This window comes from Symphalangus syndactylus, chromosome 11 (assembly GCF_028878055.3).
Source record: "Symphalangus syndactylus isolate Jambi chromosome 11, NHGRI_mSymSyn1-v2.1_pri, whole genome shotgun sequence".
Classification (NCBI taxonomy): domain Eukaryota; kingdom Metazoa; phylum Chordata; class Mammalia; order Primates; family Hylobatidae; genus Symphalangus; species Symphalangus syndactylus.
Window position 1 is genome coordinate 120,961,291 of NC_072433.2, and position 72,089 is coordinate 121,033,379.

Below are 72,089 nucleotides of genomic sequence, written 5' to 3' on the forward strand. Positions count from 1 at the left end.
TTCCAGAAGCCATTAAACCCCCCTAGCAACCAGCACACCTAGGGCCTAAACTATAGTTCGATAATACCAATTCCTATTAAAAGAAACCAGAGTTTTCTTAGTAAATGGCTGATTCTAGGTCTGGGGCAGAAATGCACAAGGCAAGATTAGAACATCCTACCTGTGGCTCACAACTGTAATCCCAGCAATTTGAGAGGCCAAGGGGGGTCGAATGGCTTGAGCTCAGGAGTTTGAGATCAGCCTGGGCAACATGGCAAAACCCTGTCTCTACCAAAAATACAAAAAATTAGCTAGATGCAGTGGTGTGTGCCTGTGGTCCCAGGTACTTGGGAGGCTGAGGTTGGAGGATCACTTGAGCGTGGGAGGCAGAGGTTGCAGTGAGTTGAGATTGTGCCACTGCACTCCAGCCTGGGTGACACAGAGATCTCATCTTAAAAAAAAAAAAAAAAAAAAGATAAAAGAAAAGAAAAATTCCATCAAAAAGACTAAAATACTTATGAATAACTTTAACAAAAGAAGTGCAAAATCTGTACTTTGCGGTCGCGGTGGCTCACGCCTGTAATCCCAGTACTTTGGCTGAGGCGGGTGGATCAAGAGGTCAGGAGATGGAGACCATCCTGGCTAACATAGTGAAACCCCGTCTCTACCAAAAATACAAAAAATTAGCCAGGCGTGGTGGCGGGCACCTGTAGTCCCAGCTACTCGGGAGGCTGAGGCAGGAGAATGGCGTGAATCCGGGAGGTGGAGCTTGCAGTGAGCCGAGATTGCGCCACTGCACTCCAGCCTGGGTTACAGAGTGAGACTCCATCTCAGAAGAAAAAAAAAAAAAAGAGATGGGGTTTCACCATATTGGTCAGGCTGGTTTCGAACTTTTGACCTCATGATCTGCCTGCCTTGGCCTCCCAAAGTGCTGGGATTACAGGTGTGAGCCACCGTGCCCAGCACATTGATATTATATATAATTATGTATACGTAATATTATAATATTATATATAATATCAATGGTATTGCATTGGGAGTTTAGAAATAAGCCCTCACATTTCCAGGCAACTTATTTTCAACAAAGGTGTCAAAATAATCAATGTGGGGAAATAATAATCTTTTCAACAAGTGGTGGTGGGAAACTGGGTTTTCAGAGAAAGAGGAGGGAACAAAAATTCACGGAAGAAAAAATATTTGGAAGTCTTGTCCTAGAGCATCAAACAGTGGTGCGCCACTGAGGTTACCTTCATACCACACTCCAAGTTCTGGGGCTACTCCCAGGTCCCTGAGATAGAGCTCATTCCCATCAAAGCTTTCCAGTGAACCTTTCATCCCAAAGTTTTTATGGTTGGGCCATTGTTACTCTGGTTGCTCTTTGCTGTTGATTTTGCCTCCAGGACAAATATAGTGGTGGGGCAAGATTTGAAAAATACAAAACAGGCCAGGCACGGTGGCTGACACCTGTAGTCCTAGCACTTTGGGAGGCTGAGGCAGATGGATCACCTGAGGTCAGGAGTTTGAGACCAGCCAGAGCAACATGGCGAAACCCCATCTCTACTAAAAATACTAAAATTAGCTGGTTGTGGTGGTGCGTGCCTGTAATCCCAGCTACTTCGGAGGCTGAGGCAGGAGAATCGCTTGAACCTGGGAGATGGAGGTTGCAGTGAGCCAAGATCGCGCCATTGCACTCCAGCCTGGGTGACAAGAGCAAAACTCCGTCTCCAAAAAAAAAAAAAGAAAAATACGAAACAGAATGAGCTTACCTCACATGTGACCTTCTCGCTCCATCCAGGGGTCATCAATAACAATAAACCTAAGCCTAACCCAGCATGCTTCAAGAGTTTTCAAAGAAAGAGTGACAAAGCCTCTTCCATACTTTAGATATGGAAGTTCTCACAATATTTCTGAACAAAATCACAGAATAAAAAACTGCCACATTTGTGAGCTAGGAAAAAAAAATGCCTGGGGCATTCATTCTTTTATTTTTTGCTTTTCCTCTGACTAAGGTATTTCAAAAGACCTGTCTTCATTCAGGTGTGGTGGCTCACACCTGTAATCCCAGCACTTTGGGAGGCTGAGGTGGGTTGATTGCTTGAGCTCAGGAGTTCGAGACTGGCCTGGGCAACATGGCAAAAACCCGTATCTACCAAAAATACAAAAATTAGCTCAATGTGATGGCACTAGTAGTCCCAGCTACTCAGGAGACAGCTACTCAGGAGACTGGGGTGGGATGATCACTTGAGCCTGGGAGGTTGAGGCTGCAGTCAGCCAAGATGGTGCCACTCCACTCTAGCCTGGGTGACAGAGTGAGACCCTATCTCAAAACAAAACCAAAAACCAAAAAACACACAAAACAGAAAAAAAAAACAAATATAAAACTTGTTTTTGTAACCTGGGGAACTCCTTCCACATATGTGTTGGAAGTAGGGAGGAGTGACTATTTATACTAAGAGCTCTAATCTTTGCCTGCAAACAGGAATTATCCAGGGGAACAATTTAAAAATAAAACTAGGCATGGTATTGATACAGGAGGTAGAGAGAAATTATTTAGGCAGATAGGGAGGGTAACAGGAGCCCCCAACAAGGCTTCCCTTTTAACAAAAGCAGCCTGAAAAATGGAACTGTAGACATAGATAAGCAAGCTGGAAGCTCTCATGAATAAATGCCAGCGGCTGTGCTAATAGAAAAGGGCTACCTGGAGACCAGGTATGTTCAACATGGAGGCTTCCTTTTCTTTTTTCTTTGTTACTACGTGTACAGTAAAAAAGCAGGCAACATGGTGGCGGCCAGGTAGAGAAGACTTCTGCATAGTAAGATTTGGATGGGGTAGCCAGCTTCTTTGTGTGCTATGCAAATGGCACATCTGGTCTGACCAATCTTTGGTGCCCTATGTTAATCAGACACCACCCCCTCAAGCTCATCTATAAAACCTTCTGCATTTCACTGTGGAAGTGGCAAACCATTTTCTCCAGGACCGCTCTCGGCACAGAGAGCTCTTCTCTTTCTTTGGCTTATTAAACTTCCATTCTTAACCTCATTCTGGTGTGTCTGTATCCTAGTTTTCCATGGCCATGGGACAGTGCACCTTAGGTGTTACCCCAGATGATGACACCGCTTTGGTATCAACACTGTTAAATAATTCTATCAGAATCTTTTCAGGTAGGCTTGCTCCACTAATGTGTGTGCATGCGCATGTGTTTTTATTCCCTAGATTAATGAAGGTGCAGCTCATATTAGGAGCAACAAATTCAGCTGAGGCCAATTTAGCAATAAATACTGATGTCGAAATATTTTGGCACTTGTGCTTCAGCATGTAAACCCTAGAGAACCCCTTCACATAATGGACACAGACACTGGTAGGGATGTTCACTGCACAACTGTTTGTAGTAGTGCAAACTGGTATCTTTGTAAAACTAGATCTATATGTACTGACCTTGTTTCCACACCTTTATATGGAATTGAAAGTATTGTATCATGGAACAGAAGTCAAAAGGATAAGATAAACAAGTAATATTTTTCAAGGCTGGGCATGGTGGCTCACACCTGTCATCCCAGCACTTTGGGAGGCTGAGGCGGGCGGATCACGAGGTCAGGAGTTTGAGACCAGCCTGACCAACATGGTGAAACCCCGTCTCTACTAAAAATACAAAAATTAGCCAGGCGTGGTGGCACATGCCTATAATCCCAGCAACTCAGGAGGCTGAGGCAGGAGAATCGCTTGAATCCGGGACGCAGAGGTTGCAGTGAGCCGAGATTGCACCATTGCACTCCAGCCTGGGTGACAGAGCGAGACTCTGTCTCAAAAAAAAAAAAAAAAAAAGAATATTTTTCAAAGATATTTTTATTGTACCAAAGTAAACCCCACATACATCTTGTGGAGGCTAAAATCACTCTATCTTGGATGCTTACCCATGTGAAAGCAAAGCAAATGTGGCCTGAGAAGGACTCAGTACTTCTATATTTGAGTACTTGTGGATGAACTGTAACCTAGCTTAATAGACAAAACTGAAAACCTAACTTAATAGTATATATGTGTAACAGTAGCTAAGTCTTGGACAATTCCAGTGGCCATACTTCAACCATTCACACACTGCTGAGTGTTCAAACTGTGTTCAAATAAGGCATACACCAAGCTGTAACCAATCCAGCCATCTGTACCTCACTTCCAATTTCTGTATGTCAGAAATTGCCAAGTTGTATTTATTTATTTATTTGAAATGGAGTCTCACTCTGTCACCAGGCTGGAGTGCAGTGGCGTGATCTTAGCTCACTGCAAACTCCGCCTCCCAGGTTCAAGCGATTCTCCTGCCTCAGCCTCCAGAGTAGTTGGCACTACAGGCATGCGCCACCACGCCCAGCCAATTTTTGTATTTTTAGTAGAGGCAGGGTTTCACCATGTTGGCCAGGCTGGTCTCAATCTCCTGACCTCGTGATCCACCCGCCTTGGCCTCCCAAAGTGCTGGGATTATAGGCGTGAGCCACTGTGCCCGGCCAAGTTGTACCTTTTACTGAAGAACTCTGCATTACAGGAGTTGACCTAAAGGCTTGAGGTTTCTACATACTGCTGGGGCAATTGGCCAAGTGGAAGACATGGTTCTCAGCTGAGTGTGCCTACTGCTGCCACAAGTCTGTCTCAGTGTGTCCCTTTGAGAGGGTCCCATTCTGCAAGCAGAGCCTGGCAGATCTCGTCCCACCTTTGCAAAATGTTCGATATGTCAAACTGACCCAGATTTAGAGGTTGTTGCTCCCTGTGCTCAGGTTCAGACTGAGAATGGCTCTTGACCTGTGGTACTCCCGAGCCAGTGTGTTCTTTGTGATTTTGGTGTTCTTCTTGGTATTGGAGCCAGAAGGGAGTTGGAGTATCTAAGTCCTTTATCAGAATTGGCAGTGTCAGGAGGTGATTCGGAATTATCAGAGGCTGATCAGAGTTCTTTCCTTCCTGCACAGCCTGTGTGGGCTGCATGATCATGACATTTGGTCCTTGGCTCACATGGAACCCAAAGGGATCCCAAGGAGCCTGGGTTGAAGGAAGAACAGGTAGAAGAGTTTGGTGCCCGCTGGAAGAATTTGAGGAAGAAAAATAATGAAAGCTGTCTGTGAGGAGGAATAGGTTGATTGGATGCCACCCAACCGGTGTATCCGGTCTCTCGTTTGGGTCGTCTACCAATAAATTCATGGGTTCCATTCTGCTCTTCTTGAGGTACAGAGATCTTTGTTTCTGAAACCACATCTAAGTGAGAAAAAGGGCGACATGACATCATAAGACATAAGCAATTGTACCACTGCATCACATACTCTGTAAAACAAAGGAGCTATTAACCTAAGGACAAATCACAGGGTGATTTTATAGAGAGAGTTGGCTCTTTGAATCCATGAGTTCTGTCTGTATACCCTGATTCAAACAACCATGGATTGAAAATATTTAGAAGAAAGCCCAAATAAAAAAAAATGGAACAATAAAAATAATACAAAGAAAAATACAGTTTAACAACTATTCACATAGCATTTACATTGTATTAGATAGTACAAGTAATTTAGAGAGGTTTTAAAATACACGAGATGTGCACAGGTTATATTCAAATGCTACATCATTTTATATCAGGAACTTGAGCATCCTTGGAGTTTGGTATTCGGGAGAAGGTCCTGGAACCAATCCCTCATGGATACTGAGGGATGACTGTATGTGAAATCATATATATATATATATATATATGTATGATTATATATATGATTATATATATGATTATATATATGATTATATATATGATTATATATATGTTTGTTATTACTTGTTTTTATTACTTTTATTGTTTATGTGAATTTGAGAAAAAGAAATCTTATACATTTTGTACGTGAAATTAACTCCCAGTCCATGTGTTCATATGTGTATATATGTGTGTGTAATGTGTATGTTTGTATATATACATAAACACACAAATACATACATTGAGGTTATAACACAGTCAGCAATTAAGTATAGGTGAGTTGAATTTCTGACTGGAAAGGCATGTGTTCTCGAATTCTCCCTCTAATTGCAACAATGGATCAGCAAAAAAGATCTCTTGACCAGGTTGACATTTTTTTCCACTTCACGGATGTGTGCATAAGAATTCAGTTTGACCGGGCACGGTGGCTCACGTTTGTAATCCCAGCACTTTGGGAGGCCGAGGCGGGCGGATCACGAGGTCAGGAGATCGAGACCACGGTGAAACCCCGTCTCTACTAAAAAAAATACAAAAAATTAGCCGGGCGTGGTGGCGGGCGCCTGTAGTCCCAGCTACTCGGAGAGGCTGAGGCAGGAGAATGGCGTGAACCCGGGAGGCGGAGCTTGCAGTGAGCCGAGATTGCGCCACTGCACTCCAGCCTGGGCGACAGAGCAAGACTCCGTCTCCAAAAAAAAAACCCACAAAAAAAGAATTCATAGTTTGTGTACATGTGTATTCATCTGATTAATGACCAACAAATACATGTATTTGAGATTTTGTGTGTCATAAGCCCATGACTGTGCCTCCTCAGTCATGAGCACTTAACATATGCTAAATCACTATCCCTATAACTTAGGTAAAAGAAAGTACTCCGTGGGGGCCAATTTTGTCCCTCAACGGGAGAACATTTGACTATGTCTGTGATTTATTTGGTTGTCACAAATAGGGGGCGAGAACCTGGGCAGGTGCTTTACTGGTATCCAGATGGTAGAGGCCAGGAACGCTGACCAATGTCCTACCATGCACAGGGTGGCCCCTCACAAGAAAGAATTATCTGAGCCAAAATGACAACACTCCCAAGGTTGCAGAAAATCTAACAATATTCTCAAAATGGGTAGTTTCTGCTAGTGATTCCAAATCCGTGCACAGCAATTTGATTTGAAAATTCTTCCTTTACAAAAATGGGACTTTCAATGCCAGGCGTTTACCATCCCCCGTTATCGCCCTTGATGACTTTGATAACCCAAGTCAGCTGGAAGTTTTTCAGTAACACCTCCAGGGGGCAGTATCACATGCAGGACATAGTTGGGGTCATAGACATAGAATTACTTGAATTCTTGATTCCTGCAGGCCTGTTTGTTCAGCCAGTTTCTTCCTGGTAGCAGTATCAGGGAATGGGTTCCTCTCAAAGGCTTGCACTAGTTTGTTTTTTTGAGTCCATGTGATGAATGTCTGTTTTTGTCGGGCTTCTTTTGGTAAGAATTCTAAAGGAGAACATAGAAGCTGTTAGGGGAATTTTCACACTCAAACTGGAAAAACAAACCCATGAAGATAATGCTGGCCATATTTGCTCTCTCTGAATCCCCGAGGTGGCAGAAGAGGAGGTCATTGCTCTGCAGCAGGACCAAAAAGCCCAGAGCTAGGCTGGGCCCAGTGGCTTATGCCTGTAGTCCCAGCACTTCGGGAGGCCAAGGTGAGTGGATCACTTGAGGTCAGGAGTTCGAGGCCAGCCTGGCCAACTGGTGAAACCCCGTTTCTACTAAAAATACAAAAAATTAGCCGGGCGTGGTGGTGCACCTCTGTAGTTCCAGCTACTTGGGAGGCTGAGGCAGGAGAATCACTTGAATCCGGGAGGCAGAGATTGCAGTGAGCTGAGATCATACCACTGCACTTCAGGCAACAGAGTGAGACTCCATCTCAAAACAAAAAACAAAAATAAAAAATAAAAAAATAAAAAGCCCCGAGCTTGCTTGTTAAGAACCTGCCTGTCTCATTCAACTGTGGGAGGCCGCTCTGCCTGTGCAGTAGCCATTCTTTTGTTTATTTACTTCTCTAATAAACTTGCTTTCACCTAAAAAAATTGTAGGATAATGTTTCTATCTCTGGTCACCAGGATGCCAGAACCAGCTATCCCTGGCTTCTGAGCTAAGAGATGTTGATGGAGAATTTGGGCACAACGTACTCTCAATGGGACCCATTGAGCATTCTTACCTTGAGTCAGATGCTGGGACTGGTCATGCCCCTGGGTTTGATCTTTTTCTGAGAGGCATTTATAATCCAATTTTCTCTGTTTTACTCTGTAGTTTCTAAACCAAACCTAAGTAGGAGAAGAAGATATGATAGTCATGCAACTCAGTCTATGTCATTCCAAATATCAATTCAATTGAACAAAACTGATTTGACTACCTGTGGCTGGAATAATACCCACAAGAGAAAGGCAATGCATTATCCTAGGAATGATGCTACTATTGGCATACGATTCAGGACCACACATGCATCTCCCTTCAAATCAAAGGAGCCTTTCTTTCATGGTCATTTTTTGTGGCATCCAAAGTAAATTTGTTTGATTTAGGAGACCCTATGTGGTCTCTCAAAGGATCGCTCTCTCTCTCTCTCTCCCTCCTAGCAGGACTTCAGTTTCTAAATATCTTTTCTTGATCCTCAACACTTCTTCATAGGAAATATCATTTCATAACATGCAATACATATGGAATTAATTGTAGAAAAATTTCTTTAAATAGGAGAGCAGAATTATCCACAGTAAAGAGCTGGGCTAACACACTTCCATATTTCCTCTTAGTCATTTTTATCCCGGGGTTAACAATAGATGAGGAGACTCCTAGGGAGCCACACACCTCATTTTGTCACTGTTGTCACTAACAAAACCAATTGAACTCTTTGCTTGTTTCCTCATTACTAGACTCAGAATTGCAATATATTTTCTAATGACTTCTAAGTGTTATTATTTTGATAATTAGATCATTCTTAAGAACATTTAGCATCTGAATGACAACCAATATCCAATAAACCACTCTTATATCACAGGCATTGTGCTAAAGCTGGCGTCCTCAACCCCTGGGCCACAGACAGTCCGTGGCCTGTTAGGAACTGGGCTGCACAGAAGGAGGTGAGCGGAGGGCCACCGAGCATTACCTGTCTGAGCTTTGCCTCCTGTCAGATCAGCTGCTGTGTTAGATTGTCATAGGAGCACAAACCTTACTGTGAACTGTGCAGTTGAGGGATCCAGCTTATGAGCTCCTTATGAGAATGTAACTAATAGCTAATGCCTGATGACCGGTGGTGGAACAGTTTCATCCCGAAACCATTACCCACTCCCCCTTGTCTGTGGAAATATCATCTTCCACAAAACTGGTATCTGGTACCAAAAAAGTTGGTGACCGCTATGCTAAAAGGTTATATCGCTTCTCTAAATTAATGAATCAGAATAGTTTTAGTTAAGAAATCTTAAGTACAGACGGAAACTGGAAACAAGTGAATAAAGTATAAACACTATGGCAGAGGTAACCTCCATCTACATCATTTCCTGAACTTGCCATTTTCACCATGATTCCAAGTGGGACAAGTACCTCTTTCAAAGCCAATTACCAGTATTCCCATAGAATGTACTTTTGTTACTGGGACTTGAGTAATCCTTGCCTCCCACATCCAGTATAGATACATGAAGAGACAAGTAAAATTTCTTCTCTCCTATATCCTCTCAGACTGAGATCCTTATAGCCAATGGCTTGTTGGAGACTATACATTTGATGCAAAACCCAAAACTCATTATTTTCCTCTAAAAACACATTTTCGCTTGGTCTTCATTGGTTTAATTACTATTTTCACTGATAGAATTATATTCTTTACAGGTATCTCTTTCTTTTTTCTTTATTTGAGACAAAGTCTTGCTATGTTGTCCAGGTTGGAGTGCAGTGGCTATTCACAGGCACGATCCCACTACTGATCAGCATGAGAGTTTTGATCTGCTTTGTTTCTGACCTGAGCTGGCTCACTCCTCCTTTGGCACCCTGGCGGTCCGCAGCTCTTGGGATGTCACCATATTGATGCCAAACTTACTGCAGGCACTCAATCCGCGTAACACAAGCACAGTATAGCACAGAATGCCTGGGCTCAAACGATTCTCCTGCCTCAACCTCCTAAGTAGCTGGGAGTACAGGTGCACACCACCATGCTAAGGAATCACAGATATCTTCTTTTTTTTGGTAGACATGGTCTTGCTTTGTCTGCCAGTCTGAAGTGCAGTGGTGCAATCATGGGTTACTGCAGACTCGACCTCCTGGGCTCAAATGATCCTTCCACCTAAGCCCGCGAGTAGCTGGGACTGCAGGTGTGGACCAACACACCCAGCATATTAAAATACATTTTTTGGAGAGATGGGGTTTTACTATGTTGTCCAGGCTGGTCTTGAACTCCTGGCCTCAAGTGATCTTCCACTCTCAGCCTCTTAAAGTGTTGGGATTACAGGTGTGGGTCACCCTACCCAGTCCAGGTATCTTTCTGATAACTGAAGAGATTTAACTTAGTTTCATTTCATATCAGTTATTCTATTTAAAATAATTCAGTATGGAATTTTATTTCAAACACTATGTGTATGAATCACATTTGAGACATTAAATTAAGAAATAGCCTGAGACTTGGGAATGCACATGCATTCTTACCCCAGTTTCCTCATAATTACATATTAATAATCTATCTGAATATTCTAATACTAAAATATAGGACATAATTATCATGGTGATTTCATTTCCTATATTCTCTAAATCTCAAAATATGACTTAATTAGCTATTGGGAGAGACTGAGCCAGTATATTCTCCTTCCCCATTAGTGAATACAAATGATATTTCCACCTTTGGTAAAATACATAAACTGCAACCTTGTTTTTATTTGCTTTCTTTTCTTTTTTTTTGAGACAGAGTCTCGCTTTGTCTTCTAGGCTGGAGTACAGTGGTGTGATCTCTGCTCACTGCAAGCTCCCCTCCCGCGTTCACGCCATTCTCTTGCCTCAGCCTCCCGAGTAGCTGGGACTACAGGCACCTGCCACCACACCCGGCAAATTTTTTTTGTATTTTTAGTAGAGACGGGGTTTCACCATGTTAGCCAGGATGGTTTCCATCTCCTGCCCTCGTGATCCACCTGCCTCAGCCTCCCAAAGTGCTGGGATTACAGGCGTGAGCCACCGTGCCCGGCCATTTTATTTGTTTTCTAATTTTGTATAACAGGAAAATGTTTCTTAGCAAAATACCTGATATAAGAGAATTGGCAAAAGCGCTGGGCCTAGTCTTTCTCTTTAGCATGGTTCTGACAGATAATGAAGTAGAAATCTAATGCCTACCTGAATATTAGATTCTAGAACCCCAATTTCTTTGGCCAGTTGTTCTCTGGCAGCTTTATCAGGGAAAGGATCATGTTGAAACCATGATAGGAGGATATCCTTTTGACTCTGGTTATACTGAATTCTGTTTCTCCAGAATTCTTTTTGAAGTATGCCTGATGAACAGAAAAGGGGGAGAATAGCGTGAATAATATATTTATGGGTTTAAATCTGTGGTTTAATTAATTTATTTTGAGACAGAGTCTCACTCTGTCGCCCAGATTGGAGTGCAGTGGTGCAGTCTCAGGTCAATGCAACCTCCGCTCCTGGGTTCAAGCGATTCTTAAGCCTCAGCCTTCGGAGCAGCTGGGACTACAGGTATGCACCACTGTGCCTGGCTATTTTTTTTTCTTTGTAGAGATGAGGTTTCATTATCTTGCCCAGGCTGGCCTCGAACTTCTGGGTTCAACTGATCCTCCTGTCCTGGCCTACCCATTTTGTTAGTTATTATTATTATTATTACTATTTTTTGAGACGGAGTCTCCATCTGTCACCCAGGCTGGAGTGCAGTGGTAGCATCTCAGCTCACTGCAAGCTCCGCCTCCTGGGTTCACGCCATTCTCCCGCCTCAGCCTCCTGAGTAGCTGGGGCGCCACCACACCCAGCTAATTTTTTGTGTTTTTTAGTAGAGACAGGGTTTCGCCGTGTTAGCCAGGATGGTCTCGATCTCCTGATCTCATGATCTGCCCCTCTCGGCCTCCCAAAGTGCTGGGATTACAGGCATGAGCCACTGCGCCCATCCTGTTAATTATTACTCTGTATTTTTACTTTAGGCATATAGCTAAAGTCATGCTAAATTGGGTACATAAACATTTAAATATATATTAGAAAACAATAATCAATGACCTAAGTTTCCAAAGAGAGAACTTACAGAAAATGTACAAAATTACCAAAAGAGGAAGCAGTAGGGAGGAGGAAAATTAATAAAAATCAATGAAAAAAGTGAAACTCATGGAACAATTGAACAGGTGAAATAAGATACACAAGAACTGGTACTTCTAATGAAAAAGAATGTTTCTCAATAAAATTCAGTAGGCTGCATTAGACAGTTCATACATTCTCCCCTCCACATAAACTGTCACGTTTAAAACTTTAGGTAGATGACCCTTGTATGGGACTCATGGCTGCCATCTTACGTTTCAAATTCAAGAGTCCAACTTCAAAGCACCCATGGCTGTTCTGACACAATTTATCAGCAAAAAACAGCTGCTGCTCTACCAGTCTGTACCTCTAATCATGTTTGTGCGATAAACTTTGACAAACTCTGAAAAATAAGCAAGGCATGTAGCAATCCCAAAGAACAGAGAAAAAGCTGATGGGAACTTACCACCTGAAGTACCGTCCAAATTCATCTTGGGCAGAAGACCTGGACTCCACGGAGATCAGCGAGTAACTGAGCAGCTCCTAAAGACACAGGCTTTATATAGGGCCAAGGTCACCTGCTCCCTTCTTAAATAGCTTTCAATTTAATCTCCTCATTAAATATTTAACACCTGTAGAAAGAAACTTGAAGTAATTAGATTAAGTGGAAGTACAGATTCTACTTGGTGATTTTGTCTTTTTCATAATACCTTTCTAATATGATTCTTGTTTAATTATTTCAGTTTGGCCATATTAGTTTCTACATTATAAGAATGTTCTTACCTTACTTTACATTTTTTGTTTTCCTCGGCTCTTCTGAAACTCATGTCTTTTCATTGTTGCGATGGTGCTATCTATGTGTCAACTTGGCTGCTCTACACTCCCTATTTTTTCAATAAAACATGAATCTAGGCGTTGCTATGAAGGTATTTTGTAGATGTGATTGGGTTATATAATCAGTTGGCTTTCAGTAAATGAGATTATCCTGGATAATCTGGGTGGGTTATTTTCTATCAGTTAAAGGTCAATCAGTTAAAGAGCAAAGCTGAGGTTGCCCTGGAGGGTGGGGGTGGTGGAAATCACATCTTGGGAGGGTAGGGGTGGTGGAATCACATCTGGCTGGGTGTGGTGACTCAAGCCTGGAATCCCAGCACTTTGGGAGGCTGAGGCAGGAGGATCGCTTGAGCCCAGGAGTTAAAATTCAGCCTGGGAAACACAGGAAGACCTTATCTTATTTATGTAAAAATTTAAAAAAATTCCGTAAGTGCTCAGCTGCTTCATCTGCTGTTTCAGGAGTTTCCACTTGCTTTTCTGAAGGGCCTGCCTGACAGAATTTAGTGCTGCTTACCCAGACCGTACAATTATAGAAGTGAATTTTGTATTGCTATGGCCTGAATGTTTATGTAGCCTCAAAATTCATATGTCGAAATCTTCACCAAGGTGATGGTATTAGGAGGTGGGGCTTTTGGATAGTGACTAAGTCATGAAGGTGGAGTCCTCATGAAGGGGATTAGTGTCTTTCTCAAAGAGAGCGGACGGGGGAGAGAGAGAGGGAGATCCCTGTGATCCTTCTGCCACATGAGGTTAGAGTGAGAAAATGACTGTCTGCTAGGAAGAAGTGGGTCCTCACCAGACTCTTAACCTGATTGTACTTCCCAGTCTCCAGAACTGTGAGAAATAAATTTCTGTTGTTGATAAGCTAGCCAGTCTGTGGTATTTTGTTACAGCAGCCTGAATGGACTAAGGCATATATATGTCTTTATACATATATGTACAAGTGTGTATGTGTATAGATACCTATATATTTATAATATAAACACACACAGGCACACACACATATGTTATATATAGTTCACTATTAGATTTGACCTCAGAACACTACTGTTTCTCTGATGGAACCCTGAATGATACAGATGTTGGTGTGCCCAAAATCATATTTACTGTCCCGCACATCCGTGGGAAAAGACCACCAAATAGGCTTTGTGTGAGCAACAAGGCTGTTTATTTCACCTGGGTGCAGGTGGGCTGAGTCCAAAAAGAGAGTCAGCAAAGGGTGGTGGGATTATCATTAGTTCTTATGGATTTTGGGATAGGCGGTGGATTAGGAGCAGTGTTTTGTGGGCAGGGGGTGGATCTCACAAAGTACATTCTCAAGGGTGGGGAGAATTACAAAGAACCTTCTGAAGGGTGTGGAAGATTACAAAGTATATTGATCAGTTAGGGTGGGGCAGAAACAAATCACAATGGTGGAATGTCATCAGTTAAGGCTATTTTCACTTCTTTTGTGGATCTTCAGATGCTTCTGGCCATCTGGATGTATATGTGCAGGTCACAGGGGATATGATGACTTAGCTTGGGCTCAGAGGCCTGACAGGAGCTGGGACACCTGAGCCACCTGGGAGAGGCCCAGGACCCTAACCAGACAGGCCCCCTGGCCCTCAGCAGCCCCCACTGCCCCAGAAAGTCATGCCCACAAGGAGCCTTGAGGTCACTGTGGTCTTTCCTGCAGACATTGGTTGTTTGAGAGGACAAATATCTGCCAAACAATCAAGAATAGACATAGTCGAAATATGAAACATTACAAACAGTACACTGCTACATATGCCCTAGGAATGAAAAATTTAAGAGGATGTTGGAGTGATTTTATAATACATTTGAATATTTAGATGAAATGGATATATTCTTAGAAAATTTCAACTTCCCAAAACTGATCTAAAGATAAATGGTTGTCTTCTAATTATTTAAAGTATGGAATCAGTAGTCAACAATGTTTCCATGAAAATAATGTCAGAGCCAGGCAGATTCACTTTAAATTTCAAGCATTTAATAAAGGAATTAATGAAGCCAATATCACTCATGAACATAGATACCAAAATCTTAAACTACTGGCACCTCTAATCTAGAAATACATAAAAAGGGTATGTCATAAGCTAGTTGGATTTTTCTAAAATCACAATGTTTTAAAATAATCATATGAACAGATTATGGAAGAAAAATAATACCATCATCACAACAGATGAAGGAAAACATTTAAAAACTTAAAAATTCAGAAAGACTTTGGATTTTTGAGGGGAGAAGCTGAGAATAGAAATAAAAGGGAACCCCTGAAGCCCCTATTTGGTAATACATGTTTGGAGATATACCTAATGTAAAGCTTGGAGATGTGGCAATGATGTTGTTTCTACCCCGATTTATTATTTTACTGCAGTTCTCAGCCAAATAGTAAGGAAGAAAATGAAAGTAGAAGTATTGGAAATAAATAAGAATACTTTTATTGGCAGATGGTGCGATTGTGTGCATACAAAATCTAGTGAATCCACAGATGCTAGTATACTTTTATTCAAATTTCTGTTGATATATGCTATGTTTTGTCAACTGAAGAATAAGGTTCATAAATATGGAAAGGAGAGCTTTGTTTTTCATAAAGGATTATAGCCTGCAGGGTGGCCATTCTGACAGTCTGGGAAGCATAGCTCCCCAGCCAGAAACTAGGAATAGACACTTCAAGGGTCCAAAGAATAAGACAGGAATATATGCTGAATGGGGTGGCCAGATATACATATTCAATGAGCTATAGAAAAAATAATGCATATTTATGAAAGGAGAAACATAAATATATATGCAGTTGAGCTTCATGCCTCTCCGTAGGACCCGTGTTCAAAAAACGGCGGCATCAGCATGATCCCAGGGTGGAGTGTTGTGCTCTTTGACATCCAAAGGTGAAGTAGAGGACACAAAAACCCTCACTGGGCATTCGTCATAGACTGGCCAGAATCATTCCATGGTTGGTGGTCTCTCATCAGGAAGAAAAGCTCATCAGTTGTTATGTTGAAACTGCTAAAAGAAGGGAGAGCAGACAAGCAGTTGATACAATCGTGGAATCTTTTGAAAGGGCTGGTTTCTGTTTAGCTCTTACAGAAGAAAGTTTAATGATGGTCAGTGAAAGAGCAGGTATTAATGAGCTGTGTCTGACCTCCCATCCTGTCATGGCTAAGAACTCAGTTTTCTAGGTTTAACTCTTGGGTCCCCTTGGTTAAGACGTGGTCCGTTCGGTTGGTTGGGCCCTTAAAATTTTATTTTTATTTCTCAGTTTCATAACAGAGGAGAAAAGCTATTCTTTCTTTCTTATCTTGTCCAAATTCAACTTTCAGTAATTTAAAGAATATCAACACAATATCTAACTATATTTTTAGAAATATTTTTTACTACGTGTGTATGCATATATTTGTGTGTATTCAAGAATAATCAATAGCAAGCTTTACCTTGTTTCATTTTGATAATTATTGTACTATACTATTAATTAGGCAACTTGCTTTAAAATTAAATTGTGTCTCTGGTAAGGACTAGTTAATTCCAGAACTAGTGGACAGGGGCCCACTGTTCTCAAGTGGGTAATTGTGATGAGATGGTTACTACGGGTAAACGGTAAAGACTGGTTAAGTCTGGAACCCAGGTTGATGGGAAACGCCCCCTTCAGGATAATAGAAGAAAGGGGGGATGCCTTCTTTTTTCTTTTTCCTTTCTTCCTCCTCTGTTCTCTCTTCCCAGATGGGTAGTTATGTCTACATACCACAGGACACGCCCCTTGGATGCATCCCCTAAAAGTGGGAAAAGTTTAATTTCCCCTAACCTTAAACTGTTTGGCTTATAAATGAACTAGGAGAAAATTACAAAAGTCAGTCTTGGAACCCAGTGCCCCTGTGCAGGAGGTCCTCAGATTAGCCTCTTCAGTCTTCATAACTGAGAGCAGAAGAGGAAGAACAGGGCTAAGCCTGTTGGGTAGGGCAAATGGCATCCCTTCCCCTCAAATAAAAGATTAACACTGCTTTTTATTACTTAAGGGACCAATTACCATTCTCCCACTGGTCCTTGGTAATGTCTAAATACCTCACACCTCTCTGGGGCAAACATATAATCTCCAAGATCAGTGCTCACTTAATATTTACCTGTTCTCTGAATACATCTTTCTAATAGCCCTATTTCTCCCAGAAAAGCTACCTAAATCATTAACCAATAGCTTCAACCTAGACAGTCTTACCTCAGAGGTTTAGAAGTATCCCACACTTATTCAGAAAAGCCCTAGCAAAAAAATCTAACTGAGCAATCTCTTCAGGGGGGATAACTTCTTTTTTTTTATTCAATTGTGACTTTATTGCAAGATGGTAGAATTACAAATTTAAACTATAACCTGGTAATCTTTAGTCAGGCAGCAAGTTTTAATAAAGGCAACGTGCTTATTCAGAAGTGATCATGGAACAACTCAAATGCAGAATAAGAAGGAAGAGAAACGTGACTGGCTGATATATTTCATTCTCTCACTGTATGAAATAAACTTTTCATTTTTAGGAGAGGTAAACTATAACTTCAGTAGACACCGATACAGAAATATTTTGTCAAATAGACTAGCTTCCATTTAGTCAGTCAACTGTTTCTAGCTGTCTCAATTGGGATAGATACATTTACATAACTGTCTGTGCTTGAGCCTTCTTTGCCAGCAGCTTTAGTTCTGTAATGCACTTGGCAATTGTCTCCTTTTCCTACTGTGCAGAGATGCTCTGCACCACATGCTTCTCCACCCCATTTATAATGTGCTCTTGTTCCTTTTGATGCATCATGTTCTGAAAGGATATATGATAGTCCAGGCAATTCTTTACTTCCTTATGTACTCTATACAGTCATTCCTGGTAAGTAACCTCCAAAGCCATAGGAATGTTATTCCTCTGCACATCAAAAAGTAATGGCAGTACCTGCTGTGACTTCTCCAAATCAGTTGCATCCTGGATTTGTTTGATGGAAGCCTGCTTTGCCTCTTCTAGTTGGACAAGTTTTTGCTCAATGAGTTTATCAGCAAATTCTGCAAGAGAGGCATCATATTTTTTAATTGCATAGACAAGTAACCCTGCTACTGATATGGTAGAGAAGGTCTCTGTGGTAATCACATATATTTCTTTGGATAAAGCATACAAGATAAGCCCAATTCCAAGCACATAGGGTCCTGTTACACCAGTTTTAGGATAAAGAAACAGGAAGAATTCCTCAGAATCAGTTCAAGACGAACTTTTCCTCCATATTGAGGAAGAGGTGGTAGAACGGCAAGGTGTGGCTGCACTGTGTGAAAGGTCCTTGTTGCCTGCAGTACCCGTGGACCTAGGAAGGCTGCATTCTTCAGAGAGACAGCCACTGTGGTGGCAGCAAAAAGTACCACCCAGGACAGCATGGCCAGTGAAGGTCCAGGCAGCAATCTTGGCATCCCTGTGAGAAGGGAGATAACTTCTGCAGTATGCAGATAACCTCTTTATCTGTGCCCCCTTCACAGGACTCCAGGGTCACTAGGGCTGATCAGGGAAAGGGAACCCAGAAGCCTGGCATGCCGGCAAAAGCATAAAAATTTTTACCAGTCAGACTTCTGGCCTCTCTGTCTCTATGCAAACCAGTTGTAGGAATGGTAAAAATCACTGTATTCTCTGCCACTCCATGAATGACTTCTGACTTCCCTTCTTGAATTTTCCTTTCTCTGAGCTACCTCTGGAGACTTTAAATGTTTTAAAAACTCCTTACCACCTCTTTAAAAATACCTCATATGCTCATGGTTAAGTCATAACCTTAGTTAAGACTTATTGGTTTCACCTGTGAGGTTACTTTTGGTAATGTTCAAAGGCCAGAAATATTGTTCGTTTGGCCTGGATAAAGTAGGGTAATAAGAGATGTAAGAGCATTTTTTTTTTTTTTTTGAGACGGAGTCTCGCTCTGTCGCCCAGGCTGGAGTGCAGCGGCGCAATCTCGGCTCACTGCAAGCTCCGCCTCCCAGGTTCACGCCATTCTCCTGCCTCAGCCTCTCCGAGTAGCTGGGACTACAGGCCCCTGCCACTACGCCCGGCTAATTTTTTTGTATTTTTAGTAGAGACGGGGTTTTCACCATGGTCTCGATCTCCTGACCTCGTGATCCATCTGCCTCGGGCTCCCAAAGTGCTGGAATTACAAGCGTGAGCCACTGCGCCTGGCCAAGAGCATTTTTTTTTTAAGAGTGCTATGGTTAAAAGTCAGCTTAATTAAAAGCAGATAGCCAAGCAGATACATATATTACAGTTTAAATGTTCATGAATATCAAGCAGAACGAGAGTTAACTGAATGGACTGAACTAATAGAAGAATGAAGTAATCTTTTTGACTTTTTGCAAAATCCTTAGTTTTTCAGAGCCAAGAAAACTTTTCTTTTGAGCTATTTACTACAACTTTTCACAATTGAGTATACTCCTGTGAACAAAATTGAGCATATTTGTTTCTCTCTACCTGATTTCTCCAGAATTTGGAAACTATTTGTGAGTATTCTCAATGCATGGCAATATAGTTATTTGCATAAGTGCAATTAGAATGTTTTCTTTTGCAACAGTACACCACTGGAGAAACTAGCTGTTTTACCAGGGCTTTGACTGGAATGGCATGCTTTCCTTTAAGGAATCAAGCTTGACTTATAGTGTCAATAAAAGTCCCTTGGGGAGTCTGGCCTCATACCTTGTCTACACAGTCCCTGTACAGGGACCTAACTTGTGGTGAGTAAAGAATGTCACTGTCTAACAGGCCCAGGTGCCCCAAGTTATCTAGAGACCTCAGAGGAGAGAAATCTACCCTTCTCATAGGTATTTGAGGGTACAAACCCATGGCTGTGCTTGGCTTTTAAAATGTCTTATCTGAGATTTCTTATGGAATAGAGTTCCATCAAAGCCAATTTTAAAAGCCTATGTAAAAATAATTATCCTTGCTGCATTTTATGCAAACAATCAGGTCAAATATAATAAGACTAAAGTTTATTTTGCAAACAAAACATTCCTATCCTGATTTTAATAAAAAGGAGGACTGTAAAGAGAAAAACTATGTTTTACAATTTATGGTACACCTACTATTACATTCTAACATCATCAGTTGTTTTTAAGTTTTTGTCTGCATTTTAGCCTAACCCTGCTTATTTCTGTGAACCAACCAGTGATCTCTCACTGCAGCTCAGAAGAAACAAAGGAGATGGGTAATTTAAAAATCTGGACCAATATTCGAATTCTGGGCACACTGAAATAAGTTGGCAGCCCAAGTCTTAGCAGGCATAACCATGGCCACCAGTTACCTGGGTGTGCTGGCAGCCTTAATTTTTTGGAGCTGTCCTCATTCCCTTATTGTACTTTGGTCCATGTCTTCTAAATCTAGTAACACGATCTGTCTCCTGTTGCCTTCAGGCCATCAAGCTTCAGGTGATCCTCAGTGTGGGATACTGTCCTCTCAATATTCAAGAGGCACCCCTCTACATGGGACCCCTAGACTGCCCATCAGTGGGACAGGAAGGCAAACTCCTGCCCCTGTCTGCCTTGGATGTTGCTAGATACCACTTTCAACAACCCACGGAGTCACCCTGCTGCCCTGACAGCTAGCAAGAGGCCAAGACCTGCAGAACCACCACAGCCCCTTTGTCAGTGGGAGCAGTTACAGAAGACTGACCTTTGTCTAATTTCCTTCAAAGATTTGAGGTCTTGGGCTCTTGAGGGGGGAAATTTTAGAGGTAGTTAGACAGGCATGAGCCAGGCAGGAGAGGGCTCTCCCCGAACCCCTAGGAAAGTCAGGTGATGGTTCAGCAAGTATCACATTGCCTCTGTAAAGGTGATAGACTGGCTGCCAGGGCCAGGGAGAGGCCATTTTCTGATGGTCCATACCTGTTATACTAAAGTGTTAACTGAATGCAGATGCCAGGGAGAAGCAACTTCCAGGGCATGTGCATCAAGAGACAAAAGAGTGGAATGTGTCCTGGGGACACTCCACCAGAAAGGGGAGGAAAAACCTCAGATAGGTACATACACAACTTCCTAAACATACTTTGTGTGCTTATTTTTCAAGCAAAAGGAAGGCACTGCACATGTGGACAGACTGCCCTAAGAGAAGAATCATGGAAAAGGGGTCAGCCTATAAAGTCCTAAGATCAAGGTTAAAGACCACACTTGATCTTCAAGTCCCCACTTAGGTTTCTTCCAAACTTACTTTCCTTTCTTTCCTGTTCTAAAGCCCTTTTAAATAAATATCCGCTCCTGCTCTGGAAAAAAGAGTGAAACATTGTGCCTCATAAATCTCACATGTATCTATAGATCTAGTTCATTCTTATTAACTGTGCTAGCTTATTACTTTATACTTTATTTGATTCTTCATCAGTCAACTTGATATACTGTGTTTCTATGGCTGTGTACTCTTTGGAACACTTGGAAGAATTTCTATGTAGGACACATCTAATAGAGAATTGGTGGGAAATTTCAGCTTTTAAAGCAAGTTGCCTAATTAATATTACAATATATGCTTTATTTGACAAAACTCTGGAATCTTTGAGAAATAATTCTACATGTCAAAGCTCAAAATTATTAAAAAGACCTAGAGGTGCAAAGACTCTTGATCTTTTCTAAAAAGAAAAATCAGGTCAGCACCTGGCATTCAGAGACTCACCTGGGTATTTCAGATGTTTGTTGGCCTTGGCGTCACATCCCTAGATGACTTGGTCACAACACTCTGGATTCCTAGGCAGCAGCTGTCAGCTAAGAAGGCTGGTGGGGGCTGCTTCAGCACAGCATTTTCCTGAGGCTTTTCAGAGTCCTCTTGTACAGTTTTTTTTTCTTCCTTTTTCTAGAGACAAGATCTTGCCATGGTACCCAGGCTGGTCTTGAATCCCTGGGCTCAGAGAGATCTTCCTGCCCTGGCTTCCCAAAGTGCTAAGATTACCGGTGTGAGCCATTGTGCATGGCTTTATGTACTGTGTCTTTAAATGCCTTTCAATTAAAAGCTCCTGCCTTTATACTGGGCTGCCTTTGAGATGTACAAATGCCGGGCTGATTTTGCTGCAGCACCCTTCACACGCAGAGCTTCTTCGGTGGGGCTGGCTGCTGAGGAGATACAGGTGGGTCCTGGTAGGCCATGCTTCACAACCTGGAGATACTGCTCTGGTCCGTGGAGGAGACTGTTTTGCAAGAGTAGCCTTTAGACCCCCCCATCAAATTGTCACTGCTGTGGGGCTTTGTGGTTACTCTGTTCTTGTTGGCTATATTGCCTCTCAGGGGAACAATACCTGAAGGGCTGGGCAAGAGCCTCCTTCTTCTGAAGGCAAAATGTCGTTAGACTTTGCATGATGTGATTTGAGCAGTGCTCCTGCAATCTTTGTGCTTGTTGGTTTTTCAATCCATATTCGATGGAGTCAGTCTTTTCAAGGCCACCATAAACTATACGGTCAGGAGCTCAGGAGCTATAACACATGTGGACACTGCTTCTGTATGAGAAGGGACCAACACCATGGAGCCTTCCTGTAGACAGTCTTATTTTTCTTCTTCTTTTTAATTTTTCATAGACAGGGTCTCACTCTGTCATCTAGGCTGGAGTGTAGTGGAATGATCACGGCTCACTGCAGCCTCCACCTCCCAGGCTCAAGTGATCCTTTCACTTCAGCCTCTGAAGTAGCTGGGACCATAGGCACAAGCCACTATGCCTGGCTAAATTTTTTATTTTATTTATTTTTATTTATTTTTATTTTTTGTAGAGATGGGACCTTCTAATATTGCCCTGGCTGGTCTCAAACTGCTGGGCTCAGTGATCCTCCCGCCTCAGCCTCCTGAGTAGCTGGGACCACAGGAGCACACCATCATGCCCAGCTAATTTTTTTAAAAAGTTTTTTTTTTTTTTTTTTTTTTTTTTGAGACGGAGTCTTTCTCTGTCCCCCAGGCTGGAGTGCACTGGCACGATCTCGGCTCACTGCAAGCTCCACCTCTCGGGTTCACGCCATTCTCCTGCCTCAGCCTCCTGAGTAGCTGGGATTACAGGCGCCCGCCACCACGCCCAGCTAATTTTTTGTATTTTTAGTAGAGACGGGGTTTCACCGTGTTAGCCAGGATGGTCTCGATCTCCTGACCTCGTGATCCGCCCGCCTCGGCCTCCCAAAGTGCTGGGATTACAGGCTTGAGCCACCGCGCCCGGCCTAAAAAGTTTTTTTTTTAGAGACAGGGACTCACCATGTTGCCCAGCCTTTTCTTGAACTCATGGGCTCAGACAATGTCACCTGGCTTTTTTTTTTTTTCTTTCTTTCTTTCTTTCTTTTCTTAATGTAGAGGCTTCTGGTAAGGGCTCTGCTTTGCGCTACCGTGTGGGTGACTGTGGGCCTGACCCGCGACTGTGGTTCTCTGACACTTAGCACTACTTTGCAGAGCTGCATCCTTGGTTCCCTGCTGCAGACCCTTGTCCACTCCTCAACTTAAAGTTGCTGCATTTGGGTCCTGGGTTGCTCTGAAGCCCTTTCCTGCATATCTTGCCCCAGAGGCAGCAGGGGTGAGTCGGCAGCCATTTGGAGACACATGTGCTGCAGTTGAGAGCACAAGGGCTTTCCATTATTCTGAGGCAGTTGACTCTGCAGCTGTGACTGAACTGAGGGCCACTGCTTCCCTAGATCCCAAGGACCCAAGTCCATCAGGAGCTGTTCCTGGAACATCATCCCCTCTAAGTAATTCTGAGGCTGTTGGTGCTGCTGCGGGTGATACTGCCAATCATTCTGCTGCTGTTCTTGCAGCAGTGAGAGACAGAATGAGCAATGACAATGGTCTTTCTTCACCCCATATGCATCTTGAGCGTAATCCAAAAGGAAGGGACTTGCATGCTGGCTTTCCCTGGTTTCAGTCCTTTCTCCGTGAAAATATGGCACAGAAGATGGGGGAGGATGAAGGCATTCTGCAGAGTTGTAGCTGAGAAAATGGTAGGCGGTAGAATACCCACTTCCAGAATGGTCACTTCCTGTGTCACCTCCATACTCCATAGCACAGCCTGGATGCTTTACAGTGCCTGTGACCAGATAGGAGCTCTGGGAGGCCACCTGTTGACTGGGAATCCCTGATTTCTCCAGAGAAGAGCACATGGAGCCCCCCTGTTGACTGGGAATCCCTGGTTTCTCCAGAGAAGAGCACACGGAGCCCACCTGTTGACTGGGAGTCTCTTGGTTCTCCAAAGAGAAGCAATTGTAGCCCATCTGTTGACTGGGAATCCTCTGTTTCTCCAGAGGGAAGCAACCAGCTCTTCTCATCAGAGCCCTCTGGGCACCAGAGAGGCTCTGCTTGGTGGCATAGTTGTGAGCTGCAGCCTGGGTCTCCTGGCAGCTTAAAAATGGATGAGCTTGGACTGGAAAATCATGCTTTTTCTGAAGAACAAATATTCTGTGTCTTTCTGCAGGTGGAAGTCTGGCTCTTTTATTCTGGAACCAATTCTAGAGAGAAAAGATAATATTGTTTTATCGACTTTACTTATCTGAATATATTCTTGTATTCATTCCTTAATGTAGGAGGATTTTTCTATTTAAGCCTCTTCCAAGCAGAGTCCCTGACTTGCCTGCTGACATTAAAGCATATAAATAATAAAGGCAATCTGTCCTAGAGGTACATGTGATAACACAGGTCATGCATTGTGCATTTCTAGAACCATAACCTCCTTCACTGGAGACAGTGACACCATGGTTTACATGTGAACCTTGGCTTCCCAGAATCTCTCCCCAACCTGTTTGTGACCCATTTGCAATGTTCTCCTGCTTGTTCACTAAGATAACCACTCTGTGCTACAGAAGAGGCTCCCAGCTGTCCCACCTAGTCATGCATTGTTCACACAACCCTGCTACTTTACTCATACTCTCCCGCTAAGGAGAATTAGTGGTGTATTTTCTGACATCCACATTTCTGTTCCTTTTCTTCACTTTTTTTTTTTTTGAGACAGAGTTTTGCTCTTGTTGCCATGACTGGAGTGCAATGGTGGGATCTCGGCTCACTACAACCTCTGCCTCCTGGGTTCAAGTGATTCTCCTACCTCAGCCTCCTGAGTAGCTGGAATTACAGGCGCACCACCATGTCTGGCTAATTTTTTTGTATTTTTAGTAGAGACGGGGTTTCGCTATGTTGGCCAGGCTGGCCTTGAACTCCTGACCTCAGGTGATCTGCCTGCTTTAGCCTCCCAAAGTGCTGGGATTACAGGTGTGAGCCACCACATCTGGCCCACATTTCTGTTTCTTATATGTACATAATTCTTACATGCGTTGGTTCACGGGTTACAAATAAAGAGTGCAATTGTTTGAATAACTTCTTGACCATCTATTTGTTGTATGACTCTCTCAGGGGAAAAAAAAACATTTTTCCTCTGCTCTCACACCATAACAATCAACAGAGAAAGGCTTGTGTGAGCAAATGTATTTTTCCACATACTGGGCAAACAGTCAGTTCTGCAGTGCACACCAGGTGGGTGTCCTTCAATTCAATTCTGACACTATGTACCTGGAAATACTGTCAGATCCCACAGGTTGAGGGCTTAGTCCTGCAAGACTGCCCCTCCTTCAGATGCCAGTTGCAAGTCTGGGCTTCTGAAACTTTTGACTGACTGGCTTCAGGTCAGGGCTCCTGTTGGCCTCCTCGCTGGGTTTGATTAACTTGCCAGAGTGGCTCACAGAACTAAGTGAAACACTTAGGTTTACCAGTTGATTAGAAAGGATATTACAAAGGATATAGATGAAGAGATGCATAGGGTGAGATATGGGGGAAGAGATGCAGAGCTTTCCTGCCCTCCCTGGATAAGCCACCTCCAGGAACTTCCACATGTTCAACTATCTGGACCCTCTTAAAACTCAGTGTCTTTGTTTTTTTTCTGGAGGCTTTATGGTATGGTCATGATTGATTAAGCCATTGGCTATTGATGATCAACTTAACCTTCAGCTTCACCTCCTCTCCAGAAGTTGGAGGGTGGGGCTGAAAGTCTCAATTTTGTAATCCTGCCTAGATCTTTCCAGCTCTCATCCTGAAGCTACTAGGGGCTACCACCCAACAGTCAGCTCATTAGCAGACAACTCTCAGATTTATATCTTAGCTAAGTGCTCTCCCAACCCTTCAGAATTGCATATTCAACTGTTCACTTAGCGTTTCCACTTGGATGTTTATCTGACATATGAAACTTCATGTGTCCCAAATGTAAACTTTGATTTCTCTGACACACCTGTCCCTCCCTAGTTCCCCTCCTTAGTAAAAGGCAACTCTCATCTTCCACAGACTTAAGTCAAATGTCCAAGTAACCTTTGAGTCCACCTTATCTTTACAGCATAACCCACACCTAGTAAACTTTGTCAGCTCCATCTGAAACATCTACAGTCTCATTAGTCTCATCCACCTGCACATCTAGCAAGCTGGCCCAAACCACCGCCACCACCAACTACAGCAGCATCAACTCATCCACTGCTTCCAAATTTGCCTCACTGCAGTCTAGTTTTCACAATACATACCCACTGCATTTTCACAAACATACATACATAATAATACTATTTTCCTATGTGATGAAATGCTATATACTGCTTAATTCTTTATATTTTTCTTTTCTTTTTCTTTTTTTTTTTGAGACAGAGTCTCGCTCTGTCACCCAGGCTGGAGTGCAGTGGGGGGATCTCTGCTCACTGCAGCCTCTGCCTCCTGGGTTCCAGCGATTCTCCTGCCACAGCCTCCCAGGTAGCTGAGATTACAGGCACTCACTACCACTCCTGGCTAGTTTTCGTATTTTTAGTAGAGATAGGGTTTCACCGTGTTGATCAGGCTGGTCTCAAACTCCAGACCTCGTGATTCGCCCACCTTGGCCTCCCAAAGTGCTAGGATTACAGGCATGAGCCACCGCAACAGGACTATATTTTTCATATTGTGTGTGTGTGTACAATTTTCTCTCAAATTGGTTCTGGATACCAAGATCTGAGGATGTTTCTGTCCCTTACATAAAACTGTAGTATTTGCATATATGCTGGGCATGTCCTCTTATGTCCTTAAAACCACCTCTAGATTACTTACAAGACCTAATATCTAATATAACACAAATGCTACATAAGTAGTTCTTATTCTGTATTGTTTTAAAATTTGTATTTTTTTTTAATTGTGCGGTGGTGGGATCAAAGCTGGGATTACAGGTGTGAGCCACTGGGCCCAGCCTATTTTCTTTTTTTAAATTTTCCAAATATTTTCCACTGTGGTTAGTTAAATCCGTGCATGTGGAACCAGTGGATATGGAGGATTCATTGTATAGATGTATATATTTTAATTACTCTCTCCCATTTCTTTGAATTCTGTACCTTTTAATCTAATCTTCTGGTTTCTACCTCCATCTATACTCTATCAAACATCTACTTACTGCCCTTTAATTTTCTAGGAAATGGCTGGAGATGGTGGCTAACGCCTGTAATCCCAGCACTTTGGGAGGCCGAGACAGGTGCATTGCTCGACTTCAGGAGTTCAGCACCAGCCTGGGCAACATGGTGAGACTCCCATCTTTACAAAAAATACAAAGCCGTGTGGTGGTGGGAGCTTGTAGTCCCCGCTACTAAGTGGGGAGCGCTGAGGTTGGGGGGTCACCTGAGCCCAGGAAGTTGAGGCTGCAGTGAGCCGTGATCACTCCATTGCACTCCAGACTGGGCGACTGGAGTGAGACCTTTCCTAAAAAAAAAAAAAAATCTAAGAAACATGCATATGAGGTTGAACTTACATTTATTACATTAACTGGACAATCAAATTTGTCGGCCAGAGTTTTCCTAGTGGTGAAATCGGGATAACCGCTCTCTCCAAATATTTCCTTAAGTTCCTGCAATAATTCTTCAGAAAATTTATGTCGGTGTTTTGTTTTTCGTTCTTTCTTTCTTTGTCTTTCTTCATTGTGATGATCCTGTTCAGCTGGGAAACCTGACAAAAGTATAAGTAGTGAGAAGAGCATTGGAGAATATTGGTAATTACCAGACCAAAAAAGAGTGTTAGCACCATTGATTACCTCCCCTTCCCAAGATGAAATCCAGGCGTGACGTCATAGCTACCTACAATAATAAAATTACAAATGAAAGCAGGAATTGGCTAACTCTAGGCCTATGGGCCAGATCCAGCCAGTTGCCTGTTTTTGTAAATAGAGTTTTATCAAAACACCAGTCACATTCATTCACTTATGCATTGTCTATGGCTGTTTTCAAGCCACAATAGCAGACTTAGTAGTTGAGGCTCCAATGTGTCTAGGGTCCACACAGCCTAACATATTTACTATCCGAGTTTGAGAATTTATATTTACAATTAGAACTAATTGCAGAATAATATTTTATTATTTCATCACTATAACGTACAACAGGAAAAACTGATCTATACTGATTGGAAGGCAGGATATGAGCTACTGAGGGAACAGAATCAGAAGGGAGCGAACAGGCCTCTGGGTGCCACTAAATTCTCTTTATGTGAGTGCTGAGTTCCATGAGTGTAGTTGGTTTGTGAACACTCGTTAAATTAAACACATATAAATATTTGCTATTTTTGGCATGCACAGTATATTTCAATTAAATCTTTCTTTCGAGCCAAGATGGCCGAATAGGAACAGCTCCAGTCTACAGCTCCCAGTGTGAGCAACACAGAAGACGGGTGATTTCTGCATTTCCAACTGAGGTACCGGGTTCATCTCACTGGGGAGTGTTGGAAAGTGGGTACACGACAGTGGGTGCAGCGCATTGAGCGTGAGCCGAAGCAGGGCGAGGCATCACCTCACCCAGGGAAGTGCAAGGGGTCAGGGAATTCCCTTTCCTAGTCAAAGAAAGGGGTGACAGATGGCACCTGGAAAATCGGGTCACTCCCACCCTAATACTGCACTTTTCCAACATTCTTAGCAAACGGCACACCAGGAGATTATATCCCACACCTGGCTCAGAGGGTCCTACACCCACAGAGCCTCTCTCATTGCTAGCACAGCCGTCTGAGATCAAACAGCAAGGCAGCAGCGAGGCTGGGGGAGGGGCGCCCACCATTGCCAAGGTTGAGTAGGTAAACAAAGTGGCTGGGAAGCTGGAACTTGGTGGAGCCCACCGCAGCTCAAGGAGGCCTGCCTGCCTCTCTAGAATCCACCTCTGGGGGTAGGGCACAGCCAAACAAAAGGCAGCAGAATCCTCTGAAGACTTAATTGTGTCTGTCTGACAGCTTTGAAGAGAGTAGTGGTTCTCCCAGCATGCAGCTGGAGATCTGAGAACGGACAGACTGCCTCCTCAAGTGGGTCACTGACCCCCGAGTAGCCTAACTGGGAGACACCCCCAAGTAGGGGCAGACTGACACCTCACACAGCCAGGTACTCCTCTGAGACAAAACTTCCAGAGGAACGATCAGGCAGCAACATTTGCTGCTAACCAATATCCACTGTTCTGCAGCCTCTGCTGCTGATACCCAGGCAAACAGGGTCTGGAGTGGACCTCTGGCAATCTCCAACAGACCTGCAGCTGACGGTCCTGACTGGTAGAAGGAAAACTAAAAAACAGAAAGGACATCCACACCAAAACCCCATCTGTACGTCACCATCATCAAAGACCAAAGGTAGATAAAACCAAAAAGATGGGGAAAAAACAGAGCAGAAAAACTGGAAACTCAAAATCAGAGCGCTTTTCCTCCTCCAAAGGAATGCAGCTCCTCAACAGCAATGGAACAAAGCTGGACAAAGAATGACTTTGACGACTTGAGACAAGAAGACAAGAAGGCTTCAGGCGATCAAACAACTCCGAGCTAAAGGAGGAAGTTCGAACCCATGGCAAAGAAATTAAAAACCTTGAAAAAAAAATTAGACGAATGGCTAACTAGAATAGCCAATGCAGAGAAGTCCTTAAAGGACCTGATGGAGCTGAAAACCTTGGCAGGAGAACAACGTGACGAATGTACAAGCCTCAGTAGCCGATTCGATCAACTGGAAGAAAGGGTATCACTGATGGAAGATCAAATGAATGAAATGAAACGAGAAGAGAACTTTAGAGAAAAAAGAATAAAAAGAATGAACAAAGCCTCCAAGAAATATGGGACTATGTGAAAAGACCAAATCTACATCTGATTGGTGTACCTGAAAGTGATGGGGAGAATGGAACCCAGTTGGAAAACACTCTGCAGGATATTATCCAGAACTTCCCCAATCTAGCAAGGCAGGCCAACATTCAAATTCAGGAAATACAGAGAATGCCACAAAGATACTCCTCGAGAAGAGCAACTCCAAGACACATAATTGTCAGATTCATCGAAGTTGAAATGAAGGAAAAAATGTTAAGGGCAGCCAGACGGGAAGGTCGGGTTACCCACAAAGGGAAGCCCATCAGACTAACAGCTGATCTCTTGGCAGGAACTCTACAAGCCAGAAGAGAGTGGGGGCCAATATTCAACATTCTTAAAGAGAAGAATTTTCAACCCAGAATTTCATATCCAGCCAAACTAAGCTTCATAAGTGAAGGAGAAATAAAATCCTTTACAGACAAGCAAATGCTGAGAGGTTTTGTCACCACCAGGCCTGCCCTACAAGAGCTCCTGAAGGAAGCACTAAACATGGAAAGGAACAACCAGTACCAGCCACTGCAAAAACATGCTAAATTGTTAAGACCATCGAGGCTAGGAAGAAACTGCATCAACTAATGACCAAAATAACCAGCTAACATCATAATGACAGGATCAAATTCACACATAACAATATTAACCTTAAATGTAAATGGGCTAAATGCTCCAATTAAAAGACACAGAATGGCAAATTGGATAAAGAATCGAGACCCATCAGTGTGCTGTATTCAGGAAACCCGTCTCACGTGCAGAGACACACATAGGATCAAAATAAAGGGATGGAGGAAGATCTACCAAGCAAATGGAAAACACAAAAAGGCAGGGGTTGCAATCCTAGTCTCTGATAAAACAGACTTTAAACCAACAAAGATCAAAAGAGACAAAGAAGGCCGTTACATAATGGTAAAGGGATCAATTCAACAAGAAGGGCTAACTATCCTAAATATATATGCACCCAATACAGGAGCACCCAGATTCATAAAGAAAGTCCTTAGAGACCTACAAAGAGACTTAGACTCCCACACAATAATAATGGGAGACTTGAACACCCCACTGTCAACTTTAGACAGATCAACGAGACAGAAAGTTAACAAGGATATCCAGGAATTGAACTCAGCTCTGCACCAAGCGGACCTAATAGACATCTACAGAACTCTCCAACCCAAATCAACAGAATATACATTCTTCTCAGCACCACACTGCACCTATTCCAAAATTGACCACATACTTGGAAGTAAAGCACTCCTCAGCAAATGTAAAAGAACACAGATTATAACAAATTGTCTCTCAGACCACAGTGCAATCAAATTAGAACTCAGGATTAAGAAACTCACTCAAAACCGCTTGATTACATGGAAACTGAACAACCTGCTCCTGAATGACTACTGGGTACAAAACAAAATGAAGGCAGAAATAAAGATGTTCTTTGAAACCAACGAGAACAAAGACACAACATACCAGAATCTCTGGGACACATTCAAAGCAGTGTGTAGAGGGAAATGTATAGCACTAAATGCCCACAAGAGAAAGCAGAAAGATCTAAAATTGACACCCTAATGTCACAATTAAAAGAAGTAGAGAAGCAAGAGCAAACACATTCAAAAGCTAGCAGAAGGCAAGAATTAACTAAGATCAGAGCGGAACTGAAGGAAATAGAGACACAAAAAACCCTTCAAAAAATCAATGAATCTGGGAGCTGGTTTTTTGAAAAGATCAACAAAAATAATAGAGGGCTAGCAAGACTAATGAAGAAAAGACAGAAGAATCAAATAGATGCAATAAAAAATGATAAAGGAGAGATCAACACCAATGCCACAGAAATACAAACTACCATCAGAGAATGCTATAAACACCTCTATGCAAATAAACTAGAAAATCTAGAAGAAATGGATAAATTCTTTGACACATACACCCTCCCAAGGCTAAACAAGGACGAAGTTGAATCTCTGAATAGACCAATAACAGGCTCTGAAATTGGGGCAATAATTAATAGCTTATCAACCATAAAAAGTCCAGGACCAGATGGATTCACAGCCGAATTCTACAAGACATACGAGGAAGAGCTGGTACCATTCCTTGTGAAACTATTCCAATGAATAAAAAAAGAGGGAATCCTCCCTAACTCATTTTATGAGGCCAGCATCATCCTGATACCAAAGCCTGGCAGAGACACAACAAAAAAAGAGAATTTTAGACCAATATCCGTGATGAACATCAATGCAAAAGTCCTCAATAAAACATTAGCAAACCGAATCCAGCAGCACATCAAAAAGCTTATCCACCATGATCAAGTGGGCTTCATCCCTGGGATGCAAGGCTGCTTCAACATACACAAATCAGTAAATGTAATCCAGCATATAAACAGAACCAACGACAAAAACCACATGATTATCTCAATAGATGCAGAAAAGGCCTTTGACAAAATTCAACAGGCCTTCATGCTAAAAACTCTCAACAAATTAGGTATTGATGGGGCGTATCTCAAAATAATAGCTATCTATGACAAACCCACAGCCAATATCATACTGAATGGGCAAAAACTGGAAGCATTCCCTTTGAAAACTGGCACAAGACAGGGATGCCTGCTCTCACCACTCCTATTCAACATAGTGTTGGAAGTTCTGGCCAGGGCAATCAGGCAGGAGAAAGAAATAAAGGGTATTCAATTAGGAAAAGAGGAAGTCAAATTGTCCCTGTTTGCAGATGACATGATTGTATATCTAGAAAACCCCATCGTCTCAGCCCAAAGTCTCCTTAAGCTGATAAGCAACCTCAGCAAAGTCTCAGGATACAAAATCAATGTGCAAAAATCACAATCATTCTTATACACCAGTAACAGACAGAGAGCCAAATCATGAGTGAACTCCCATTTACAATTGCTTCAAAGAGAATAAAATACCTAGGAATCCAACTTACAAGGGATAGGAAGGACCTCTTCAAGGAGAACTACAAACCACTGCTCCATGAAATAAAAGAGGATACAAACAAATGGAAAAACATTCCATGCTCATGGGTAGGAAGAATCAATATCGTGCAAATAGCTATACTGCCCAAGGTAATTTATAGATTCAATGCCATCCCCATCAAGCTACCAATGACTTTCTTCACAGAATTGGAAAAAACTACTTTAAAGTTCATATGGAACCAAAAAAGAGCCCGCATTGCCAATCAGTACTAAGCCAAAAGAACAAACAAAGCTGGAGGCATCACCCTACCTGACTTCAAACTATACTACAAGGCTACAGTAACCAAAACAGCATGGTACTGGTACCAAAACAGAGATATAGACCAATGGAACAGAACAGAGCCCTCAGAAATAATGCCGCATATCTACAACCATCTGATCTTTGACAAACTTGACAAAAACAAGAAATGGGGAAAGGATTCCTTATTTAATAAATGGTGCTGGGAAAACTGGCTAGCCATATGTAGAAAGCTGAAACTGGATCCCTTCCTTACACTTTATACTAAAATTAATTCAAGATGGATTAAAGACTTAAATGTTAGACCTAAAACCATAAAAACCCTAGAAGAAAACCTAGGCATTACCATTCAGGATATAGGCATGGGCAAGGACTTCATGTCTAAAACACCAAAAGCAATGGCAACAAAACCCAAAATTGACAAATGGGATCTAATTAAACTAAAGAGATTCTGCACAGCAAAAGAAACTACCATCAGAGTGAACAGGCAACCTACAGAATGGGAGAAAATTTTTGCAATCTACTCATCTGACAAAGGACTAATATCCAGAATCTACAATTAACTCAAACAAATTTACAAGAAAAAAACAAACAATCCCATCAAAAAGTGGGCGAAGGACATGAACAGACACTTCTCAAAAGAAGACATTTATGCAGCCAAAACACACATGAAAAAATGCTCATCATCACTGGCCATCAGAGAAATGCAAATCAAAACCACAATGAGATACCATCTCACACCAGTTAGAATGGCCATCATTAAAAAGTCAGGAAACAACAGGTGCTGGAGAGGATGTGGAGAAATAGGAACACTTTTACACTGTTGGTGGGACTGTAAACTAGTTCAACCATTGTGGAAGTCAGTGTGGCGATTCCTCAGGGATCTAGAACTAGAAATACCATTTGATCCAGCCATCCCATTACTGAGTATATACCCAAAGGATTATAACTCATGCTGCTAGAAAGACACATGCACATGTATGTTTATTGCAGCACTATTCACAATAGCAAAGACTTGGAACCAAGCCAAATGTGCAACAACAATATACTGGATTAAGAAAATGTGGCACATATACACCATGGAATACTATGCAGCCATAAAAAATGATGAGTTCATGTCCTTTGTAGGGACATGGATGAAGCTGGAAACCATCATTCTCAGCAAACTATCACAAGGATGAAAAACCAAACACTGCATGTTCTCACTCATAGATGGCAATTGAACAGTGAGAAGACATGGACACAGGAAGGGGAACATGACACACCAGGGCCTGTTGTGGGGTGGGAGGAGGGGGGAGGGATAGCATTAGAAGATATGCTTAATGTTAAATGACGAGTTAATGGGTACAGCACACCCACATGGCACATGTATACATATGTGACTAACCTGCACGTTGTGCACATGTACCCTAAAACTTAAAGTATAATAAAAAAAACTTTCTTTTTTTCTTTATTTTTGAGACAGAGTCTCCCTCTGTCGCCTAGGATGGAGTACAGTGGCGTGGTCTCAGCTCACTGAAATCTCCGCCTACGGGGTTCAAGAAGCCATTCTTGCACCTCAACGTTTGGAGTAGCTGGGACTACACATATGCACCACTGTGCTTTCCTTTTTTTTTTTTTTTTTTGAGACGGAGTCTCGCTCTGTCGCCCAGGCTGGAGTGCAGTGGTGCGATCTGGGCTCACTGCAAGCTCCGCCTCCTGGGTTCACGCCATTCTCCTGCTTCAGCCTCCCAAGTAGCTGGGACTACAGGCGCCCGCCAGCACGCCTGGCTAATTTTTTGTATTTTTAGTAGAGACAGGGTTTCACGGTGTTAGCCAGGATGGTCTCAATATCCTGACCTGGTGATCCACCCACCTCGGCCTCACAAAGTGCTGGGATTACAGGAGTGAGCCACTGTGCCCGGCGTCTTTTTTTTTTTTTTGTAGAGATAATACCTTGCTATGTTGCCTAGGCTGGTTTCAAACTCCTGGGCTCAATTGATCCCCCTGCTTTGGCCTCCTTGTTTTATTATTACTCTGTATTTTTACTTCAGGCATACAGCCAGTCATACTAAATTGGATAAACACTTAAATGTACATATTATAAAATTATAATCAATGACCTAAGTTTCCAAAGAAAGAATTTACTGAAAATGTACAAAATGGCTGGGCGCGGTGGCTCACGCCTGTAATCTCAGCACTTTGGGAGGCCAAGGTGGGTGGATCACAAGGTCAGGAGATCAAGACCATCTTGGCTAACACGGTGAAACCCCGTCTCTACTAAAAATACAAAAAATTAGCTGGGCGTGGTGGTGGGCGCCTGTACTCCCAGCTACTTGGGAGGCTGAGGCAGGAGAATGGCATGAACCCAGGAGGCGGAGCTTGCAGTGAGCCAAGCCATTGCACTCTAGCCTGGGCGACAGAGTGAGACGCTGCCTCAAAAAAAAAAAAAAAAAAAAAAAAAAAAGAAAATGTACAAAATTACTAAAAGAGGAAGCAGTAGGGAGGAGGAAAATTAATAAAAATGAATGAAAGAGGTAAAACTCATGGAACAATTGAGAAGGTTAAGAAAGATACACAAGAACTGGTACTTTGTAATGGAAAGTAATAAATCTTAATAAAATTCTATAGGATGCATTAGGTAGTTCATACATTCTTTTCTCCACTTGAAGTGTCAACTTTAGATAGATGACCCTTGTATGGGACTCACGGCTGCCATTTTATATTTGAAATTCAAGGGTCCAACCTCAAAGTACCCATGAATGCCCTAACACAATTTATCAGTGAAAAACAGCTGCTGCTCCAACAATCTGTACCTCTAACTGTGTTTGTGCTTAAACTTTGACACATTCTTGAGAAAAAGCAAGGCAAGTAGCATTATCAGAGCAAAAGCTGATGGGAACTTACCACCTGAAGTGCCGTCCAAATTCATCATGGGCAGAATACCTGGACTTCACCGAGATCAGCAAGCGACTGAGATCAGCAAGTAACTGAGCAGCTCCCAAAGACACAGACTTTATATAGGGTCAAGATGACCCACCCCTTTCTTAAATAGCTTTCAATTTAATCCCCTCATTAAATATTTAACACCTGTATAAAGAAACGAAGTAATTAGATTAAGTGGAAGTACAGGTCGTACTAGGTGATTTTGTCTCTTTAATAATACCTTTCCAAATATGATTCTTGTTTAATTTTTTTGATTTGGCTACATTAGTTTCTACATTATAAGAATGTCCTTACGTTACTTTGTATCTTTTGTTTTCCTCGGCTCTTCTGAAATCCACCTCTTTTCATCATTGCGATGGTGCTATCTCTGTGTCAACTTGGCTGCTTTACACTCCCTATTTTTTCCATAAAACATGAATCTAGGCGTTGCTGTGAAGGTATTTTGTAGGTGTGATTAGGTTATATAATCAGTTGGCTTTCAGTAAATGAGAATATTTTGGATAAACTGAGTGGGTTCAATTCAATCAGTGAAAGGGCTTAAGAGCAAAGCTGAGGTTTTTCTGGAGGGAAGCGGGAAAACACATCTGGATGGGCGTGGTGTCTCGTGACTGTAATCCCTGCACTTTGGGAGGCTGAGGCAGGAGAATCACTTGAACCTTGGAGTTCAAGACCAGCCTGGGCAACACAGTGAGACCTTATCTTATTTATATGAAAATTAAAAAAATTCCCACCCGTGCTCAGCTGCTGCCTCAGGCGTTTCTGACTGCTTTTCCAAAGGGCTTGTCCTACAGACTTTATTCTTGCTTACTCAGCCCCTACAATTATAGAGGTGAGTTCTATATTGCTATGATCTGAATGTTTATGTAGCCTCAAAATTCACAGGTCAATATCCTCCCCGCCAAGGTAATGGTGTTAGGAGGTGGGGCCTTTAGGAAGTGATTGAGCCACGGGGGCGAAGTCCTCTTGAAAGGGATTAGTGCCTTTATCAAAGAGAGCAGAGAGGGGGAGGGAAGGGGGAGACCTCTGTGATCCTTCTGCCATGTGAGGTTAGAGTGAGAAGACGGCTGCCTAGGAGGAAATGGGCCCTCACCAGACACCAAACCTGATAGTACTTCCCAATCTCCAGAACTGTGAGAAATAAATTTCTGTTATTTATAAAGTAGCTGGTCTATAATATTTTGTTATAGCAGCCTACATGGACTAAGGCACATATATGTCCCTCTATATATGTACGAGTATGTGTATGTATGTATGTGTATGTATTTATATACTTATAGTACAAACACACGCACATACGTTTTATATAGCTCACTAGTTCACTGTGGGATTTGACTTCAGAACACTACTGGTTGTTTCTCTGATTGAACCCTGAATGATAAAGACCTTGGTATTGGAGGTGGTTCTGTAAGAACAGAATCTTACAGAGATATATACATTTATAAATATACAACTAAAAATACGTATATTTAAATTTATACACAGCTTCTATTTATATAAGGACTCCAGTTCCAGTGGTAAAGAGGGCACTGGTAGTTCATGGTGCAGTGTGGCAAACATTGCCATTGGACAGCCCCAGCTGAGTGCCAAACTTAACCCACAGCAGCGACCGACACTGAGTGACCCTCTTAGAGTGCTAACATAGGGACAGATGAATTATGCTGGACCACTTCCTTTGTGGAAGGGTCACTGCATTGTTCTTATTGGAATAGATAATCTGGAGACAGATTTACCTTTCTTGCATGTAACACTTCATCAGAATTACTGCTGTGGACTTAGGAATGTCTCATTTATCCTCATAGCCTTGACTTTGATCAAGGAACTCGCTCCACAGCAAATAAAGTGTGGTAATGGTTAGGAGCGGTGGCTCACGCCTGTAATCCCAGCACTTTGGGAGGCCAAGGCAGGTGGATCACCTAAGGCCAGGAGTTTGAGACCAGCCTGGCCAACCTGGTGAAACCTCGTCTCTACTAAAAATACAAAAATTAGCCAGGTGTGGTAGCAGGTGCCTGTAATCCTAGCTACTCAGGAGGCTGAGGCAGGAGAATCACTTGAACCTGGGAGGCAGAGGTTGCAGTGACCAAGACGGCACCATTGCACTCCAGCCTGGGTGACAGAGCAAGACTCTGTCTCAAAAAAAAAAGAAAGTGTGGTAAAGACTCATAATCTTTACTCAGCAGTTCAATTGTTAAATATCTAAAGCAACAGCTATAATTAGGAGAAAACATTTTCAAGGGCTAAATCACCCAGACAATGAAGCTACCTATTCAACTAATATTATCTGTATATCCCTGCATTTAAATAAGTGACAGCCCATGATCACAATTAATCAAATATTAATAGTATACTTCAATTTATACTGTTTTATATATGCTATGGGAATAAAATAATTGAAATTATAATCAAATTTATCCATTAGTTTTTAACCTTCTCTAGGAAATTTCTTTTTTTCTTCCCCAAATCATGAGAGCCTAAAAAAGAAAAATCATCATTTGTGTTACTTTTTGCACAACAGGGAATCTTTAAAGTACAATCATGGTTTAGAAATGCATTGCTTTATAAGTGAAGTGTAGAACTTGGGGATGCTACATGCCATTCTATTTCTTGACAATGACACATATTATTTTACTGTCAAAAAAGGCAAGGATAGATCAGCCTCCTGAGTAGGTGGGACTACAGGCATGTGCCACCATACCCAGCTAATTTTTTTTTGGGTTTGTAGTAGAGACAGGGTTTCTCTATGTTGGCCAGGCTAGTCTTGAACTCCTGGCCTCAAATAATCTGCCCGCCTCAGCCTCCCCAAGTGCCAGGATTACAGATGTGAGCCATCACACCCAGCCATACCTTTATCATTTTTACTCCCATATTAAGGCATAATTGACAAATAAAATTATATATGTATATGGCATACATGATGTTTTGATATATGTGTGTATTGTGAAATGATTTCAATCAAGCCAATTAACATATTGTCATCTCCCATATTTGTCACTTTTTTTTTGTGGTGGGAACATTTAAGATCTGGTCTCTTATCAATTTTTTTTTTTTTTTTGAGATGGAGTCTTGCTCTGTCACCAGGCTGGAGTGCAGTGGTTTCATCTCATCTCACTGCAACCTCCGCCTCCCGGGTTCAAGTGATTCTCCTGCCTCAGTCTCCTGAGTAGCTGGGACAACAGTTGTGTGCCACTATACCTTGCTAATTTTTGTATTTTTAGTAGAGACAGAGCTTCACCATGTTGGTCAGGATAGTCTCAATCTCCTGACCTCGTGATCCGCCCGCCTCGGCCTCCCAAAGTGCTGGGATTACAGGAGCAATTTTTAAGTAAACAATATATTATCATTAACCATGTGGTACAATAGGTCTCCAGAATTTATTCATCTAACTGAAACTTTATACCTTCTGACTAACATCTCCCCATTCCTCCCACACCCCAGCCCCTGGCAACCACTGTTCTACTCCCTGCTCCTTTATTCTTTTTAGTTTTTTCTTTGTTTTTTTTTTTGAGATGGGGGTCTTGCTATATTGCCTGGGCTGGAGTACAGTGGCTATTGACAAGCACAAACATAGTTATCCCCCTGTTTCAGTAGCTGGGACTACAGGTGTGCACCACCACACCTGGCCATCCTTTTAAAATATGGAATTTCGATTGTTGTTTAAAGGACACAGTTGCATTTTATTTTGTTTTATTTTTGAGACGGAGTCTCACTCTGTGCCTAGGCTGGAGTGCAGTGGCGTGATCTCAGCTCAGTGCAATCTCCGCTTCCTGGGTTCAAGCGATTCTCCTGCCTCAGCCTCCCGAGTAGCTGGGATTACAGGCATGTACCACCATGCCCTGCTAATTTTTGTATTTTTGTAAAGGCGGGATTTTGCCTTGTTGGCCAGGCTGGTCTTGAACTCCTGACCTCAGGTGATCCGCCCGCCTTGGCCTCCCAAAGTGTTGGGATTACAGGTGTGAGCCACTGCATCCCACCACAATTTTCTTTTATTATAGGAAGTTTAAAGTCAGTGATTCCTTTCCTTTCTTTCTGTGTCAGGCGAATAAACAAACCGACAGAGAGGCTCATGCTTTACTCCCAGATCCCAGTTTTAAGTATGCAGCAGAACTGCGCCTAGAGTCAGGTCATCCTGCATTGATATAGTTACGAGATCATATACATATATTATTATTTTTTGTGTGGCTAACACTATCCAGAGGAGGAAAATGGTATGCAAATCAGTATCACTTAAAATTCTGCTATATGGAATTTGTTATAATACAATTTTTTTTTAATTTAAAAAGTGGTCACAGAACCTAATGTCTTAAGACAACTTAAAGTCAGCAAAAGCAGATAAATCAAATCACATATTACTAGCTCGATATTATTTTTCTCAATTAGCTTTCTCAGATTGAAGTAGATCTATATGAATTTGGTTTTGATTTCGCAGATGATGATTGTGATAATAAGATAAAATGTCGTGGTCCTTATGAATTGAATCATGGCTGGGCGTGGTGGCTCATGCCTGTAATCCCATCACTGTGGAAGGCCAAGGTGGGAGGATCACCTGAGGTCAGGTGTTCAACACCATCCTGGCCAAAGTGATGAAACCCCCTCTGTACTAAAAATACAAAAATTAGCCGGGCATGGTGGCAGGCACCTGTAATCCCTGCTACTTAGGAGGCTGAGGCAGGAGAATCGCTTGAACCCGGGAGCTGGAGGTTGCAGTGAGCCGAGATCACGCCATTGTAATCCAGCCTGGGGCACAAGAGCAAGACTTCATCTCAAAAAATAAAAATAAAAAATACAAATAAATAAAATAACTGAATCATACAGAGAAGTGTATTGTATCAGCCTAGTCATCTGCACTAGAAAACCCCTTCTATCATAATTGCTGAATCAATATATTGTCTTAAATCTATTTGTTCAAAATAAATTTGTCAAAAGTCAAAGTCCCCATTTACAGACTTCACTGACTTACCAAAAATTTATTTTTCTGTTTATCATAAAAATTTTTTATGCCAGGCATGGTCGCTCATGCCTGTAATCCCAGCACTTTGGGAGGCTGAGGTGGGTGGATCCCCTGACGTTAAGAGTTCGAGACCACCCTGGCCAACATGGTGAAACCCCGTCTCTAATAAAAACAAAAAATTAGCCTGGCGTAGTGGTGGGTGCCTGTAATCCCAGCTACCTGGGAGGCTGAGGCAGGAGAATCACTTGAACCTGGGAGGCAGAGGTTGCAGTGAGCCGAGACCATGCCATTGCACTCCAGCCTGGGCGACAGAGCAAGACTCTGTCTCAAAAAAAAAAAAAAAAAAATTAACGCAATTCGTAGTCGGATGGTTTATTATTATTATTATTTTATTTTTTAAATACCATTAAGGAGACCTAAGAAGATATAGTTGAACATTTCCCACTTTATCTTAAAAGTACCATTAAAGTGCTTAGTATTTATTGGCTGTCAGGGCAGTTTTGTCTTCTAATAAATGCAATATTTGTGTGACAATGTATACTTTTTAATCAGAAACCCAAATGCAATTGCGATGTAAAGTAGCAAATGAGATAACAATTACAAAAGTAACCCTGCAAACAAAACCAGTATTACAATGGCTTGACAGTTAAAAAACTAGGATCAAGAAAATTACTCAGGAAATACCTGGCTGTAACTTCGAGCAAGAAGTTCCTATTTTAGAGAAATTTCTATGGAAAAAAAATGCAGTAAAGAAATAAAAAACTTATAGTGACCAGAGACCATCACTTTGGAGGTAGAATTCAAAGAATACAAAAACAAGGCAACACAGGATTCCAATAAATACAAGACACCATGACAACGTGGAATCTTTTTCTTAAAGGGCCTCCATGGATAAAAGAATTTTAGATGTAGGAAGATATTTTCATTGAGTTCAACTATTTACTCATGTATATGTTTTACTCTTATAATCAAGTACCCTACTTTCTTAAAAAATACCTTTACCATTTCTTTTTTTCCTGTGTGTTCACCTCTTACTTAAGCTCCTTAGGGATGCGATTACAACCTTTACGTTCTCTCCACCAGGCACTTCCTGCATGGCAAGTTTATCTTACTAAACGTTTGCTTAGAAATTCTAATGACCAAATGTTGAACCAAACCAGGCACCCTCTGGAACTCCTCCCGATCAGGAGAATGCCTAGAGACAATGGTCAATTTACAACCTAGTTCTGGCCAGATGGTGCCAGGCAGACCATCCCCTGGCTAAGAATAGAAGCAAGTCACATAGACCCTTCATCTCCTCGTGCCCCTCCCCTGCATGCCATTCATGACATGTGCCCCTTTAAAGCCTCTGCTTTTTGCCCCAAAAGATGAAGTGGTTTCCTTAAGGGAGGAGCCTCTAATGTTTCCCCTCAGCTAAGCTCTGGAATAGAAGTCACTTTCTTTTACCACCTCATGCTTGTTATCTAAATTTGCAAGGGGCTGAACCTGCATTCAGTTACAAATTTGGTGGCCCATACAGGGACTGTTGTGTGTTCCAGGGGCCTGAGCCTGCTGGTCTGGTTTCTACTGGCGAGGGCATATGGCTGCCTGTGAACAGCAGCTGCTTATGGCTAGCTGGAACATTAGGAATTTCTCTGAAGCTGCGAAGATGCTTTTGTTTTTGGGAAACTGTCTTTCACTTCCTGGAGTGATGTCTGCGGCTTTCAATGTTTTGTTGGTACAAAGAAAATGAACTCTGAAGAAGGCAACCTTTGGAACTGAGTGAGCAAGTTGGAGTGTACCTGACCACCCCCTGCCTCTTTTGGAGTGTTGCTGAAGCTCTGTTCTATTTAGATTTGGCTGCCAGAAACAACATTTGAGCTTTTTCTACATGTGTGTTTGTATTTGCAGCACCCTTGAGGCATTGCTTGGTTTGAACTCAGTCATCTGGAAGAGCTATTTGGAACTGAGGCAGGAGATTTAGGACTAAATCCAGCCTCTTAACTGGGGATCTGTTTGGAAGCAGTCCATTTGTTTGTGTGAGTGTATGACCTTTGTGTGTAGCCCTAATTGCTTCCTTTCCTTTTCACTTTTAACTTCATCTTCCTGATTATCTCAGAGAGCCACCTACAGCCTTAATCTTCTAGGCCAAAGGCACCCTTAGCTCTGTCCGGTTGGAAATAGTTTACCTTGACCAGTGATTACGGAGGCGGGAGGGATTCATCCCACACCATGCAGGTCTAGGATACTGTGGGTCTTCCTGATGGGAGGTAAATGGGAGTGGTGAACCAACACACCACATAGTGTTCTAGAACTAGAAATACCATTTGACCCAGCAATCCCATTACTGGGTATATACCCAAAGCATTATAACTCACCACACACCACATAGTGGCTTTAAGGCTCATACCAACCACACACCACATAGTGGCTTTAAGGCTCATACATCTCCTTTTCTTTCTTTCTCTTTTTTTCCCTTCCTTTAAAGCCTGGCTCCTTTGCTGAGGCCTGCCAGGAACTCCATACTCTCATCCTCTTTGGGATTCCAGCTAGTTACGTATTATGACCTATTTTTAATGCATGTTTTAAACGGATGGGCAAATTATAGCAAGAAAATTTCAGAGCTCAAATGGTTAGCCCGCAACTAACTGTAGAGTTGAACAGAGTCTTCTAAAGCTCTCTATCTTCCTCTTTTCTTTACTGTCTGCTTTGAATCTGCTGTTACTAAGTTGCTGGTGCTGAGATAAGACTCATTATTTGTGCTCTAAATGGAATGTAAACATTGGAAATTTGTTTGAAACGGAAGGAAAAATAAAAGAATAACAGAGAATTTTAAAAAAAACAAAGTGCCATAGAGAAGAGACTGCTTTACTCAAATTTTGTGTTACTTATTTATTTATTTATTTATTTATTGAGACAGGGTATCACTTCATTGCCCAGGCTAGAGTGCAGTGGCATGGCCATAGCTCATTCCAGCCTCCATTTCCTGGGCTCAAGCAGTCCTTCTGCCTCAATCCTCCAAGTAGGTAGGACTACAGATGTGTGCCACCATGCTCAGCTAGTTTTAAAAAATTGTTCGTAGAGATGGGGTTGTTGCTATGTTGCTCAGGCCAGTCTTGAACTCCTATCTCAAGTAATCCTCCTGCCTTGGCCTTACCCAAATTTTGGTTCACAGTTTTCTTTTTTTTTTTTTCATTATACTTTAAGTTTTAGGGTATATGTGCACAACGTGCAGGTTAGTTACATATATATACATGTGCCATGTTGGTGTGCTGTACCCATTAACTCGTCATTTAACATTAGGTATATCTCCTAATGCTGTCCCTCCCCCGTCCCCCCACCCCACAACAGGCCCCGGTGTGTGATGTTCCCCTTCCTGTGTCCATGTGTTCTCAATGTTCAATTCCCACCTATAAGTGGGAACATGCGGTGTTTGGTTTTTTGTCCTTGCCATAGTTTGCTGAGAATGACGGTTTCCAGCTTCATCCATGTCCCTACAAAGGACATGAACTCATCATTTTTTTATGGCTGCGTAGTATTCCACGGTGTACATGTGCCACATTTTCTTAATCCAGTCTATCATTGTTGGACATTTAGGTTGGTACCAGGTCTTTGCTATTGCGAATAGTGCCGCAATAAACATATGTGTGCATATGTCTTTATAGCAGCATGAGTTATAATCCTTTGGGTATATACCCAGTAATGGGATTGCTGGGTCAAATGGTATTTCTAGTTCTAGATCCCTGAGGAATCGCTACACTGACTTCCACAATGGTTGAACTAGTTTACAGTCCCACCAACAGTGTAAAAGTGTTCCTATTTCTCCACATCCTCTCCAGCACCTGTTGTTTCCTGACTTTTTAATGATGGCCATTCTAACTGGTGTGAGATGGTATCTCATTGTGGTTTTGATTTGCATTTCTCTGATGGCCAGTGATGATGAGCATTTTTTCATGTGTGTTTTGGCTGCATAAATGTCTTCTTTTGAGAAGTGTCTGTTCATGTCCTTCGCCCACTTTTTGATGGGGTTGTTTGTTTTTTTCTTGTAAATTTGTTTGAGTTAATTGTAGATCCTGGATATTAGTCCTTTGTCAGATGAATAGATTGCAAAATTTTTCTCCCATTCTGTAGGTTGCCTGTTCACTCTGATGGTAGTTTCTTTTGCTGTGCAGAAGCTCTTTAGTTTAATTAGATCCCATCTGTCAATTTTGGGTTTTGTTGCCATTGCTTTTGGTGTTTTAGACATGAAGTCCTTGCCCATGCCTATGTCCTGAATGGTAATGCCTAGGTTTTCTTCTAGGGTTTTTATGGTTTTAGGTCTAACATTTAAGTCTTTAATCCATCTTGAATTAATTTTAGTATAAAGTGTAAGGAAGGGATCCAGTTTCAGCTTTCTACATATGGCTAGCCAGTTTTCCCAGCACCATTTATTAAATAGGGAATCCTTTCCCCATTTCTTGTTTTTGTCAGGTTTGTCAAAGATCAGATGGTTGTAGATATATAATATTATTTCCGAGGGCTCTGTTCTGTTCCATTGGTCTATATCTCTGTTTTGGTACCAGTACCATGCTGTTTTGGTTACTGTAGCCTTGTAGTATAGTTTGAAGTCAGGTAGCGTGATGCCTCCAGCTTTGTTCTTTTGGCTTAGCACTGACTTGGCAATGCGGTCTCTGTTTTGGTTCCATATGAACTTTAAAGTAGCTTTTTCCAGTTCTGTGAAAAAAGTCATTGGTAGCTTGATGGGGATGGCATTGAATCTATAAATTACCTTGGGCAGTATGGCCATTTTCACGATATTGATTCTTCCTACCCATGAGCATGGAATGTTCTTCCTTTTGTTTGTATCCTCTTTTATTTCATTGAGCAGTGGTTTGTAATTCTCCTTGAAGAGGTCCTTCCTATCCCTTGTAAGTTGGATTCCTAGGTATTTTATTCTCTTTGAAGCAATTGTGAATGGGAGTTCGCTCATGATTTGGCTCTCTGTTTGTCTGTTATTGGTGTATAAGAATGCTTGTAATTTTTGCACATTGATTTTGTATCCTGAGACTTTGTTGAAGTTGCTTATCAGCTGAAGAAGATTTTGGGCTGAGACGATGGGGTTGTCTAGATATACAATCATGTCATCTGCAAACAGGGACAACTTGACTTCCTCTTTTCCTAATTGAATACCCTTTATTTCTTTCTCCTGCCTGATTGCCCTGGCCAGAACTTCCAACACTATGTTGAATAGGAGTGGTGAGAGTGGGCATCCCTGTCTTGTGCCAGTTTTCAGAGGGAATGCTTTCAGTTTTTGCCCATTCAGTATGACATTGTCTGTGGGTTTGTCATGAATAGCTCTTATCATTTTGAGATACGTCCCATCAATACCTAATTTATTGAGAGTTTTTAGCATGAAGGGCTGTTGAATTTTGTCAAAGGCCTTTTCTGCATCTATTGAGATAATCATGTGGTTTTTGTCATTGGTTCTGTTTATATGCTGGATTATGTTTATTGATTTGTGTATGTTGAAGCAGCCTTGCATCCCAGGGATGAAGCCCACTTGATCATGGTGGATAAGCTTTTTGATGTGCTGCTGGATTCGGTTTGCCAGTATTTTATCGAGGATTTTTGCGTCGATATTCATCAGGGATATTGGTCTAAAATTCTCTTTTTTTGTTGTGTCTCCGCCAGGCTTTGATATCAGGATGATGCTGGCCTCATAAAATGAGTTAGGGAGGATTCCCTCTTTTTCTATTGATTGGAATAGTTTCAGAAGGAATGGTACCAGCTCTTCCTTGTACCTCTTGTAGAATTTGGCTGTGAATCCATCTGGTCCTGGACTTTTTTTGGTTGGTAAGCAATAATTATTGCCTCAATTTCAGAGCCGGTTAATGGTCTATTCAGAGATTCAACTTCTTCGTGGTTTAGTCTTGGGAGGGTATATGTGTCGAGGAATTTATCCATTTCTTCTAGATTTTCTAGTTTATTTGTGTAGAGGTGTTTATAGTATCCTCTGATGGTAGTTTGTATTTCTGTGGGATCAGTGGTGATTTCCCCTTTGTCATTTTTTATTGCGTCTATTTGATTCTTCTCTCTTTTCTTCTTTATTACTCTTGCTAGCGGTCTATCAATTTTGTTGATCTTTTCAAAAAACCAGCTCCTGGATTCATTGATTTTTTGAAGGGTTTTTTGTGTCTCTATTTCCTTCAGTTCTGCTCTGATATTAGTTATTTCTTGCCTTCTGCTAGCTTTTGAATGTGTTTGCTCTTGCTTTTCTAGTTCTTTTCATTGTGATGTTAGGGTGTCAATTTTAGATCTTTCCTGCTTTCTCTTGTGGGCATTTAGTGCTATAAATTTCCCTCTACACACTGCTTTGAGTGTGTCCCAGGGATTCTGGTATGTTGTGTCTTTGTTCTCATTGGTTTCAAAGAACATCGTTATTTCTGCCTTCATTTTGTTTTGTACCCAGTAGTCATTCGGGAGCAGGTTGTTCAGTTTCCATGTAGTTGAGCGGTTTTGAGTGAGTTTCTTAATCCTGAGTTCTTGTTTGATTGCACTGTGGTCTGAGAGACAATTTGTTATAATTTCTGTTCTTTTACATTTGCTGAGGAGTGCTTTACTTCCAACTATGTGGTCAATTTTGGAATAGGTGCAGTGTGGTGCTGAAAAGAATGTATATTCTGTTGATTTGGGTTGGAGAGTTCTGTAGATGTCTATTAGGTCCGCTTGGTGCAGAGCTGAGTTCAATTCCTGGATATCCTTGTTAACTTTCTGTCTCGTAGAAGAGGGAACAAAGTCTAAATCATTTTAGAAGAAAGACAAAATAAAATTCTGTTTCTGGACTCTTTTCATAGACTTGTTAGCAACCACAAAATACTGTCACTCTGCTACTCTCTACGAATGTAATGATATGGAAGCACAAATAAGTCACATCAAAATAATATACAGTTACAGGGCATCATCTGAAAATTATAATCCTGTCAAGTTCCCACATCGAGCAGTGAGTGGTCTCTGTAAAGTTCTGCAGCATTCCAATGGCCAGTTGTGAGGCAGAAAAATCACTGCATTCTGAACACCAAAAGAGGCTCAGAGTCAAAAGATGGCATTATATGATACTCAGACTGTGGTGACATGAGTTACTGGATTTGAGCACTCACTGGGTTTCAGCTGTTATTCCAGAGAAGCCCTGAATGTTTCTTTACTTCCAACATTCCCTTAATTATACCCTCCCATTTATTCTGACAGTGAGCTCCACATTTTGCCAATACCCAGAAAGTATGCCCTTGGCTTTCTAATTGCGTTTGCACGAATTAGTGACTTTGCCTGCATTTCTTTATCACGCACAGTGAGCCTGAAATGCCCCTTTACCCTTAATTTTCCAGAGCCCTGGAGGTTGTTTTTGCCATCTGGTATTCAAGACTTCCTGCTGAGCCCTTCCCTTCCCCTGTGCCCACTGGGGCTTGGATCTGCCCATTGAAAGGCATGGTCCGTGCTTCCAAGCTGCACACAACTGGTCAAAGCAGATGCATACTCACAATCACTAGGGGCCCTTCTTCAAGCGAATGATATTTACAGTTTCTCACCATGAAAGGCCCTCATACTCTCCATGTTTCCAAACAGTGTACCAGGTGAACACAGCTTAAAGAACAGCAATTTTTCAGATCATGGAAAGTGAAAAAGATGTGGGAGCAGAGGTCCTGGATTCAATGCCAAGTTTATCATCACCTTAGAATATGATGCTGGCCGGGTGCGGTGGCTCATGCCTGTAATCCCAGCACTTTGGGAGGCCGAGGTGGAAGGATCACCTGAAGTCGGGAGTTCAAGACCAACCTGACCAGCCTGGAGAAACCCCGTCTCCACTAAAAAATACAAAATTAGTTAGGTGTGGTAGTGCATGCCTGTAATTCCAACTACTTGGGAGGCTGAGGCAGGAGAATTGCTTGAACCCGGGAGGCGGAGGTTACAGTGAGCCAAAGGTTGCAGAGAGCCGAGATTGTGCCATTGCACTCTCACCTGGGCAACAAGAGTGAAACTCCATATCAATCAATCAATACAAAAGAATATGATGCTAAAAACAGCAAATCACACAGGGTTTAACATGTTCTAAGAGTTTAAAATGAATTCATTTCATTTAGCCTGTACAACTTTCATTTATTTTAGAGATGAGAAAGTCAAGGAAGCCAAATGTTAATTAAGTAACAGGTCCAAGGTACACAGCAGGGAAGGTGCAGAATGAGACTAGTTCCCAGGCATCTGGCTCTGCACCTGAGCTGTCAACCACGTCTCCAAGTTGTGTGATTCGGAGCTTGTTTGAAAGCCAGCTTCCTCATGTTTGAATGTAATTCCTGTAGTAGAGATTAGCCATATGGGAAGTTAACTGGGATAAACAAAACATTGCGTAAATTTATATGACACTCTGTGCTTCAGGCATTGGGTGCCTCACAAATATTTGCAAACACAATCAGGCAAGAGCTGATAAATGCCTCTGCGTGGCGGCCTCCTCAATAGGAATTACCCAAGCCAGTCAAATGGCCTGGATCCCTGGGGTTCAGAGGCCTTTTCTTAAACACAAAACCCTTAAGCTCTTTGCTGCTCAACTGTGGTTCAGAAAGCAATTTGCTACCCAACCATCTATCTTTTCTTAAGCATCTTCTTCCTCTTTTACCTGCAACTGGCCTTCCCATTCATCCCCATGATCCCCATTGACATAGAATCTTAAGACTCACTGGCAGGGGCTGGACACAAAGGAACCAGTGATGAACCCACATATGAGGGTAGTACAGACTCTAGGGAAGAGCCAGGGTGTCTCAGGGAATGTTCAGGCAATTGGGAGCCTAAGTAGGTGCCAAGGAGGTACCTCCCAGATGTATGGGTCCTGCCCTGGGAGGCCCACAACAGCCTTACTCTGATGTGCGGGCAGGTCTGAGATCTCAGAGGTCTTCTCACTGGATTCACTTGTACATTTTTTGCTCACTTTCCCAAAACCTTAATAAGTGCCTCCCATGTGCAAGGCAGGAGAGAGGACTCAGCAGTGACTGAGATAAACTTTCTGCCTTAACAACCTTTACAGTTGAGAGGGCAATGCAGACAATACATGAGGGAAAACCATGGAAACAAAATGATTTTAGAGAGGATGCACACTACGAGGCCATAAACAGGGTGAAGGAATAAAGAGGGACACAGTAAGCACATCACTAGCCTGTGGTGGCCAGGAAAGGGCACTTCAGAAGATAGGAGCAGAGCTCGTGTCTAAATGAAGGAGGCAGCCACTCACCTATCTGGGAAAGGTGTTCTTGGCAGAGGAAATAGTGAGTGCAGGGTCCTTAGATGAAAGGGAGCTTGGTATGTTAGGGAAACAGAAGTAAGGTCAGTGGTCAGATAGGATGGGCTTGGGCAGACACACTCAAGAACTAGGGCATGTAAGGTCTCGTTGAAGAGAGTTAGGAGCACAGATTTGAGTTTCAGTCTAGTTGGAGGCATGGGTGGGCTTTGAGAACCATGGTCTCATGATCTCATATATTTTATTGAAAAATTAGCTGGATGCATGCTTATATAGGTGAGGTGGGGCGGGGAGATAGTTTGGGATGGGGAAAAATAAACCCTGATACTAGTGGGACAAGTGTGTCAGGTGATGAGGAGAGGGAACAGGAAGGAGGGAGAGTCTCTGCCTGAAAACTCTCAGATTCTTGAAAGTCTGGCTCACTTCCAGCTGCAGAATCTGAACTGAAGGCAGCTGGAAAACCCAGTACTGTGTTTAAGTCTCACGGCAGCCCTGCTATGCAGCAGTGGTAACATAACTCAGTTTCATAGAGTCAATCATGGGAAATTAGGCCTAAACTCTGGTCTGTGCCTCTGGGCCAACTATCTCTTGGCCCCACCCTGAAGGAAGCCAGAGTTCTAGTCAGTCCATGGTCATCAGACCCATCTGTTAGTGGATTGACGGGTGGTGTCATACAGAAGGAAGAAGGGTGTATTAGTCTGTTCTTATGCTGCTATAAAGACATACCTGAGACTGGGTAATTCATAAAGGAAAGAGGTTTAATTGACTTACAGTTCTGCATGTCTGGGAAGGTCTCAGAAAACTTACAATCATGGTGGAAGGGGAAGCAGGCACGTCTTACATGGTGGTAGGCGAGAGAGAGAGTATGTATGAGTGTAGGAAAAACTACCATTTATAAAACCATTAGATCTAGTGAGAATCCATTCACTATCACGAGAACAGCATGGGGAAAACTGCCCCCGTAATCCAATCACTTACCTCCTTCAGCACATGGAGATTACAACTTGAGATGAGATCTGGGTGGGGACACACAGCCAAACCATATCAGAGGGGGCAATGCAGGAAGGCTGGCAGCTTGGTGTCTGAGGTCCTTTCCAACCCCTGCTCCAGGTTTATAAATGGGATGGGGAGAGGAATCCTGTGTTTTGTGAGTTGTGGGCCTTAGGAATATCATCGATGACACCCAGGGAAGAGCTGATTGTTAAGCACTTGCAGGTCCCTTGTATTGTTAAGGACAATCCAAGTCAGTGAAATAATTTCAGGCTCTGAGGACCAGTAGATTTTCCATTAACACAAAAGCACCCAAGCTCTTCCCTGCTCAACACTGCGGTGCAGGAGGCCAGTGGCTATCCTACCATGTCTTTTTCCTTAACACCTCTTTCCTCTTTTCCCACAAACTTGAGCTTCCCCTGCCTTCTATATAAACTGCATTAATGAGTGACCGTCTTGTGTTACACAGAGGGAGTAAGATAATCTCTCTGCCGCACCAGCCCATACAGTACAGAGGATGATGCAGAAAATACACAAGGAATAAACACAGAAATAAGATGATTCAGAAAGGGTGAGTGCTATGAAGTAATAAATAGGACCAAAGGAAGAGAGAATGTGTTAGTTCGTTCTCACACTGCTATAAAGAACTGCTCAAGACTGAGTAGTTTGTAAAAGAAAGAGGTTTAACTGACTCTGAGTTCTGCATGGCTGGGGAGGCCTCGGGAAACTTCCAATCATGGCGGAAGGTGAACGGGAAGCAAGGCACCTAGTGAATACGGGAAGAACTACCAAACACTTATAAAACCATCAGATCTCATGAGAACTCACTTACTATCATGAGAACAGTATGGGGGAAACTGCCTCCGTGATTTAATGACCTCCACCTGGTCTCTCCCTTGACAGATGGGGTTATGGGGATTACAATGGGGATTCAAGATGAGATTTGGGTGGGGTCATAGAGCCTAACCATATCAGAGAGAGATGAGGAAGCACCATCACTAAGCTACAGTAGTCAGAAAGGGCACTTTAAGAAGACAGAATTAGAGTTGGTATCTAAATGAAGGAGGCATCCACCACATATGTGGGGTAAAGGTATTCTCGGCAGAGGAAATGCCCAGTGCAAAACTCTTGAGACTCACTGAGCCTGCCATGCTAATTGGACAAGAGCGTGGTCAGTGGAGTTACAGGAGGTGCTTGGGTAGGTATACACTTGCAAGACCAGGGCAGGGACAACCTCATGGGCCAGGAGAGCATAGATTTGAGTCTCAATGTAAGTTGGAGGAACTGGAGGGCCTTGAGCAGCATGGCCCATGGTCTTATTTATGGTTTTTAAATGCTGACATTGGCCTCACAGTTGTAAAGGTGAGACAGTTCAGGGAAGAGATGGGGAAAGGGTTGATTGCTTAGCCTTTGTGGTCCTTCCAACTGTTAGTCCAGGCTTGTGATGGGGCAGAGAGGACACAGAACAGGGAAGAGAATCAGAGGTCCTCAAAAAGCGTTCACATAATGTTGTCTGGGGCTGGTCCTCACTGAAGAGTGTTGGGTTTGACCTGTAAACCCATCTGAGACACCCTTTAGAGTCAAGGTTAAGGTGGCTTCCTAGTGGACCCCCCGAGGGAGTTTGGGGTGAGAAGGAAGCTTGTGCTCTCAGGGTTAAATATGATTCGCATTTGCATCACGCACATGTTAAAACTGCAATCCTAAACATTGTAATCCTATCAGGTCTTCATTCGAGATGTGTAATTATTAATACATTAAATTATGGCAATAAAACCAATAGAGAAACAAATAAAATTATTTAAAAAGAAAGTTGGAATAAAGTAGTTGCTGTTTTCCTGGATTATTTTAGAGGCGTTGCTAAAAACAACATAAAACTGTAATTATGCTACTTACAAATAGAATAAAATGGAAGTAATTAATTTATTAGCATTGTCATTGAAATAATCTATAGGCAAAGCACATTATGAAGCAGAATCCTATCTTTTTTCATTTTATACATGATATAATCACTTACTGGCATTAAAACTAAAATAGAAAAAATGAGAATTACTGTAGAAGCGAGGAAAAGGGCTCTTGTGGTTGTGGTTCTGTAGTAGCATGCTCAATGGGAGCAGGGATCTACCCAGGGGTGACTCACTTTTGTTTTCAGGCTGAGTGGACAGTGGTTGGTGTCCAACATTTCTTGTGGCCAGAGGAGAATGGGGAGGGAAGCTCCTTGGTGAAAAGGATTCCTAGGCAATTGTGTCTGGGATTTCTGGAACAGGGGAAGAGCAGAGATTTCTCTTCTTAGGACCTGTCCTTTTAAGACTCTGTAAACATCTGAGGTCTGACAAGGGGACAAGGTGGAAGACCAGGGCCTGGACCAGTGGAACTCTGGTCTAATGAGCATGTTGAATAGAAACAAAGTCCTGAGCTGTAGCAGCCTGCACTAGGAGTACAAGGTCTTGCTCTTTGTGGACCTTGTGAAGGATCTGTTGAACCAGGGTGGAGTTGACCTGAGGGAGGCCTCTTTCTCCTGGGATCCTGACCTTGGGAGGAATGTTGGGTCTCCCATCAGTCACAGCTTGGTGTTCCTTTTTAAAATATTTTTTAATTTTTAATTTATTTTATTAATTTTTTTTGTGAGTATATAGCGGTTGTTTAAATTTATGGAATACATGAGGTGTTTTGATACAAACATGCAATGTGAAATAAGCACATCATGGAGAATGGGGTATCCATCCCCTCAAGCATTTATCTTTTGAGTTATAAACAATATAATTACACTCTTTACTTTAAAATGTACAATTAAGTTGTTATTGAGTATAGTCACCCTATCAAGAGTAAGTCTTATTAATTCTATTTTTTGTATCCATTAACCTTCCCCACCTCCGCTCCCCTCCCCACTGGCTTCCCAGCTTCTGGTAACCATCTTTCTACTTTCTATGTCCATGAGTTCAATTATTTTGATTTTTAGATTCCACATTAAGTGAGAACATGCAGTTTGTCTTTCTGTGCCTGGCTTATTTCACTTAATATGATGACTTCTGGTTCTATCTATATCATTGCAAATGATGGGATCCCATTCTTTTTTATGATGGAAGGTGCTCCTCTTTCTTTGGGGATGTGGACATCCAGAGAATGTCCTGGTGGTCCTTCTGCCAAATACCCCATTTGCCACACCAGGGACATGAGTATATTTTTGAAAACCTTACATTTTCTTCATTTTTTTTGGTGTCAGATATGCACTTTCTTTTTTATTTTATCTTCACACTACCTAGTCAACAAGTTGCATTTCCTTTTCTTTATTCTTTTTTTTTTTTTTTTTTTTTTGAGGTGGAGTCTTGCTCTGTCACCCAGGCTGGAGTGCAGTGGTGCAATCTCGGCTCACTGCAACCTCTGCCTGCCAGGTTCAAACAGTTCTCCTGCCTCAGACTCCCAAGTAGCTGGGACTACAGGCGTGTGCCACCATGCCTGGCTAGTTTTTTTATTTTATTTTATTTTATTTTGTATTTTTAGTAGAGATGGGGTTTCACCATGCTGGCCAGGCTGGTCTTGAACTCCTGACCTCGTGATCCACCCACCTCGGCCTCCCAAAGTGCTGGGATTACAGGTGAGAGCTACCGCGGCAGGCCTGCATTTCCTTTTCTTAAGATACAAAGATGTGTCTTAGCCAACAGAGCTCTCAACTCATTGTCATGGGATTTTCTCTCATGGGAAATAAGCTGCTTTGATAATAACCTGTGATTCTTTCAACTTTTTCTGAAAGCATATTGGTTTGTATTTTGTAGGTGTCCATCTCTTCAAGTGGCTGATCTTGTCATCCACTTTTGGGAGATTCTCCTGTATCTGGGCAGGGTATGCTTTCTCTACATCAGATATCTAGTAAAAATTATTTTTTTTGGATACAGTTGAAGGAGGACTTGAATTTTCCACTGGAGCTGTTGTGTTGCCTTCCCTTCCCCTCCCTTCCCCTCCTTTCCTCTCCCTTTTCCTCCCTTCCCTTCCCTCCCTTCCTTCTTTCCCTCTTTCCTTCCATTCTTCCTTTCTTTTCCCTCCCTCCTTCCTTTCCTCCCTCTCTGCTTCCTTCTTTCCTTCCCTTCCTCCCTCCTTCCTCTCTTCCTTTCTTTCCATTTTTCCTTTCATTCCCTCTCTCCCCTACCTCCTCCCTCCCTCCCTTCCCTCCCTCCCTCCCTCCCTCTTTCCTCCCTTCCTGCCTGCCTGCTCTCTGCCACAATACTCTTGTCCTCTTTCTTTTCTGGCTCCGTGCCCTTGACTCTGGAAGGTCTCATGCTGTGAGGGACTTCCCCTCACCTGTGATCCTGCTAAAGCACTGTCCAAATAAAACCCATTGTTTGTTACTGCCACTCTAAGGTCATATCTTTTTCCTTATTATCTGTGAAATTCTGTGAACTCTGTACTCATCCTATGTCCTTCGTAGGATGGGCATACATGTAGAAGAAACCATCTTTGCTAATCTCAGAAAATAATGCCTTATCTTTATTTTTTTTTTTTGGCAGGATCTCACTCCCATCACCAGAATGCAGTGCTGTGGCATGATCACGGCTCTCTGCAGCCTCAATTTCCCAGGCTGAAGCAATTCTCCCACCCCAGCCTCCTGAGAAGCTGGAACTACAGGAATGTGCCACCGCATCGGGCTAATGTTTTGTATCTTTAGTAGAGACAGGGTTTAGCCATGTTGCCCAGGCTGGTCTCGAATTCTTGGGCTCAAGCAATCCTCTCACCTCAGCCTCCTAAAGTGCTTGGACTAGAGGTGCAAGTCACCATGCCCGACCCTTTATCTCTACTTTTGGCCAGAAACAATCCAGTTAATACTCTATCATATATTATTCCTCCTACTGTTTCCTCCTCTCTAAATTCTTCAACTTTGGCTATTTGCCCATTAGTCACTGCCTGGGACTTTTCAGTTTTTAAAATTTGTAACAACATTGTTAGGTCATTAAGGTAGGTCCTCATCCGATGTAACTGGTGTTCTTACAAGAAGCAGGGAAATGATGTGGAGGAGACACAGGAGGGGAAAATACCATGTGATGATGGAGGTAAAGACAGGAGTTATGCAGCTGCAAGCCAAGAACACCAAGGGCTGCTGGTGACAGCAAGCGAGGAGGGAGCTTGGCCCTGCTGGCATCTTGATTCAGACTTCCAGCTCCTACCACTCTGAGAGAATAAATTCCTGTTGTTTTAAGCCACCCAGTTTAGGGTGCTTTGTTGTAGCCACCTTAAGAAAGGAATACATCGTATCAGTCCCAGAAACTGCTTGAGTCTCAGGGTTTGAGACTGGAAAGTGCTGAGCCTCCCTCACTACCAGATGCCACCTTGGCGAGGGTGAGTAGGTAGGAAAGGCTGAGCAGTGACCCCACATTCATGTGCTATGGCACATTTGAGAACATACCAAACAGGAAATGAAACTGATGTGAAACAGAAATTTCTGTCATAAAAGCAATTTGCATGAAACGTTCACAGTACTAAAAAAGTAGATGATTTAGGACAATTTTAACTTTTACCCTGAAAATAAATGTTTAAACCATTCATGATGAAGCAGTAAGATGACACTGTACTATTGGATCCAATGGGACTGTATGTATGTGTGTGTGTGTTTGTGTGTGTGTGTGGAGTGAATGTTTGCGATCACATTCATTTGACATGCAGATTGAATAAGTGAGTCACTCTCCCCTGTTCACAGGGGGCTGCCTCTCCTAGCAGCAAATTTTCTCATGGGTTACTGCTATGTTTTGGACGTCCCCTCCAAAACTGATGTTGAAACTAAATCCCCAATGTGGCAGTATTGAGAAGTGGGCCCTTTAAGAAGTGATTGGATCATGAGGGGTCTGCCCTCTTGCATGAATTATCCATTCATAGATTAACAGATGAATGGGTTAATAGATGAACGGGCTATCCTGGAAGTGGGACACGTGGCTTATAAGAAGGGCAAGAGATGGCTGGGCGCGGTGGCTCACACCTGTAATCCCAGCACTTTGGGAGGCTGAGGCGGGCGGAACGCGACATCAGGAGATTGAGACCATCCTGGCTAACACCGCGAAACCCTGTCTCAACTAAAAATACAAAAAATTAGCTGGGCATGTTGGTGGGCGCCTGTGGTCCCAGCTACTCAGAAGGATGAGGCAGGAGAATGGCGTGAACCCGGGATGTGGAGCTTGCCGTGAGCCGGAATCGCGCCACTGGACTCCAGCCTGGGTGACAAAGCGAGACTCCGTCTCAAAAAAAAAAAAAAAAAAAAAAAGGAAGGGCAAGAGACACCTGAGCTAGCACAATCGACCGCCTCGCCAGGTGATGCCCTGCCTTGCCTCAGGAGTTTTCAGAGGGTCCTCACCTGCAAGAAGGATCTCACCAGATGTAGCCCCTTGACCTTGGATTCCTCAGCTCCACAACTGTAAGAAATAAGTTTCCTTTCTTCATAAATTACCCAGTTTCAGGAATTCTGTTATAAACAACAGAAAAAAAAGACTAAGACAGTTACTGTATATCTTCATAAAACCAATTTTGTAGGATCTGAGGGCTTTGTTTTCCAAGAGAACACTTGCTCTAATTCCCAAGTTTTCTTCTCTAGTTCTGTAATTTTACTTAAAGAGACGAATGTCAAGAAAAGACATTAGTAATTAATAAATGCTGGGGATGATCCCTCCAGCATAAAACTGGAACATGGCACTGTTTTGTTACTGGTGCTATTAAATCTGAATTATCACTTTTAAAACATATATGAAAGGCAGATATCAGGATTCAATTACTGCTTATTTCATGGAGAACCAAGGAAGAACAAACATAGAAATGTGTTTTTAAATTTCTGTTTAATGCATATCACAGTTTCATGTGATAATGTGTGGATTCACATGCCCCAGCTTAGAAAGAAAAACAAACTCATCCAATAGTGCTTCTTGCTGTGTTCATTTGCACACTAGAGAATGATGACTTCTCTTTTTTAGAGCCACCAAGTATATGTAAATTGAAGAGAATAAATTTGTGACTGGATTATTTACAACCAATACACTGCTAGGTGATAAACAATTCCACTGGGAGATCCATTGACTGTTGCTACTGAGTGGATTTCACAGAATGGCAACTGCAGGCAAATGACCTGTTTCCTCCCTGGTTGCTGGGATCCAGCATTCTGCCTAGAAACAAGCCAGTTTCCATTGGTTGGGGTTAACCCTATTTACTAATAATGATAATAGTATCCCTTATAACATTAAAGGTTTAACTATTGTAGGCTTTTCATTTAACTGTAGTTCAAGAAAGGGATACGCAATTTAAAAAAGTGAATTTTGAAATAGTTTCAAACTTAGAGAAATATCACAAGGACTGCACTGATAACTCCCCCCACCCCCGTTGAAGGAATAACGATAATTATGTAATAATATGTTTTTAATTACTGACAGGTATTTTATTTGGAGGCATTTCTGTGATTGGAACAGGAGTTGAGATGATGTCAAATGTATGATAACAAAGTAAATCCCTCAAATTGTCTCACAGTGAAAATGTTAACAGCAATAACACGACTCTTAAATTCCTTCTAGTTTTCAATAGAAAGGGCCAGTAAGTGAAAGTGCCTTCACATTTTTGTTTTGGAACAACTCTGCAGTTTCATTTTGATTCATATTTCTAGTAATAAAGCCTCTTCTGACTCCACATTCTTTTTTCTGGGCAGACATTTTATTCTTAAGAATTGTAGTGATGGACAAGAAGCTAAATTGGAATGACTAATATATCAATGATTAATTTGATAATTGTAACAATGTCCAAACATTTAGAAATTACGGTATTTCATCAGATGTATTTTTAAAGAGGCACCTCTGTGAGAAGAACAGGTTAGCAGGCCAGCTTTCCCCTGGCTTATCACCCCTTTCCCTGGATTGTAGAGCATCCTTCACTCGGTCCGCTGTGAGAGGCCAGCAGGTTACTCTGCTCTCTGTGGGGTTTTTGTTTGTACCACACTCTGCAATAACAGGCCCAGGTTTTGCAGCTCTGATGACTTTCTTTTTGGTGATGAAGCCACAGGGTATTAGCACCTCCTCGTGGCCGTACATGTAATCTGACACTGTCCCTTGTAATGGTGATAATAACGACAGTGTTAGTGCCAAGCCACTTTAAAATGCTTTTAGTTCCTGGCAGGTATTTTATTTAGAGTGATTTCTCTGAACATAAATGCCAGTTATGGAGGTTTTATATATTTTAATTAAGTAAATATACGGTATTATTTTAGTAATGGAAGTAATAAATCAACGTCTCCAACAACTTTAGAGCACTACTTCACAGGATGTATTTTTTCAGAGATATTTTTGTAAAGAAGACAAATAATGAAGATGGCTTTGACTTAAAAAAACTTTTATTTTAGGTCCAGGGGCACATGTGCAGGCTTGTTATATAGGTAAACTGCGTGTCATGGGGGTTTGGGGTACAGATTATTTCATCACCCAAGTAATAAGCATAATATCCGCTGGGTAGATTTTTGATCCTCTCTTTCCTTCCACCCTCCACCCTCAAGTAGGCCCATGTGTCTGTTGTTCCCCACTTTGTGCCCATGTGTTCTCCTTGGTTAATTCTCACTTGTGACAACATGTGGCATTTGGTTTTCTGTTCCTGTATTAGTTTGTTTAGGATAATGGCCTCCAGCTCCACCCTTGTTGCTGCAAAGGATGTGATCTTGTTCTTTTTTATGGCTGTATAGTATCCCATGGTGTATATGTACCACATTTTATTTATCCAGCGTACTGTTGATGGGTATTTATGTTGATTCCTTGTCTTTGCTTTTGCGAAAAGTGTTGCAATAAACATATGTGTGCATGTGTCTTTATGGTAGAATGATTTCTATTTCTTTGGGTATATACTCAGTAATGGGGTTGTTGGGTCAATTGGTAACTCTGTTTTAAATTCCTTGGGGAAGCACCACATTGCTTTTCACAATGGCTAAATTAATTTACATTCCCACCAGCAGTGTATAAACATTCCCCTTTCTCTGTAACCTTGTCAGCATCTGCTATTTTTTGACTTTTTATTAAAAGCCCTTTCAACTGGTGTGAGATGGTATCTCATTGTGGTTTTGATTTGCATTTCTCTAATGATTTGTGATGTGGAGCATTTTTTCATATGCTTGTTGGCTGCAGTAAGTCCTCTTTTGAAAAGTGTCTGTTCATGTTCATTGCCCACTTTTTAATGGGGTATTTTCCTTGTAAATTTGTTTAAGTTCCTTATAGATGCTGGATATTAGACCTTTGTTGGATGCATAGTTTGCAAATATTTTTTCCCATTTTCTGGCTTGGTTTTGACATATTTTTAACTGACTAAATTCCTAGTGGTTACTATGATAATGTGACAATAATAAACTCTACCATGATATATTTCTTGATACTATTTTATTTGAGGAGGTTTACACGTAATCCAGTCACTTGATTAGCCTATTTAATTTAGATATACTTCATAGCTCTGCCAAAGAGGAGTTACCTTTCTGTAGTGTGTGAATGAGCACAGCATGAGAGATGCTGGATGATAGTCCTTGAGTTAGATCTTAAAACATACAAGATTATTTTTTATGTGCCTTGAACATGTGAATCCACAACTTTCACTTGAATCATTGAGGTAGTTTGTCATACAGGTTAAGAAGCACATTTATATTTTTCTTCCACTTCCCTGGTTCTCTATGAAATGAGCTGTAATATAATCTAAAATCAGCTTTTGGTATTATAATATTATTTGAAATTTGATAATTCAGGTCTAGTTAACACTGATAAAACAGTTCCATGTTCCAATTTTATGCTAGAAAGATCATTTCCTGGCATCTAGTAATTACTAATGTGCTTTTCAGCGTCATTCAAGTAAAATTAAAGAGGTAGAGAACAAAAACTGGAAAATAGAAGGAAGTTGTGCCCTCCTGGAGGAAGAAAAAAGCCCTCAGTTCCCAAAAATCTGTAGCAAAATCAGTTTCATGAGGACCCATTGTATATCCATGAGGACGTTTTTATGTAGGAGAGGCAGCCCACTGTGTACACATGTCTCCTGGTGAATCCAAGGTGCATAGTTTCAGCTGACTTTGTTTCATCAAGTATGATTTAAACATTTATTTTCAGAGTGAGAGCCAAAGTCATTTTGCTCCAAATTGAACTATGGTACTTTTTCAGTTCCATAAATGTTTCATACAAAATATTTTTAGGATAAAAATTTCTATTTTATGTGAGTTTAACTTGCTCTTCAGAATAGTCTCAAATGTGCTATAGGATAGTGGCACATGGATGTAGGGGTCACTGCTCAGTCTTTCCTACTCCTTTGCCCTCTCTAAGTTGGCGTCTGATAGTGAAGGACTTTCAGCATTTCTGGGCTCTGAGCTCCATAGGGCTGACATTTAAAAGCTTTTGGGACTCAGTTTGTTGATGTGGAGTGGGAGAAGTAGCAGTGAGTGGAGGAGAGTGGAGGAGAACAAAGGAAAGTGACATCTATTCTTTTTTTTTTTTTTTAATTTTTATTATTATACGTTAGGTTTTAGGGTACGTGTGCACAATGTGCAGGTTTGTTACATATGTATCCATGTGCCATGTTGTTTTGCTGCACCCATTAACTCGTCATTTAGCATTAGGTATATCTCCTAATGCTGTCCCTCCCCTCTCCCTCCACCCCACAACAGTCCCCGGAGTGTGATGTTCCCCTTCCTGTGTCCATGAGTTCTCATTGTTCAATTCCCACCTATGAGTGAGAACATGTGGTGTTTGGTTTTTTGTCCTTGCGATAGTTTACTGAGAATGATGTTTTCCAGTTTCATCCATGTCCCCACAAAGGACATGAACTCATCAATTTTTATGGCTGCATAGTATTCCATGGTGTATATGTGCCACATTTTCTTAATCCAGTCTATCGTTGTTGGACGTTTGGGTTGGTTCCAAGTCTTTGCTATTGTGAATAGTGCCGCAATAAACATACGTGTGCATGTGTCTTTATAGCAGCATGATTTATAGTCCTTTGGGTATATACCCAGTAATGGGATGGCTTCTGCACAGCAAAAGAAACTACCATCAGAGTGAACAGGCAACCTACAGAATGGGAGAAAATTTTTGCAACATACTCATCTGACAAAGGGCTCATATCCAGAATCTAGAATGAACTCAAACAAATTTACAAGAAAAAAACAAACAACCCCATCAAAAAGTGGGCAAAGGAGATGAACAGACACTTCTCAAAAGAAGACATTTATGCAGCCAAAAAACACATGAAAAAATGCTCATCATCACTGGCCATCAGAGAAATACAAATCAAAACCACAGTGAGATACCATCTCAAACCAGTTAGAATGGCCATCATTAAAAAAATCAGGAAACAACAGGTGCTGGAGAGGATGTGGAGAAATAGGAACACTTTTACACTGTTGGTGGGACTGTAAACTAGTTCAACCATTGTGGAAGTCAGTGTGGCGATTCCTCAGGGACCTAGAACTAGAAGTGACATCTATTCTTAATGGAGGGGAGAGTCAGGTCATACATCAGGAGACACCGGGGGAGGGAGTGGCCCTAAGGGGAATTGTTTGGGGTTCCCCAGCTGCCTGGATACTGGTTCTTTCCTCTCTTCTACTCCTTTCCCAGTCAGGTTCACTGTGATTGAATTTTGTTCGGACACGTTTTAGTTTTATTTCTCTTTTACCCTAGACCCAGATTTGAGAGCTGGCACTATCATGACCCTGGCAGATTGTTTTTCTATCTTCCTTTTTATTGAAGCGTCCAACTATTAAGTTTGAATTGTCTCTTCCTTTAATTCTGTGTATTTTTGTTTCATGCATTTTGGGGCTGTGTTGTTAGGTACATACACTTTAATTATTGTTATATCTTCTTGATTAATTGATACTTTTATAATGATAAAATATCCTTCTTTGCCCTAATAATAATTACCTTAAAATATTTTGTCAGTTTTGTCTGGCATTAATATAGCTACTCCAGCTCTTTTGGTTATTGCTGGTGTATCTTTTCCATCCTTTTATGTTCCATTAATTTGTGTCTTTAAATCTTAAGTGTCTATTGTAAATAGCATATAATTGTGCTATGTTTAAAAAAATCCATTCTCCAAATCTCTTCCTTCTAATTTGACAGTTTGATCCACTTACTTTAATATAATTACTGATAAGATAGAATTTATTTTTTGCTATTGTGCTCTTTGTTTTCTATATGTATTATGTCCATTGTATTCCTCAATTCCTTGATTCTTGAATGCTTTTGTGTTAAATAGATATTTTATAGTGTACCATTTTAATTACCTTTCATTTCTTTTAAAATATATATTTTTAGTTATTTTATTAGTGGTTGCCCATGGTATTATAATTAATATTTTAATGTTTTAAAGATGCAGTGTCTTACTCTGTCACTGATGCTGGAGTGCAGTGGCATGATCATGGTTCATTGCAACCTCAGGCTCCTGGGCTCAGTGATCTGCCCACTTGTGCTGCAAGTAAATGGGACTATAGGCATATGCCACCATGGCTAGCTAATTTTCAAAAATTTTTGTAGAGACGAGGTCTCCCTGTATTGCCCAGGCTGGTCTCAAACTCATTGCCTCAAGTGACCCTCCTGCGTCGGCCTCCCAAAGTGCTGGGATCCATGCCCAGCCCAATATTTTAATTTATAACAATCTAGTTCAATATAATACCAACTTAATTTTAGTAGTATACAAAAGTTTGCTCCAATATAACTCTGTTTTCTTCCTTTTCTTTTTACAGTTTATTCTTATATGTTTTTAAGAGATGGGGTCTTGCTGTATTGCCCAGGCTGGTCTTGAATTCCTGGGGTCAAGCGATCCTCCTGCTTCAGTCTCCCAAAGTGCTGTGATTACAGGCATGAGCTACCATGCCCAGCCTACCTGCCTTCTCTATGCTGTTATTTTTACAAATTAGATCTTTATTGCTTGTGTACCCATCAACATAGCCTTATAATTACTGGTTTATGTAGTTGTCTTTTAAATCAGATAGAAGAAAAGAAAATAACTATAAACAAAAATACATTTATGCTGTCTTTTACATTTAGCCATATAGTTACCTTTACTAGTACTCTTTATTTCTTCATTTGGGTTTGAGTTACTGCCAAATATCCTTTCATTTAGGCCTAAAAGAACTCTTTTAGTATTTCTTGTAGGACAGTTGTGCTAGCAATCAATTCTCTTGGTTTTTTTAAAAAAAAATCTGGAGATGTCTTAATTTCCCCTTCAATTTTGAAGTATAGTATTGCTCTATATAGACTCCTTGATTGACAGTCTTTTACTTTCACTACTTTGAATATGTCATCCTATTATCTTATGTTCTATTTTCCTTGATTTCTAATGAGAAACAGCTCTTAATATTACTGAGAAGCCATTGTATATGAATCATGTCTTACTTGCTGATACCAAGTTTTTTCATCTTCATTCTTTAAGAGGTTGATTATGTTGTATTGAGGTATGAATCTTTTTAGTTTATTACTCTTGAAGTTCATGTGTGTAAACCAATATTTTTCAACAAATTTGGGAAGTTTACAAGCATTATTTCTTCAAATATTGGTTCTTGACATTTCTCTCCTCTCCTTCTGGGTCTCCCATTACATATATATTGGTACTTTCAATAATTTCCCACAGGTCTCTGAAACTCTGTTCATTTTTCTTTATTCTTTTTCTTTTCTGTTTCTCAGACTGGATAATTTCAATTGACCAATTTTGAAATTTGTTGATTTTTTATGTCTTTTCATATCTGTTACTGAGGACCTGTAGTGAATTTTTCTTTTCTGTTATTAAGCTTTTCAATTTTATAACTTTTATTTTAAAGTTGAATTTTATAATTTCCATCTCTTTATTGGGGTGTTTTCTGTTTGGTTAGACATTGTTCTCATACTTCTTTAGACACACTCTCCTTTTGGTCTTTGGGCATATTTAGACTAAATGATTTAAAGTCTTTTCTAGTAAGTCCAATATCTGGGCTTCTTTTAGGACAAATTCTACTGATTGCTTATTTTTGTGTACGTGTGTTGGCAGTACTTTGTTTCTTTGCATGACTTATAATTTTTTACATTATTGAAACCTGGACATTTTAATAAGTATTATGTGGCAAGTTTGGAAATGAGATTTTCCTCCAAGTCCATGGCTTGTTTTTATTGTTGCTTTCTGGTTATTGTTATCTGTTTGCTTACTTACATTTCTTTTTTTTTTTTTTTTTGAGACAGAGTCTCGCTCTGTCACCCATGCTAGAGTGCAGTGGCATGATCTTGGCTCACTGCAAGTTCTGCCTCCCGGGTTCACACCATTCTTCTGCCTCAGCCTCCCAAGTAGCTGGGACTACAGGCGCCCACCACCATGCCCAGCTAATATTTTTGTATTTTTAGTAGAGACAGGGTTTCACCATGTTAGCCAGCATGGTCTCGATCTCCTGACATTGTGATCTGCCCACCTCGGCCTTGCAAAGTGCTGGGATTACAGGCTTGAGCCACCACACCCGGCTCTTACTTACATTTCTAAGGCAATTCACTAAAGTTTGTAGTCTTTGTCATGTATGGGCATTGATGCCACTACTCAGTTAGTTTAGTGGTTAGCTAGTAATTAGACAGGTTTCCTTAGAGGTCTGGAATCAATAAATCTTTCAGTTTGCCGAAGGGCTCTCTGTGCATGTTCGATCATGTCCTCAAAACTTAGGCAGCTTGTAACTCCATCTAAGCCTTTACTTACTGCCTACATAGATCCTCAAGGTAAGCCAGAGATGAGAGCTGAGGGCCTTTCCAGGTCTTCCTTGAGCTTGTGCACTATCCTGGGAGTACACATGGTCTTTTATATCCCTGAGATTTTGTCAGAGCCTTCTGATGTCCTTGTAGACATCTTATTTTCAAACTTCTATTTTATTTTCAAGGTTTTTGGTTAGTCCTTTGTTTGCCTCAGCTGTTGTTCATCTCCTCAGGCCGCCACAAAGTTAAAACACTTGCCTGTAATTGTCTCCAAAAATAACATCACCTGACAGAAATCCTTTGAAGTGAGTGAGCTCCAAGGCAGCCTCTTAATGAGTTTTTCAAGAGAACCACCAGACAAATAAGAAATGATAGTATGTGGTCCTAGCACTTTGGGAGGCCGAGGCGGCCGGCTCACGAGGTCAGCGGATTGAGACCATCCTGGCTAACACGGTGAAACCCCGTCTCTACTAAAGGTACAAAAAGTTGGCTGGGTATGCTGGCGGGCATCTGTAGTCCCAGTTGCTCGGGAGGCTGAGGCAGGAGAATGGCGTGAACCTGGGAGGTGGACCTTGCAGTGAGCTGAGATCACGCCACTGCACTCCAGCCTGGGAGACAGAGTGAGACTCCGTCTCAATAAAAAAAAAAAGATAATATTTTCGGAATTATACTTTGAAAGAGCTTCATCTCTATTCTGGTCCCATTGATGAATGCTAGGCAGCACCAGCAATGCAGATAAGTATTTTTCAAGGCTTTTTCTGAGCTAGAGAGTGGGGGGTGGGACCAGGGAAAGTTAAAGTGTCACAAAGCTAACTTTTCGTACAGCCATCCAGACATTTTTCTTGAGTAAATTCTCCCCAGGTCACTGGAAGCTTTTAATTCTTTTTTTTTTTTTTTTTAATTTCTGCATCCACTTCAGTCACACAAAATCTTTTGATTCATTTCTGGAGATCTGAAAAAGGTAATTCTGACCATTTAAATACATTTTTCATTGCTTTTATGGAAGGGTGAATTTTTGAGGGTCCCTTCTCTGCCATTTTTGCTGATGTTACCACCATCAAGATTTTCTTGAGCAGGGGTCTGCAAACCTTTCCTAGAAAGGTACCAATTGTAAATGCTCTAAGTATTGTGCTTCAGATTGTGTTTGTCACAGCTACTCAACACTGCCATTGTAGTACAAAAATAGCCACTGTAGGCCGGGCGTGGTGGCTCACGCTTGTAATCCCAGCACTTTGGGAAGCCGAGGCGGGCGGATCACGAGGTCAGGAGATCGAGACCACGGTGAAACCCCGTCTCTACTAAAAATACAAAAAAATTAGCCGGGCGTGGTGGCGGGCACCTGTAGTCCCAGCTACTTGGAGAGGCTGAGGCAGGAGAATGGCGTGAACTCGGGAGGCGGAGCTTGCAGTGAGCCGAGATTGCACCACTGCACTCCAGCCTGGGCGACAGAGTGAGACTCCGTCTCAAAAAAAAAAAAAAAGAAAACAAAAATAGCCACTGTAAGTATATAAATAAATGGCTGTGTTTCAATAAAACATTATGTATAGGAAAGTCACAGACTGGATTTCGCCCAAGGATCATATTTTGCCAACCCCTCTTTTTAAAGATAAAAAACAACCTTAGAATCCTTCTCAGACCACACTGCTCTTTAGTCATCTTCTTTCTGTTCTCACAGAGGTTGTTTTTCTTCCAACTGAGATACACTAAGATGTTTAAACATTTAAGACATATTTAATTCTGCATTTTTACTATAATTCAGAAAATTTGTTTTTTTGTTGCTTTCAATTTATATTTACATTTTCCCCCTGAATTTACATTATTACTGCAACCAGAGAACCAAATCAAAATAAATTGATTCATTATCCTCCAGAATATGGGATACGTATTAGATTCCAAAGGAAGTAAAACAAGTTTAAAATATACAAAGTTTCAATTAACTTTATTTTTGTAGAGTGTAGAACACTGTCTTACTTACATAAACCCTCCAGTGGTTAAAAAAAGGTGCTGATCAGGAAATGGAGAGCATTAATGGGAATATGTAGACAGAAATCTTACACTAAATAAAACATCCAATAGTAGCTTTGATTGGAGACCATAAGAGGCCATATATCTTTCGAGTAAAAGAGAAAACTATTGGGGTTAAAAAGAATACAGTTAATTTCTATATCACTGATACATAGTAGATTACCAAAAAAGGTAATGCACAGTGAAAAATAAATTCTAATAGAATCCCAGTGAACTGTAAGGTAGGAGGTATCTTATCTCTAGGTAGGTAGCTGCTTACCACGTATATTTTGATGACTACTAAGAAGAGCCTGTAGATGTCCTTCTACTTCAGCTGTTCCTGTGATTTCATAAATACTTATTTCACAGGCCTTTTCCTGTTGAGTAAAATAATGCAATATATGTGTAATTATTTGCTGTCTGTGATCATCTTCTTCCTGATTCCTAGTTTGATTTAGACTTCCAAGAAGTTAGAATGTACAAGACATTGGGTCCCAGTAGAAAGAAAATGACAAATGTAAGTAATCGTGGAAACAAGGGAAGTAAAATGACAGAGGTAGATTATCCCATTTTGCAATTTTGCCTGTGGTCCTTCTAGTAGTTGAATTTCTTTGTCTCTTAGGTTTGCATTTGCTATCCTTGTCACTGTCTTCTTCTCCTCCTCCTCCTCCTCTTCCTCCTCCTCTTCTTCTTCTTCTTCTGAAAGAAAGAAAGAAACATGGCTATATAGTGTTGGAGCAGCCCTTCCACTGAAAACAGCTATAAAAGAAGGAAGAACTATGAGTTTTTGATGGGATAGCAGAGCTACCAAAGCAGCAAAGATTTGATGAAACAAATTTCCAGAAAGAAGGTAATCCTAGGATTTGAGCTCAATATTTGGTGCAACTTATATCCTCAAGGCATTTGCTGATAGAGAAAGCAGGAGCTGGAGATTTCAGCTGAAAACCAGGGCAGAAAGAATTGCCAGCATCTGAGCAGAACATTTGCCAGTGTCACAGAACTGGAGAGATGAATATTGAAGATCACAGCTAGACAAAGACTACAAATAATGTAAAATCTTTAATAGTCTTTAACAAACAACGTAAAGATTTTACAAATAATGTAAAATGTTCAAGAAATTAAATGATCAAATAGAATATTTAAAAAGGAATTGGAATTTTTATTCCAGTAATTGGATTTTTTATTCAATCCAATAAAAAGGATTGAATACCAAATCTAGAACTGAAATATGCAGTAACTGAATATTAAAAATTCAATGGATGAATTTAACAACAGATTACATGTAGCTGAAATGAGAAAATTAGCAATTTGGAGGATAAATATAAGAAATATACTAATAGAGAAAGGAAGATGTAAAGTAATGGAAGATAAAAGACCAGAGAATAGGCCGGGCGTGGTGGCTCACGCTTGTAATCCCAGCACTTTGGGAGGCCGAGGCGGGTGGATCACGATGTCAGGAGATCGAGACCACAGTGAAACCCCGTCTCTACTAAAAATACAAAAAAATTAGCCGGGCGTGGTGGCGGGCGCCTGTAGTCCCAGCTACTCGGAGAGGCTGAGGCAGGAGAATGGCGGGAACTCTGGAGGCAGAGCTTGCAGTGAGCCGAGATTGCGCCACTGCACTCCAGCCTGGGTGACAGAGCGAGACTCCGTCTAAAAAAAAAAAAAAAAAAAAAAATAAAGACCAGAGAATGAAAAGTCTAACATATATGTTATTATAATCCTTGAAATAGAGGAGAGAAACCATAAAAAAGAAAGAAATCTTGTATTTGAAAATCTATATGCTGCTGCTATTAAGTTATTTGTTTGTAAGTGTATTACTCTTAAGCTTTTAAAGCACTTTACACAAGTTTTATAATAGCTTCCAATATTTAAATTTTTAGTATTTTAATGTTAAGTAGATTTTTTTCTTTAACCTATTCTAATTATTTATAGTAGATTAAAAATAATTGCATAGTGAAAATGTATTGTTTTACATTGAAAAGTCATGGATAATTAAAAAGAATTATAAATTAAACACTAAAATTATTAAAATACAAAAGTTTCTTCCTTTTTTATTTTTTTTCTGAGACAGGGTCTTATTCTGTTGCCCACGCTGGAGGAGTGCAGTGGTCCTATCATGGCTGACTACAGCCTTGACTTTCTGGGCCCAAGTGATCCTCCCATCTCAGCCTCTTGAGTAGCTGGAACCACAGGCACATGCCACCATGCCGAGCTAAAATTTGTATTTTTTCATACAGTTGGGGTTTTGCTATGTTGTCCAGGCTGGTCTCAGACTCCTGAGCTCAATTGTCCCACCTTGGCCTTCCTAAGTGCTGGGATTACAGGTGTGTGCCACCACACCCAGACATTTAAAAAAAATTAAATTTATTAATTTTTTTTGTAGAGATGGGGTTCTCACTTTGTTGCCCAGGCTGGTTTTGAACTCCTGACCTCAAGTGATTCTCCTGCTTTGGCCTCCCAAAGTGTTGGAATTACAGGCATGAGCCACCAATCCAGGCCCAGGCAAAAGTTTCTAAATAAAATTTGGCTACATTTTATGCCTGAGTACATAGAGTTTTGTTGCTGCTGTTGTCATCCATGGTGTGGGGTTAACAACTCACAAAAACTACTACTTATAAAATTATCAGCTGTACAATTATTGGACAAAATATATTATTTCACTCTATACGTAAACAATTCATTAGAACTTGAAGGAATTGTAGAATATGGAAGAGATGCTTCTGCTGAAATAAGGAGAATGTGAAATACCTCCTCATGGAATGCTGTCATTTTCACTTATCAGTTCCAAATATTAGGAAAGAAAACTCTGAGTAGATTATAGTCTGATACATAATGGCATAATGATAGCTGTTAAATAAAGAAACCACATGTAATTATCAAATTTTGCATGAGTCAGTTGCTTTTCAGTCTCACTAGAGCTGAAATAAAAGTATTTTAAGTCTCTTTCATTTTCCCATTTTGACCCTGGGATGTACTCATTTGCCCAGCAAGAAAATTTCCCATAAATGGCTCTAAATGGAGAGACGAGGGACAAAGGGAAAGCAAATACAAAGATATATAACAAATAGCTTGGATTATACATGAAATAATTAACAAGCCAATGTTCCCCAGAACTGGCAATCCACTCACAGAACAAGAATTCACATGTGCATTTGACAAATAATACAACCAATTATGCGTGTCTGTGCTAGATCCATTTAGACTCACAGATACAGGCATTTAACGAAATGTGGAAGATATTAGTTCTAACTTCTATCCAAAGCCTAAATCCTATGGAATATTCCAGGCCCATGGGTAATGGGAATATACTTGAAAGCATCCAGTGATCAGAAACACACTAGCTCACTTTCAGATGGAGTTATTTTTACAAAGTTAGAGATAGTGCGATAATACATGCCTCCTTGAAATTTTCAAATGTTGGTCTTTGTTTTCTTTCATGAAGCTTTGCAAAAATTGTATATTTCCTATTTAAAATAGCATACTTTCTGAGATCTGTAAACAGATATCATGATCTTAAGTCTTGCTTTCTCTAGGCCAAATATATTTGCTTTTAAAAATTAATACGCAGATAATTCAGTTTTTGGGCAGTTCAATATCTGGTTTACTTTATCCTAGATTCATCCAAGTTTGTCAACATCCTTTGTAAAACAAAGTGCTGACATTTAAACACAATACTCTGTCCAGTTTTATTTCTCTTTCTCCAACTAGATGATAAGATCCTAAAGGAATTGGAGGAGAGGAGACTCCTTGCAATGAATAGAATTAATGAGAATCTGGAAGATCTTGGTAGTAAATTAACGAAGGTCTATGTATTTTTCTCACAAAACGAAGAAATAAAAATATCAGAAATTTAAACAAAGAAACTGCTCACTTAGTTTATTATCGAAATACGAATATAGTATAATGTGGCATAATTTTGAATAATCTATGGAGAGGAAGAGTAGAAGCTCCATTTGATTAGATTCTAAGAACATTTCCCATCAAGGGAGTGTGTTGGAATTCTGAGAAGGAAATCTACTTATAGCACACTGTGGCTTTTGAGCAAATTATACTTACATAGTTATTTTTAAAATTAAGTATGTTTCTTGTGGTTTCAATGAGGTTGAAGTGATATTTTTCAATCAAAACTAATTTTTTTACCTGTGTATAAGCAAACAAGATTCAATTATAGCTACTTAATGCAAATATAATTTACTGTGGTGATAGACAAGCAAAATTCTACTTGAGAGAAGCTGGGAGGTTGAGGCGGGAGTTGCTGAATTAAAGAAAACAATAGGGTTGTTAGTATCTTAATTT

General features: G+C 41.3%; 2 protein-coding genes and 1 pseudogene across 3 annotated transcripts; all 3 read right to left on the reverse strand.

The window, feature by feature from the left end:
- Positions 1 to 4,122: 4,122 nt before the first annotated feature.
- DUXB (double homeobox B) lies at positions 4,123 to 12,641 on the reverse strand. 2 transcript variants are annotated; one of them, XM_055299591.2, is made up of 5 exons: positions 12,408 to 12,641; positions 11,042 to 11,196; positions 7,899 to 8,004; positions 7,017 to 7,171; positions 4,123 to 5,212 (listed from the first exon to the last, which is right to left on the reverse strand). In XM_055299591.2, exons 1-5 carry the CDS (start codon positions 12,430 to 12,432, stop codon positions 4,616 to 4,618), a joined length of 1,038 nt encoding a protein of 345 aa, XP_055155566.1. In that variant the 5' UTR covers positions 12,433 to 12,641; the 3' UTR covers positions 4,123 to 4,615. The 2 variants fall into 2 exon arrangements, with proteins under 2 accessions (XP_055155566.1, XP_055155567.1); XM_055299592.2 differs by lacking the exons at positions 7,899 to 8,004; positions 11,042 to 11,196.
- A 4,401-nt stretch (positions 12,642 to 17,042) lies between these two features.
- On the reverse strand, positions 17,043 to 18,507 carry LOC129493413 (ATP synthase F(0) complex subunit B1, mitochondrial-like; annotated as a pseudogene).
- Positions 18,508 to 23,062: 4,555 nt separating this feature from the next.
- CPHXL (cytoplasmic polyadenylated homeobox like) lies at positions 23,063 to 41,968 on the reverse strand. Its single transcript, XM_055299610.2, has 5 exons — positions 41,580 to 41,968; positions 36,245 to 36,345; positions 35,912 to 36,002; positions 27,484 to 27,677; positions 23,063 to 24,199 (listed from the first exon to the last, which is right to left on the reverse strand). The coding sequence occupies exons 3-5, from the start codon at positions 35,937 to 35,939 to the stop codon at positions 23,201 to 23,203; spliced, it is 1,221 nt and encodes a 406-aa protein (XP_055155585.1). The 5' UTR covers positions 35,940 to 36,002; positions 36,245 to 36,345; positions 41,580 to 41,968; the 3' UTR covers positions 23,063 to 23,200.
- Between the last annotated feature and the right edge of the window lie 30,121 nt (positions 41,969 to 72,089).

Excerpts from the sequence above, each read along its gene's own strand:
- DUXB (XM_055299591.2), bottom strand. The coding sequence starts at position 12,432 with ATGAATTTGGACGGTACTTCAGGTG. Across the intron at positions 11,197-12,407 it reads TTTGGACGGTACTTCAGGTG|GCATACTTCAAAAAGAATTC; the intron begins GTAAGTTCCCAT and ends TCTGTTCATCAG. Across the intron at positions 5,213-7,016 it reads TGCAGGAATCAAGAATTCAA|ATGTGGTTTCAGAAACAAAG; the intron begins GTAATTCTATGT and ends TTTCTCACTTAG.
- CPHXL (XM_055299610.2), bottom strand. The coding sequence starts at position 35,939 with ATGATGAATTTGGACGGCACTTCAGGTG. Across the intron at positions 27,678-35,911 it reads TTTGGACGGCACTTCAGGTG|GTTTCCCAGCTGAACAGGAT; the intron begins GTAAGTTCCCAT and ends TACTTTTGTCAG. Across the intron at positions 24,200-27,483 it reads GTCCAGTTAATGTAATAAAT|AATTGGTTCCAGAATAAAAG; the intron begins GTAAGTTCAACC and ends TTTTCTCTCTAG.